This window comes from Pinus tabuliformis, chromosome X (assembly GCF_031772625.1).
Source record: "Pinus tabuliformis cultivar Carrire ecotype Pingquan chromosome X, CPIR1, whole genome shotgun sequence".
Lineage (NCBI taxonomy): Eukaryota > Viridiplantae > Streptophyta > Pinopsida > Pinales > Pinaceae > Pinus > Pinus tabuliformis.
In genome coordinates this window covers 379,594,708-379,666,796 of record NC_142308.1, presented here as the reverse complement: position 1 = coordinate 379,666,796, position 72,089 = coordinate 379,594,708, and the positions used below count along the sequence as shown (strand labels likewise).

The 72,089-nt window shown below is 38.3% G+C and overlaps 2 protein-coding genes across 2 annotated transcripts; both read left to right on the top strand.

Annotated features, from left to right (window-relative positions):
• The first annotated feature begins 21,612 nt into the window (after positions 1–21,612).
• On the top strand, positions 21,613–22,585 carry LOC149140119 (E3 ubiquitin-protein ligase ATL23-like). The gene has a single exon (XM_089449620.1). It carries the CDS (start codon positions 21,807–21,809, stop codon positions 22,368–22,370), a length of 564 nt encoding a protein of 187 aa, XP_089305746.1. The 5' UTR covers positions 21,613–21,806; the 3' UTR covers positions 22,371–22,585.
• Positions 22,586–50,434: 27,849 nt separating this feature from the next.
• On the top strand, positions 50,435–52,551 carry LOC149140118 (putative L-gulonolactone oxidase 6). The gene is made up of 2 exons (XM_089449134.1): positions 50,435–51,052; positions 51,417–52,551. The coding sequence occupies exons 1-2, from the start codon at positions 50,473–50,475 to the stop codon at positions 52,295–52,297; spliced, it is 1,461 nt and encodes a 486-aa protein (XP_089305260.1). The 5' UTR covers positions 50,435–50,472; the 3' UTR covers positions 52,298–52,551.
• Positions 52,552–72,089: the final 19,538 nt, after the last annotated feature.

Below are 72,089 nucleotides of genomic sequence, written 5' to 3'. Positions count from 1 at the left end.
ATTAAATATATTTAATTACTTTTCAATTTAATTACTTTTCAATAATAATAAATTATTTTATTTGATATTTTTAAATTATTTTAATTTTATAAAAAATTTAGAATATAAATTTTTATGATTCATAAGATAAAATATTTCTGGAAAATTACACTTTAATTTTTGTTTTTCATTAAGATTGGAAAGAAAACACTGATCCAGTCAACAATTAAATAATATAAAAATGCAAAACAGTTAAGAAAAATGAACTTTTATAAAAAATTAATTAATAAAAATAATCATAAAAGCATAAACTTACTTGTTTGGAGATTTTTTATTACCGTGGATCTGAGCAAGATAACTTGTGTGAATCTGGCGGACCTGGAATCTAAAAGTAGACGTTGAAAATTTGAATTGATGGTTATGTTCGTAGTTTGATTCCTTTGGATATTTGGTCTCGGAATTATTCTTCGATTTCCAACCCAATAAAATTAAGAAATAAAGGTTTAAATTCCATTCTAAATTTTTATCATAATATTGATGGGTTAATCATAAGTAAATTAACATTATCCAAATTTCAAATTGATCAATTGTACCTATCATCACAATAAATATGATGTATTATTATTATATTATTTGTTAATTTTGATTGTAATACTATATATTAATATTATTAATTATATATAAATATTATATGGAGATTATAAATTAAAATTAGAAAAAGTCAATAAATTATAAAATTCAAGTAGAATTAGTTTAGATTTATCTTAATTTTAGATCTACTAAACATTGAAAGGGATTAAATCTCTTTTCACTCTAAAAGAGGTTTGCATCTAAATGGATTTCATCCTTTTACACTCTTGGTAGATTAGAGTTAAGATAGATCTAGGTTCGTTTAATTTCCCCCTTTGAATAGGCTATATTCCACATGAATACCATAGGTCAATACCATGGGTTAATAGCATGAGTCATTTTTATTTTATTTTATAGGGTTATTTTTATTTTGTTAATTTTTTTTTATGGAGTTAAAATGTTTACATTACATTATATTAATTTTTTACTTATTTTTATTTTTATTTTTATTTTTATGTAGTTTGACTTAGTCATAATCTTAAGCATTATGTGACAACATCTCTAGCATATTATGCTCTAAGGTAAATAATCCATGGATTATTTTCTAAGAGTAATTAAAATATATCTAATGATTGGTTGATGGAACATCTTAACTCCAGAATCTACCAAGTGCCACATCAAATCTCTTTTCACTCTAAAAACCTCAAGATATCAGTCAAATTTTAAAGTAATTAAAGAGGCTAAGGTAAAATAATCCTTTATTGTTGCAAAGTAATTAAAATATATTTGTTGGATGGTTGAGCGAAACACAATTAAATATATTTTAATTACTTCTTAATAATAATGGATTATTTTGATTAACATCCTTTTAAAATATATAATGGATAACAGTGATCTCCATACAAAAACCCTAACCCAAACATATATTTTAATTACTTCTTAATAATAATGGATTATTTTGATTAACATCATTTTAAAAGATATAATGGATAACATCGATCTCCATACAAAAACCCTAACCCAAACCTCTTGATTTGATTCTCGTCTCGCCATGGCATCCCAAGAGGGGGCTCCTCGCCCTCCTCCTCCCACTGATGAAGTCGCAACCTTCCAAGCATTGGTGGCTTCTCTCTCAAATTTCCTTACAAGCGAAGATTTGCAGGCTAAATTCATTAAAAAGTATGACTCAATTCCCTCGGTGGCCCTCCCTTTAGGAACGATTAGAACATCGTTAGCCTTCTCAGAGCGTGCCCTTGTTGGTAAATTTATGGGGATGTGGCCATCTCCTTGTTCAATGGAAACCTAGATCAAGCAAACCTGGAGATCAAAGATGATGGGGAATATCATATTTTATGCATGTGGTAATGAGCTATTTTCTTTTCTCTTCGAATTTAAGGAAGACATGTAATATTCTAGAATGGTCCATACTTTTTTGAATCTAGGGGTATGTATATGAACCAGTGGACACTATATTTTAACCTCGATGAAGATATTCCAAAAGTGATCCCTGTTAAACTTCCTCAACTCCATCTTTCATGTTAGAGTGATGATTGTTTAAGAGCTATAAGAAATGGAGTTGGGTGATATCTAGACAGAGTTGAGCCAAAGGGTTCGCAGTTTTCTTGTGCTAAGATATGTGTGGAAGTAGATCCTGAAAAGTGGTTGCCTTTAGAAGTCAATCTCACCCTTGGAGGATGGGCTCACTATCAAAATTTAGATTATGAACAAATTCCATTTAAGTTTTGTTACTTCCACGAGTACGCCCATTTTGTAAGAGACTGAAAAAAAGCTCCTTTTGGAAAGGGGCCATACCCGCTAGTTGATCAAGGAGAGAAATGACAAGTGCAAAAAAGAGGCAATTAAGGAAAACCTATTGGGAACAAGCAACAACCAATACAAAATAAAAACGGGGCCTCTACATCATCTAATCCATTTATACCCTACAAGATATCCGAGAAAATGATCAGGGAATCCCTAAGCCTGATCAGAACAAGGGACCACAAATTGAAGTACTAATTCCCAAAGAGCACAAAGAAGGGGAATTAAATGAGGATGAGGAAGACCCTAACAATGAATAACATGTAGATCGTCCTCAATTAGAGTCGGCTCCAAAAGTCTCTCATCCAACTCCTTCAATAAATGAGATCTCTACTCCTAGATCTGGGAATGTAGAAGGAGGTCATCATGCTATAGGAATAATAACTAGAAATATGGTGCATGCCCTAAACTTGGTAGACGATAACAGCAGTCATGAGACAAACAGTAATAAGAAGAAGCAAGGAGGACCTTAACAAAAGATGATCTGGGAAAGAGAAGAAAAGCACAATAAGAAAATAGGAAATCAGTGGGTAATATAAGATATTCTCAAAATGAAAGGCCCTAAAGGTGCGGAAATTCCAAAAAAAACAGGAGGTTCCTCTCAAAACCCTCCTCACAAATGATAGTCTTATCATGGAATGTAAGGGATCTGGGTCACCCCATTAAGACCTAGGCGATCCAAGATCTAGTGAAGCAAGAAAAGCCTTGGATACTCCTATTACAGGAAACAAAGCTTGAAGAAAAGGATGTTAATAAGGCAACTTGATCCTTCTGGAAAGGTTTTGTTGGATTAACCCAAGACTTAAGAGGAGCATCAAGAGGACTTGGTATGTATTTATCTAATGTGCATTTTAATTTAATAGATAGTATGAAGTCACAGTATTGGCTAGCAGTCATCTTGGAAAGGAAGGATACATTAGAGAAATTTTGAGGTCTAAAATGGGCCTCCTAAGGAATATTATAAAATAATAAGAGAAATAATAAAATAAGGTTAGATTACCTCATCAAGTTTTGGAGGGTAAACACAAAAAACTACCTTTTCAACTCGTATTTTCAACTATCTCCCAACAATTTTACGCAAATTTTGAGCAGGAGCACTCGTTGGATGAATAATTTAATACTGCATTCAAGGAGTACCCATGTTACATACTTTCGATGGACCTTGCTACATGAAAAATGTGAAATACACGAAAAAACATGATTGTAATCGCGTTTTTTCATGTATTTCTGTTTTTTGTGTAGTAGGGTCCATTGAAAGTATGCAACATGGGTGCTCCCTAGATGAGGAATTAAATTTTTCATCCAACAAGTGCTCCCCCTCGAAATTTGAGTAAAACCATAGGGAGATAAGTTGAAAAAGTAGTTTTATTTTTATTTTTATCTTTTTTCCTTTTTACTCCAAAAATGGTGAATCATCCCCCATGGTTCACATCATCATATTGAATCCTATTGGTTCTTATAAATTTTATTTTTGTTGTACATTTTTGTTTTGAGACCCATTTTTTACCTCAAAATTTCTCTAATGCAAAGGAATGCATTTTTGTAATTAACATTTATGGGCCTATGTTGTACGGTGAAAAATCAGAATTTTGGGATTCATTACGTTGTATTAAGGCTAAAGCATGGCACACCAATTGCATTATGGGGGGGGGGGGGGGGCGAATTTTAATACAATTCTCAGATTAGAGGAAAAGAGAGTAGGATCTCATGTTCAAGATCCTTATCATGAAAGGATGGAAGATCTCATCAGTGAATGGGATATGGCGGACACTCCTCCAAAAGTTGGAAAATAAGTTACTTGGTCAAGTTGAAGAAGTGGGGACAATCACATTGTTACTCTTCTTGCAGGTTCCTCATTCATAGCAACTGGTTATTGAAAGGGCTAGAATTTTCCTCCTTTATCAAGGCCTAAGGCGAGCCATATCATCACTTGATTTCTTTTCCTCTTGATCAACTGGAAAATTTGGGCCTCATCCCTTTTAGATTTAATCTAGCATGGTTAAATGAATAAGATGTAATAGATCTGATCCAGTAAGCTTGGGTGACCCCGGTGACTGAGTCATTGGCTTACATAGGGGATTTCTAATTAAAATATGATAAGGAAGCCCTTAGGCATTAGCTTAAACATAAGCATCAACCTCTAGGACAGAGATGCAAGGAATTGGTTCAACAGCTAGAAGAACACCAAAGTATGAATGAAGAAAATAAAGTAGAACCATGGCACTTTGACAGAGAAAGGGAATTAACGAAACATATATTTATAGTTAGCGGACAAAAGGGAGAATTATGGTGTCTAAATTCGATAAGTTTATGGCTTCACTCTAGTGATCAAAATACATCCTATTTCCATAAGCAGGAAAAAGCCAGAGAACTAAGGAATAAGGTTAAAGAGATAGCTCTTGAAGGCATGACGAAAATTACCTCTTTTGAAGAGATAAAATAGAAAGATTCTTTCCACTTTCAAGCTCTCTATCAGGAAGATCGAGAGGTTGACTTGGCTTTGGCTTAGGAGTTTCTTCACTACATACCCTTTGTAATTTAAGCTTTTTTGAATGAGTCCCTGTCGTGGCGGAAAAAGTCGTTTGTGCGGACACAGCTGACCTCCCTAGGAGTCTAGACTCTCTAGCGACAAACAAGACAAAGTGGAGTGATCTTTCTCTAAATATACCTTTTACAACATGAAACTACGAGTGTTTAGGCTTACCTTATTCCAAAACGTTGTTGTTGTAGTCTGTCCTTGCCGATCCGGATGAGCTCCTCCTTCATGTCAATTCCTGCAACCACAAACAATCAAACAATTACCAAGCACTTGCATTTCATATAATAAAACATATATTCAACATGCAGACCAAGGAACACATGAAATAATTCATTAACACAAGCTATTGAGAAAAATAAACCAGTTTGTATTAATAACGAAACAAAGAAACTCTTACAACCTGGCCTTGGTGTTGTGCAAGTTCCTCCCAGGGTCCATCAAGGGTTTTCCTCTACTTTGACAAAGCTCACCCACTTCCAAGTAGAATCAAGCAAAGACAATCTCTCCTCACAAGGCTCTAAATGGGAGTCCTAATTCCTGCAGCGTTTACCCAAAGAAAATGTATAGCTCTAACCTCTCCTCCCTCTGGCTCAATGTCTTTATTTATAGTGCTGTAAAGAGGTTATTCAGGTCCACCATCAATGGGATAATCCCCCTCTTTGGGTGGGATAGCTCCCTTATTGATGGGATAAGTTCCCCCTTAATAGAGATACATGAACCAACTGGAGGCGCATCCATTTCATCAAACCGACCTCTAGAAGGTTCTAGAAGTAACCACAAGTAACTTTTTTAAGATGAAACTCGCGCATTTTGCCTTTTACAGAAGGACGCACCTGTCCCTTAACATACAGAGCGTCCATGGACGCAGCTTTTGTGAACATGATGAGCGTCCCCGCAGGTAAGGCTAGAGAGAACCTGCGACCCCAGAGATAAACATATTTTTTACAAGACTTTCTCTCTTCTTTGAGTTTGAGATGGATAGCAGAGGCATAAGACTTGCCTAAGAGGGTAGCATGACTGTTGATTTGAGCCATACTAACTGTAAGTAGTCAAGGTGACATTTTTTAGTGTAACAGATTGCCCCCTAAAGTGCGAAGCCTGGAATAGATTAGGGTTTTGTAATTCTAGGAAGGGTGAAGCGCTTTATCATTTCAAGGATTGTCTTGTGGATGACCTGGTTGGAACCTGCAATTTTCAACACAAAATACATGTATAAGATTATATCATCACTGAGGTAGGCATTCCCATACTCAGATTCAAAACTTTAACTAATGGACTAACTATTCTGATACAGGAATGATCTTGCAATACATCATTGTTTATAGACTTTCGTAGACACAGTATGGACGCAGCCATTTGTTTATGATTAGTCTACATAGATAATGAATACAAAACTCCTCGCAGCTTGGATGGTAGAAACTAGATCCAGGGTCTTCACTTCTACTTCCCGAATTGGTACGATTCTAACCATGTGATTAAATGATTTGATGTCGAACATGTTAGAAACCGCTTGATTACCAGTCGATGATGTAAATTGTTAACAAGCGTGAGAGAGACCACCAGTAATGTCAATGGTTCTCAAAGTACCAAGCACAACCCGTGAAATGTGAATAGATGTTTTGATGTCGAACACTTCACGGAATCCTTTGATCGAAAGTCAATGATGTAAACTGACGTCAAAGGCGAGAAACCTGCCATTGATGCATGCAGACTTCAAGGTACTGTCGATTCCTAAGTCATCTTTCTAGATAATATGTCGATGTCGATAGAAAGCGACCCGTTGCAGGCAAGCCTGCAACACGAAATCATTGTTCAAGTTGAAGAAATGTTGCTGTAAGGACTGACTCAGGGATGGTCAAATGGATGACAAGTATTTTGCAGATGAAAGTTTTGCTTGCAGACCTCTTGAACACATAACGACACGACAGATGGCTTGGTGACAAATAACTCAAAGTTAATCCCCGGAACCCGGTTAAAGACTTTCAAAGTGGTTTGGTCAACTGTGAGGTAAAAGATTTTCCAACCCAGGTGAATGAAAAGTGTCGTGTCCAAGAGCGGTAATAAAGTTTCTTTTTAGATAAAAGGTAACAAATAGACTCATTCTTCTCTCTTTTCCCCCACCATTTCTGGCAAGTACCTCTTTATTTTTAACAAGCTTGAGGAGGATAACATATGCTTGATTATAAGCTCATCCTTCGGACGAGTCCAACCTAGTTTAAATTCGAACCCTAGGAAGGAGTGGTTCGTTCCTGTTTGTAATTGAACAGGTCCTTTACTGTAAAAGTTTAACGAGCCCAGTATAGGAGAAACTCGGTGTTTTTCAATTTTTAGAGAGTCTGAAAAACTTAAGGAAACTCCACGTTGAACTTTTTCGTAAATTTGTGTCCCTCAAGCCCGAAAAAGTATAAAATAATACCTGGGGGAACCGCTTGATCTTGCGACCAAGGAGTACTTTCATAATAGTGTCGTTGACCTGAAAAGTAAAAAGCGATCAAGGACACGTCGTTTTATTTTCTTATCGAGTTTGAAACGACAAAAACCCGGCAATCTTTTCCTGATTTTACGGTCAGAAAAGAGCTAAAAGGGGACCGTCTTTTAATTCCGTTTTAACGAGTGTAAAAGAAACGCTCGGCGATATTTTCATGTTTTAGGAGTCAGAAAAGGGCTTAAAAGATGACTCTGATATTTTTATTTGTGAAAAATGACAATTTCCCTCGAAATCCCTTTGTCCTGCACAAAAGCAACACATTACTCATACCTGTTTAAAATAGGCAAAAATACGTCGAAAAACATCTTTTCATGGTAAAAAATGAACTAATTCATCCAAAAAACCTATAAAAAGACCTTTTACCATGTCATTTTTACCGTTTGACTTTGGAGGTTGAAAAAGGAGCTTTTAAGAAACTTCCCGTGGTCGCTGCGGAAAATCTGACCGTCGGAATCGAACGCTGTCTCATCCAGGTATTTTACACATCCTACTCTTCATTTCTATCCGTTTAGAATTAATTTTTAGGTCTTAGTTTCATTTTTTGGGGGGGTTTTGGTTTTGGAATGCGCCTCTCGGCGGACGCAGGTGCCCTTCGGGTGACCTGCGTCCCCCGACTTTTTCTCATACGGAAAAACGGTCGGAAGACGCAGCCCGCCTTCAGGCCAGCTGCGTCCGGGCGCCCTGTGCTACAAAGCCGGGGTGCGTCTTCCGAGAAGTGCGCATTTCAAAACCCCAACTCCCTCAAAAAACTACCAAAAATCCCCAAATCAATTTCTAATTGCTATTTTTAATATGCAGGGCATTAATCATGTTAGACTGGAGAGAAAGAGAGCATGTAGAGGAAGATGAAGCTGCAATAAATCATCAACCTTCCCTGGATGCCCTAAGAGCATGCGGATTATACAAATATTGGACCATACCGGGCATGAGGGGCCAGGTAAGATTCTTGGAATGGCTGGTTGAGCGATGGAACGTTCAAGAACAATGCTTTTACATAGGAGGGCACCAGCTCGAGATAGAGCCCTCGGATGTATACTTTCTCATTGGCTTGCCAAACAGAGGCGAGCAACTCAATCTTGCGGGGACTAGGCCGGGTGGCCAACCCCTTGATAGTCTCCGCGAGGATTGGTGCACACGTGGGGCTCACCATTCAAAAGGCATAGAGATAAAACACATCACTCTGCCTGAACTCAAAGTCATAGCGTTCACGGTCACCAGAATTTGCGGCGCGGCCGCTTTACACATTGCTTCCGGATCCCAAATGCGGATGGCAATTGACTGTTACCAAGGCACCATTTTCAACTGGTGTGAAGCTGTGTCGGCTCATATGAAGAGCCAACTGACCAAGGCAAAGAACGGACGACTCATATGGTGTGAAGCTGTGTCGGCTCATATGCTCGGCATGTGGTTATTTGAATAAAAATAATTAATTGGGCTGAGGACCAACACTGGAGATCATCCTAGTTCGTCATAGAGGGTTCTAGAAACTGAATTTGTAGGGTTTCCCACTGGCGATGGAATTTTTTGAGTGTCTGTGGGGAGAGGTAGTCTGCTGTGAAGGTTCGTCCGATGGTGGAGTGGTGTGGATGGGAATGGGGAAGGTTACAATTGAGGGAAACATATGAAGTGGTAATGATATTGGATAGATAGTGGTGGTGAGTGGTTGATCAATGATTGGTTCAGTGCCAATTAGTGGACCCGACTCTAATAATAAAGACAACATGGAAGTGGTGACAAATTATGCGCTGGAGACTACCGTGATGGATTGGACAACAAAGTCAACCTCTATGTCCATCTCCATTCCTAATAGTGTTCCACAGGGTATAGTGTCTGAAATGGTGGCAGATGTGGATGTTGTATGCAATGATGGGTTGCGTGAACTAGGTGACACAACTGAGGTGGAGGGTGGAATTTATTCAACAATGGGCAATGTAGTATGGGATTGGGGTTCTTCAAGTGTGAGATCTACAATGTGACTAACAAGGGTCGATTGTTACTTTTTGGCTCCAATGGGAGGTTTTGTAGCTTTTTAACTACGAGGTTTTGGAATGGTAGGCTTGGACTTTGAATGGGGTCCTACTAGCGACAGTGTAGCAACTAGAGGAGTAGTAATCAGTGGATCCTGTTGTCTTGAAACTTGAAATTCGGCAAAGGTGGGAAACAAACCTGTTGAGACTCTAATGTTGGCGATGGTTTCCTTTAGGGAGCTCGTTTGTTTCTTAAGTTGTTTGATGGCCTGTTGCAGCTCCTCCTTGGCCAAGCACTTTCTTGAATCCACAACTGTTTCTCCTGGTAGTGGTTGGGTTACCATTCTTTCGAATAAATATATGTGCTTGCCTTCTTGAATCTCCAATGAAATTCCTGGCCATGAACAAAACTCCATATAGAATGCTTCGACAGTCAACATAAACTTTTGGGATCTCATATGGAAGGTGTGTTGGTGAATCACAGTGTGGCCTTATCCAAGTATTGCCATGACTAATACCAAACCAAATTTTTGTCGAGTACTCATCAAGCAGTGATTTCAAAACCCTTTTTGCAGCCTTGACGACTTCCATCATTTTCTTGTACCAGCCAATAAAGGAACCCTCGTTTATTTCCTTACTGCTTGGGTCCCCCGAGGTTCGCCAGAGCGTGTACACCCTCGACCCTTTGGTGGGCACCATTTCCACACCACCAGAGAAACAACAAGGTACCCATAAATGAACTGAGTCACCCACTTGTAAACATCTTCACAACCTTCAAACAGTTCATGGAGAAGGAAGGAACACCAATTCATTTGGGTGCCTTATACATAGTGCTCCGCAACTGAAATTGTATCATATGTGCACTCATTCCGGGAAAGATGACATATTAGCTTTCCCACAATAATGTAGCATGCGAACTTGATATTCGAGGTTTTGATCAAATCTATGTGTGCTCCCTTTCCTCCTCTTTGTGTATCATACTTGTGGTAATAATCATCATTTCCTATCTTCTTTCCTCGCTTGGATTTTTTTTGGAATGTAGTTTATATCACGTTTCCAACCATTGATAAACCTGCAAGCCTCTGAATGTCCACTGCATGAATTGGATATTCTTTATCAAGCCAAAGCGATCCTCCATGCATTCTGCTGACTAGTAGCTTTGTGCACTACATTGAGGCCATTGTCATCCCAAACACAGGCAGACTTCTTAAATTAAGCAATGTGGACCATTGGATTCCTTTGAAATCAGTTTTGACTTTGATCGATACACTTCCATCCTCCTTCCTTACTAATTCATTGTAGACTTCATGTTTAAGGGCTGGAAACTGGAAAGAGTCTGAGAGATTGTTGTCAAAAAACACAACTTTATCATATTTCCTATAAACCAACTCTGTATTTACAATTCTCTCATCCCATTCGAGCTCTAGAATAGATATAATAGACTTCATCATCTTGGAGCTGCGCTGGTAGACAAAAAATACAGAGAGATGGGATTTGATCTTGGAACGATAGAACTTAGAAACAAACTGCAAACTAAATGACTCTACCACCTTGGATTTAGACTCTAAATAATTCAAAATTTCCATGTAGATTAAGTAGAAAATCTCGATACGATGTTTCTGACGAGACCTCCTAACTAATTACTACGACAACTTTCCCTATGCATACTCAATCGTGTTAATTCTATCATCGACTGAGCTGGACCTAACTCAAATGACACAAAACTAAAAAAGGAAAGGTGGAGTTGATGGGTAAGTATGTTATCATGATGGAAGACGCTTAGGAATTGATTATAGATATAATGGGAAATATTTAACGAAAATTCAGGTTGGCACTAGAAATTATTGCCTAATTATTATGGAAATGACACCTTACACGTGTGACTCCCCCCAACCACAATCATTTGCGGTGGGGTGGTAGAACATCCACAACTGGAAGAGACTTGATAGAACATTTATTTTGAACTATTTGAAATGTAAAGAGTTGAATGACCAAAGAAACTGATGCAACTAGCGACTAACCAACTAAATGACTCCTATAGTCTCCTTTCAGAGAGCCAATCAATTCTGAGTAACATTGTTTGATCTGTGGAAGGGTTTCAGGCGTGCACCATTCACCCATCCTGGTAGAAATACACAGTCCAATTGGACTAGCTTAACAACTTCTGACTCTTTTACATCTGCAACAACAAACGAACCTAACCAATGCATCTGTAGCTTCCTTGGAAACTTCAAGAATTTTCTATCATATAGAAGAACATGTCCTCCTATTGTGAATGATTTTATCTTAATGTGCATGTCATGCCAGGCCTTCTACCTTTTCTTTTCAATCGTTTGATGGAAATATGCCATAAACCTAGTCTCATCTAGCTCCAAAAGTTCATCTAGACTTTTATGAATTGATTCCTCACCTGTCATATGAGTGGCTTAAGTTATGAAAAGGATGCGAATAGAAAATTCGGTCGGTACCACAACCTCCCATCCATACACAAGCTGGAAAGGTGTATTCTTGTGTAAACGCTTAACATTTGTGCAGTATGCCCATAGAGTCGATGACGTCTCTCATCCCAATCATATCGGTTGGTTGAGCATATCTTGGTCAAACCGTTTTCCAATATCTTATTGAAAGCTTCCACTGTACCATTTTCTTGAGGGTGATACAAGCTACTCCTATGGTGTTGTATCATGAAGTTCTGAAGTAAGGAGGCAATTGTTTCATTTATGAAGTGGGTCCCATGATCACCAATGTGACTCCCAGGGCACCCACATATGGATATGATATTCTCAAATATGAATCTGACGATGATATCTATAGTACAGTCCTAAACTGATGTTGTCTCTACCCATCTGGTAAGCTATTATGTTGTGGTGATGATATATCTGGCATGAGAGTGACATGCCAGCAGATTAATAGGTCCTGTAAAATCGACTGCCCATTTCTCAAATAGTTGTAGTGCACGTACTAGTTTCAATGGCAATTCATCATGGTGTGATGGTCTCCCAACCCTTTGGCAAACATTATAGCCTCTAGCATATTCCTTCGCATATTTGAAAATCGTCGGCCACCATAGTCCTACCTGCAATACTTTCCTTGCAGTAGCCTTTCCTCCAACATGTCCACTCACAACTCCTGAATGACACTCCCATAATACATCGTGTCTCTCGTGATTGAGGACAAATCTATGCAACACCTGATCAAGGCCCAATTTATATAGTTTTCCCGCAATTAATTGATAATCTGCAGCTCGAAAAACCATATGTCTCCATTGTGTTGTTGTGTTTTCATCCATACATTTACCTGTAACTAAAAGGGATGCAATTTCCTCCAAGAAATCTGGTACTGCCTCAATCTGGAATAGATCTACGTCTGGTAGTTGATCATCAAGGGATCCTCCACTTTCGCCTGATTTTAGTCGTGAGAGGTGATCAGGTCAGGTCCCACATTTAATCGACCAGGATTAACAATTACTTCAAATGTGAATTCATGGAATAACAAAAGCCACCTACAAATTATTCCTTCAAGTACAAGCTTGTTCACTAAATACTTCAAAGAAGAATGGTCCGTGAAAAACTTGAATGGTCGTCCCAACAAGTAGTGTCGAAATTTGTGAAGCGAATATACCTTCGCAATTACCTCATGCTCAGTTGTGGTATAGTTATTTTCTGTTGTAGACAACTTTTCTTCTAGCAAAATAAATTGGTTGGTCAAGGCTCCCTTCCCGTGGTTGAGCTAGAATAACACTGAGAGTAGTGAGTGATGCATCAATGTGGACATGGAACTACTTGTTCCAGTCCGAGTAGACCAGGATCGATGCACTTGCCAGTTTTTCTTTTAGTATATTGAGGGCAACATTACATTCTTCTGACCACATGAATCGTTCAACCTTCCTTAACAACTTCTCCATAGGTGTAGTTATCGAGGCATAGTTGTTGATAAACCTCTTGTAGTACCTTGTATGGCCCAAGGTAGATCTGAGTTGTTTTACACTTGTGGGGGGGGTCTATATTCACGATTTCCACAACCTTAGTGGGGTCTACAAACACTCCTTACTTGCACACTATGTGGCCCAAGAGCGTTCCAAAGGGGACTACAAATATGCACTTCTTCAAATTTAACAAGAACTACAGTTGTCTACATCGGTCAAACATGATTCTAAGCAGATTGGAGTGTTTCTTCAGCAAGCTATAGACTGTCCAATCGTTCATATAAACCTCTAGGAACCTGTGTATGTAATTTATAAAGTGAACAATCACAATCCTTGAGAACATCGCAGGTGCATTCTTGAGTCTGAATGGCATAACATGATATGCATAGGATCCCCATTTCATGGTAAATGTAGTTTTCTTCTTATCCTCCTCTGCAATCTGGACTAATGGTGATAACCAAAAAATCCATCTATAAAATAATAGGCTTCATTCCCCACCACATTATCTAAAACTTCATCACTGAACGAAGTAGGAAAATGATCATGAACACAAGCGTTGTTCAGACTACGGTAGTCCACACAGAGCCTTATCTTTGTAGAATCCTTCTTATTTTATATCACAATCGGACTTACCCACTCTGCCTCATCCATCAGGAATATAAGCCCCGTTGTTAGCGTATTATCTATCTTTTTTTTCACTTTCTCCTTAACCCTTGGGTTTAGTCTGTATGGTCGATGCTTTATTGTCTTTGCATCTGGTTTCATCATGATTTTCATCTCCCCTAGTTCTCCCTTAATCCCATTAGTTCCACAATAGATGATGGGAACAATTCTTCATATTCTCTCAAGAGGTCGAAAATCTCCTTTGTAGTCTGCTCATCCCAATAGTCTCCAATTGAGGCTGACTTCAGTTTGTCATCAGTCCAGACATTATGTTCCTACAACTTCAATGGGAGTAAGTGTGGATCATTGATTATAGGTCCATCCTTGATGTCCCTTTCCACTTCATTTTCATTGAATGACAGATGTCATAATTCCTCCAGATCGTCCTCATCCAGTTCCTGTCCACTTTCGCATGGGCTACAACTTCATGATATCCTGACTCATAGATATGCTCTAGAGTATTATGATATATTCACCCCTCCATTAGTTGACCTGTTGTAAGAAAAATCCGCTTGACAACCTGCAACGCCTCAGTTAGCCTTTTGTCACTGTCTGAGAAAGAAAAGTTGTTGACAAACTGATCAACCAAACTATCCCAATCTCCAGTTTTTCTCCTTATTTCTTCTTATACATACCAAGCTTTTGGAAAGGTTCCCTGGGTGCGTATAAAACCATGCACCCACAACTCCTTTGGAACTCCATCCCGGTTCCATCTGTCCTTACAATTTTACAAAAGTTGTTGAGGGTCAAAGTCCCCTTTGTACATTACGAAATCTTGAGGGTACTCTCCTGCTTGCCTGAATCTTATTTCCATTGCTATTTTTATATTTTTCCCATTCTCAGAGGTAGTTGCGGTGAACTCCCCACCACCTTATCGATGTTGCTTGTAATGCGAAATTTAGTAGAGGTACTTTGTGCTCTTCAAAAACAGTTGCATCAATCATGTTGATAAACGAATTGACTGAACCTATACCATTACAAATAAGGAAGTCTCATACCTGAGTGCCAATCCAATTGATCCAACAAATTGTGGTGCAACATCTAGTGGTGATTTCATATCCACCCTGTTGCCAATCATCCCAAGCAACTTCTGAGCCAACCTTCAAACTCTGAATGCTCCACCAGCTGATATACCCTTCAACTGTTGGGTTGATGTAGTCCTCTGTTCTTCTTGTTGTTAGTCTATACAATTGATCCAATAATCCTGGCATTCCCTGTCATATGTTGGTTTTGTGAATCTTGGTCCCTGGTAGGGGTCTAGAGGTTGAATCACCCTAACCCATTCTACCTCAAATGTCATAAGTTCCTTATTCAAATCAATTATGGCGTAGTTTTCAAAAGCCCAGACCCTCTTGAGCAATGTTGGGTAGGAGTCCTTGTTCCCCATGATGTCTATCACTTCAAAGTCTGCATGGGTCTTCACCCTCGTTACATCAACTTCCACATCTTCCAATCACCCAATAGAGAGGATATAATATTGAATTTCCATACACAACTATATTAGTGAAAACATCAACTGAGGTTTTCCTAGGGCTTCCCATGTTTTTATTTGCAGAATGTTGACATCTATGCATAGATCCAACATAGTGTCCTTAATTTGGAACCCCAAAATCTGAGCATCAATCTAGAACTCTCTTCCCGTTCTCTTCGTGTTCCTCCGCACACTCCTAAATTTTCTTTCAGGTAGGTTGGCGGAGATGACTCCTCCCTCAACCACCCCGTTTGGGATGGTCATTTTCAAACTTTTCCCCAGTTGCCCCAACATCTGGTCTTCGTTCACAATTTACAAAAATAATCTAAACCATTCTTCAACGGGTCGAACGTCGGGCTATGGTAGGTCTGGGCTCTTAGATTTAATAGATCATGATTGCTCCCTTTTTTTCCCTCTGCCTCCTGTTAGATTGTTGAAAACTTTCATGGCTTCCTTTTAATACTGCTTCTATTGCTCATGGTCATATAAGTGCTTTGGGGAGGCCAGTCTTGTACTCTTGGGTTGTTCCGTGGCTCTCAGGTAAGCTCTATTCTTTTTGCCTCCATGTGTGACTATATTGATATTCGAGAGGGGGGGCGCCTCTGGAAACCTTGGATCTGCATTAATTAAATTTTGTCCCCTCTGTTGGTTTCGCTCTTCCCATCTTGCAATCAGTTTTAGACATTCCTATGTTGTATGCGAGTTGACCTTGCACTGAGAGCACCATGGTCTTCTTGATAGTGGGAAATCTCGCGCAACATGCCATTCATGATCACAGTTATAACAACAAACTGGGCCTATGCCTCCTCTCCTTCCTCCCCTTGTTCCTTCTCCTTCTCACCCTCGAGGAGTCTCGTTGACTTAGAAAGTCGATCGTTCTAACCAATTAGCTAGAGAATCCAGTGTCCTACACTGTTCAGTATGGTGAGTTGTTGAAGCACATGATTCACAGTACTTTTTATTTGGAATGTTGGAGTATTTTTGCAGTATCGGGCACAGATGAGGGGGGGTGCCCATATCCCCTACATACCTCACAGTACTCCGGTTGGTTGCACCCTATGTATAAAAATTGTGACCCTATTTGCGCAACTCCTACTACAGGTTTAGACCCAAGTGGTCCTACTGGTGTAGACATGGTATTTGTGCCCCACAACCTTGGGAATTCTGTAGCAACATGACCTTCCACTAAGCATGTTGTACACCATATATTTGGTCGCGCCGAGTGGGATGGTTGCAGATCCTTCAAATTCTCTGTCAGATTCACAATTTGATGTTGTAGAGATAAAATGGATGAATCATGAGGTGTTTCTCCCCCCTAATACTCATGTGGGTATCCTGCCATAGCTTCAATATGAGTTGCTTTCTCTAGAGCATCTTGTAGTGTATCAATTTTCTATTCCATCAATGGCGTACGAGTGAGAGGAAATAGTGCTTTCATAAACCAATCCCTTTGATGACTTCGATCTATCAGGTAGCTTAGTTTACCAATCACGTCCTTAAATCTTTGCATCATCTCCCAAGCGGTCTCTAACTCCCATTGTTTTATTTCCCATAGTTATGATAATGCTTGTTGGTTGGTCTGGGGAAGTTTAAATTCTGGTACAAATTCTCTTTTAACATCATCCATAATTGGATTTTATTGTAACTATGACCACTTTATGAACCATCTCAAGGCCCTTTCCTTGAGACTGGTCTGGAATTCAATTAAATTCACATCATCCAACGTCTAGAGGGCCCTTCAGATGGCTTCACACAGATACTAATGTTGTTCTACATCGTCATTCCCTTTACCAGAGAACTCAAGATACCTATTGAATGATCCCGCCATTTTGAATGACCCTATGCTAGGAGTACAAATCCCCACAACCCAGGTTGTAATGATCCTTGCAAACTCATACCACTACTACTAGTTCCACTGCTACTAGCACTAGCTTTGTAATTAGCATGCACACTGTGAACTCTTATAGTTTTGATTAAATTAGATAGGAATTTGTCAGGATTATGATAGAGTACTAGGGGAAGGTTGGGGGAGACACTACCTGAGCTTCAGGGAGGCAGATCGTTGATTCATTTGGATGCATCATCTTCAGAAAATATTCTCCTTATAGAAAAGTGCATGTCATCATGTAGGCTTCCCTCCAAGCCTAGGTGGCCCATTCCATCCAACATTTCCATTTCTACTAGATCCTTGTCACCTTCCAAATCCATGGTTGTTATGGCCATATTTTCCCTTCCCACTGGACTTTCTTCCACACTTTATTCCTCTTCCGGATCTCTTAACACCGCTCCTACTTGGTGCAAATTCTTCTGCCACCTTTTAATTGCCTACATAGACCTTTCCTACCATTTCTCAGCAATCCACGCTCTCCTTTGTGCTCTTAGATCCTTGGCCTTTTAGAAGTCATTTGTGTCCATCCTCGTGACATTCTCATAGTTCCCCGCTCGGTATCATCCCTCCCTTTAGGTCCTTCCCCCAGTACTAGGTGTTTACATTGCCATGCTTGGGGTTTGGAACTCCAACAAGCCCTCTTCCACCATTAGAACCTTAATCCACAAGGTAACCTCCTTCAGTGGCTTCCCTCGCAACCTTGATTGGAACACAACTTCAGCTTTTGAAAAACACTAATTACTTTCTATTGCAAACTCAATAATGTACCCCTCCAGCGTGGTCTGTACCCAGAAATCTGTCGGTCTTGTCAGATTTATATCAAGGCAGTGTAGCTCAGTAAGGTTCGCTTTTGTCAACTAGAATTTTCTCACTTGCAATCTTCGCAACCAGTTGTGAATTTCTTCTACAAACTTGCATCAGAAGATCTCGTATTGATCACTAGCCGATTCCAAGTACAAGATTTCCTCTTTCAGCTTCTCGATACTTTGTCAGCAGAGTTGAGCTTGCTAAGAGACAAATTGGTCCACTTGGTCATTCCACCAGTTTTGTAGTTCTTTCTTAAAGATCCTTGATACCATATTCCAAATCCCCTTTTGAAATTTTAGGGTCCCAGCAACATAACCATTTGTTGGCGTAGAAATAACAACAAGGTTGAGACCCCGAGTTTAGGCACAAGGGAAAACAAAGCTCCATTGTAGTATAGCACAACGTTGACATTTTCACCTTACCCAGAATGGGTAAGGAGTCTCACTCGAGGTGTGTCGTGACCTTAGTTAGATGGGATTGGAATCTAGTATCAGGAAGAATCATATGAGAGAAACAAGAAGAAAAGAACACTGAATCATTGTACAAGGAAGTCTGATCACAACAGGTCATAAATGTTGCAAAAGAGATATTACTTAAATATACACATACATAAAAAATTTAAAGAACCAAATTAACATGCAACTAACACATGATGGTCCCAATAGTAGTCTTCATCATTAATCTGAGTAGCGAATGCATTACATCAGGCTCAAGGCCTCTTTTCCAACATACAAAAACTCTAGATAGAATAGTACATAAGCATATGAAACAACAGATACATAGCGGCTCTCCTAGCTCTACAACAACAACGGTCATTCCGTGTTCTCCTTTCTCCCTTTTTACTTGTTCTTCCTTCTCTCTCCGCGCCAACCTGGACTGCCAGTTCCTTCTCAGACTCTCCGCCTTCTCCCTTGCTTAGATGTTTCCATTCCTCAGTTGTCCTTGTTCTTTTCCCACTCAGTTGTGTCTACTCCTTCTGCCATCCCTCTGAAACTGCCAGTCTTCCGCGAGTTCCTTTGTTTTTCCCAGTTGTTATTCCCACAACACTTCAACGACAACTTCCACAACTTGTCGCCAACCTTTTGACTCATCGCCAAAACTTCTTAATTCCTCCAAAAATAAAGGCCCCAAAAAAGGGAGTGGTCCAAATTATTTTTTGTGTGGTAAGTAATATTTCCTAATTAGAATAATGAATTTTCATAATTTGCTTACAGTATAGAATAATGCAAAAAATGAACATAATTATTTCTTTGGAGAGATCTCCCCCCATTAAATAGGGTAGAGTCTAAAGTTACTTGATATTCCAAGAGAATAATTGATTTCAACAATTTCTCTCATTGCTCTTGAGTTGATTTCTATCCCTTGTTAACGAGGGAGAGGGACATTAGTCTTTCTTCAGGTTTTCAGCTAAGGAATGGAGAATGCATAGTGGGATGGTCATGCTTCTCATCCATAGTTGCATCTTCCTCTTCATCCACTTATTCCTCCTCTTCCTCCTTTTCTTCCTCTATCTCCTATTCTTCTTATGGTTCCTTTTATAGGGAACTTGTCATTCTTACCACAAATGTTTTCCATTTTGTGTTTTTTCATATTTTCTCTTCTTATTCCACTTGGCTCTTAGTAAACGATTCAACTTTAGGATATAAACGAGTCTTTTATGGATCTGTCTCGACCCTTTCCTCTTTTGTATCGTTTGGATATTCAAAAGCTTCAAATCTATTGTTGGATGGAATGGATAAGATGGACTAGGATGTTTTTATGATTTGTGGCCCGTTCAGCCTCTACTTCTTATGTATTCTAGATACCTATTTGAAAGGTTCCTGGTCATTTTTATTCTTATAGGTTAGAGATTGGTTTAAAGGGTGTTCGGTTTCTTGGATTCTTAGGAAACTATTTGTAGAGTGGCCATACTCATGGCAGGAATTATGTTTCAAAGGGATCTACTCATAGTAAAGGGCTTGAAGATGACTCCAACCCTACAAAATGATTTGTATTGTCTTTAGAAGGACCTTCTCTAAATCGTTTTCCATGCAAATTCTTGTCCAGGAAAAAATTATCCTTTTGTCTTAGCTTAGTTAATATAGTAGCTTATCTTATCTCCAATATCTTTAAGAGAGGATTCCTCCAAAAAGATGATTAGGAGGCATGACAGCTTAACCCATATAAGGGAATTTGAGATTTCCATGTTCTGATCAAAGTCAAGGGTCCAATAGGAAAGGAACATTCTATTGGATCTCGTAAAATAGGGAGCCAATATGAAGATTAGATCTCTCTCCTCCTTGCTACTAAATTTAAATAGAAAGAAACCTTTGCCACAAGAAAAACCAAATATTTTACCTCGAACATTCTGATGTCTTGTAATCCATGTTAGCATTACTCAAGGATTGGGCCAAAGACCTATTAACATTCCAATTAAAGCTTGCTCATGAAAAAGAATGACTTTCCTTTTTAGTTATGGAAACAAAATGTCCAACTCGAGGATGGCTTCTACCTTTTTAACAAACTTGATCTTCATTAGATGCTTCTCATTAGTTGGGTTTGAAGATCTAATCAAGGAAATGAAACCTTCTCCTTAGGATTGGAAGGTGTGTTCATCCTAAGTGTGGCAATGGAGATGAGCTCAATTTCTTCAATGCTTACCCTAAAAAAACCAAGCTAGCAAACCAACATAAATCAGATAACAACCAGAACATTAATGGCCACTCCAAACTTAATGTTGGTTGTTGCAAAATCGTAACCAACTAAACCTTAACCACCCCAAGATGTCCCAAGATGTATACAATATAATTGTGACATCTAAAAAAAATCTAATAACCAGTAATCATGTCCTATTAGTGACAACTAACAAGTTAAAGTTTTATTACTCTTTTATAGCTTATGGTGCCCACATAAGTTAGTGTGGCTATTGGAATTATTTCATAAATACATTGAAAGGTGAAAAATACATAATAATGAATTGATGTAAACCCTCGTATAATACACGCAACATAATAGAAATACTTGATAAAGTCAAATAAGTAAATGGTGGCTCCCATTACTCGACTTTAATGTTAACGCACGATAGATGTGGTCGTTCAAAAATAGAGTTTTTCACGCTGGAACAAGTATTGTGATTTACATAAGGTTTATGAATAATCACATTGCAAGTACTATAAATCAACTTGCCATTTTTAGATGACTATTTATCGAGTTTTGAGAAGGACGAAATTTGTATCTTTATCCAAAGATTCAATCTCTAAAGTGTGAAGTATGAATATGGATTCAATCTTTTTCTCCAAGATTTCTCTTCAATGATGAAAAATAACTTAATATATAAGTTTAGTGAAGTGATTAAAATAATAATTTATTTATTAATTTTGAATTGAAAAATAAACCTCATGACATTTAGCTACAGCACATCAAGAGCGTCTACGTGTCAAATCAGCGATCATAAATTTAGGACATTTTAATTGGATGGTCGGGTTATACCTTGTTACTTTACATATAGGCGATTTTCCAATTTTTATTTTGGGTCGGCTTCTCGTTTTAGCGGCGGGGTGGGGAATTGTGATTTCTCTGCCTCGCACTGAAGCAGAATTAAAGGATTTAACAGCCCGCCCAGCTGCCTTACCTTCTATTCATTTCAGAGCCTCTTCTTTTCTCTTATATCATTTTGTGAGACGAAATACACACAAATTTTGGTAGGAGAACCATGATATTGACAATAGTTTTAGCGGTGGTGGTGTCGCTGCTGTTTCTCTGCGCGACCATCGGGATTGTGATGGTGGCCTACCTGTGGCTCGTCTCTTACAATTTTTTACACGAGATGCAACGGCGACAGCCATTAGAGGACAACGCCAAGCTTCCCAAGCAGCAGGGCCTTTCGGAGACTGAACTCCAGCGGCTACCCACCGTCGAATTCCACGAAGGAGAAGAAGGAGAAGAGAGCCCATCGGGATGCGACAAAGCCGAGTGCGTGGTATGCCTGGAGCCTTTCCAGAGCGGGCAACGGTGCCGTGTGATCCCGGCATGCAGCCATGCCTTCCATGTGCAGTGCGCGGACGCGTGGCTCTCCAGGCGCTCCAACTGTCCCATTTGCAGGAGGAGCGTCGCTTGCGAGGGCAACGAGAAGAATGGTGTGTACGGTGGCGCTGCAGCGGCGTTACAAGAAGATGAAGAATCGGGGCGTAGTCGCCCTCCGAGGGATGAAGAATCGGGGCGTAGTTGCCCTCCGCCTACGTCTGAGAACGTCGTTGTCGATATGTCGGTTGCCTAGATGCACTGAAAGACGGTCACCTGTCCGTACACATTGCGCCGACTTATGGTGTTTTAAATTATTATTTATTTAAAAGAAATATATTACGCAATCGTTATAATGTACAGGTGTCAGGTATATAAAAAATTAGGTGGCCCCGCTTTTCTTTATGTTGTACTGTTTTGTTTTGACAAGTTGATATCACTGTGATGTATGACATCTCACACATGTATTTGAATGGGCTTACTTTTTAATTTTCCTGTGAATATACTCCATTAATTATGTGTCACAGACCGTTTGCTAATGGTGGGGTGAATGATTTTTCTGTTTTTTTCATATTAATTAGGATTTTGCTGCCGGCCGTTTTAGAAAAGGTATTCCATGGAGGAAAGGAAAGTGAGGCGCGGGAGTCTCTGAAATCAGCCCAAGGATGGAAGGCGAATAATATTTTTAACAATAAAATATAATCTTAGCATATAATTTTTTAAGATTTTGATGAGAAAATAGAATCTTAAGGTATAGATTTATTTACTTATTTTATTATTTGTCTTTTTTAAAAGAGTAATTAAAATATATTTAGTGGATGGTTGATGGGCGGCAATTAAATATATTTAATTAGTTTTTCAATTTTACTTTATAATTTTTTGGTCATTTTAATTTTTTTTATTATAATGTAAATATTATGTGATTCATAATGCTTAGATAAAATATTTTTGGAAAATCACTTATACTGACCACACATTTCGAACCACTAAGTATATGAACATTTATAAAAAAATTAATTAATAAAAATAAACATAAAAATATAAACTTATTTGATTGTAGATTTTTTATAACCGTGGATCTGAGCAAGATAACTTGGTGTGAATCTGGCCGGCCTGGAATCTAAAAGCAGACGTTGAAAAATTGAATTGATGGTTATGTTCGTAGAGTCGTAGAGTTGATTCCTTTGGATGTTTGTTCTCGGAATTACCCTTCGATTTTCAAACCCAATAAATAAATGTTTAAATTCCATTTAAAATTTTTATCATAATATTCGTTAAATAATATCCCTCCCTTAGCCACGTTCTAGCCCTTCTTCAGCTACGGATAGCTAACACATGACACTTAGCAGGATCAGCCACCGTCCTCTCTCCTTCTCGCACACCTTGCCTTCATGCTCTTCATAGGGACAGGACACATGTCGGCTTGCATGCCTATACCAACGTGGGTTGATATCTTATAAATCACTGTTTTTCTTTCTTGGGAGAATTTTTCTCGGCTTCGTGCCGTATCGTCCCCTCTCCTGTAGTGGGGGGCTCTCGTCCTTGTTTTCTTCTGCAAATCGACGATGAACTGGTTTCGCTACTCGTGTTCTCTGGCGCTCTCGGACGTGGTCGTGGTCGCTCGTCGTTCAGGTCTGTAACTTCCCTTTTCACCATGTTTTTTCTCGTACTTTATTCTAGAATTTTTGTTATTCTGTGTGCATCATTTTTCTGCTGAACTTTCCATTTTCTGGCTTTTTCTCTCTTGGAGTGTCATGATAAGATGCTAAAAGCACTCTTGCACAAATTTAGGAACCTCATAGTTTTCTATAAGCCGTGTAAAGATGTCAGATTTAGGATAGGTGAATGGTGGTGCATCCTTCATATCTATTGTTGTTGTTTTGCATGCAATGAATCTACAGCTCTGTAGTTTGTTTTCTCAGAGGTCATGGTTTCGAGCTCTCACAGAGTTCTGAAAGTGAATTTCCGTTTCCTCCCTGCCGGAAACGATGGTCGGATTCCTGGAGTTTTATCAAGGCTATGATTTTCCCGGTGTATGAATTTTCAAACGGTTGTGGGAATCGATAATTTGGTCCTCACATGCCTGGAACTGCTCTTGAATTTAATTCCATATCCCTGACATATCCTATAGATGCTGATCTGGAGGCCTGATGACGAACCTTTTTCCTTACTTCTGACCTCTTCAGCTGATCATCACCTGCCCATGTACTTGCATTTATTCCTATAGGAGTTTTTTCTGTTGTTCTTCACCTACTCTTGATCATTCTATATCTATCCTCTGGTGTCAGTACAGCTCTCATCCTCCCTTTACAATAAAGGGCCTCTGTACTTCTTTTTCTTGTTCTTCTATCCTCATACGTGCCAAATCCAAGAAAAGATTTTTGGCTGCGCATGGAGGGTGGTTCTGACTCGGCTGCCACTGAGGCCCTCATCAAAGCCGCTATGGAGGCTGAATTGGCATGGGAGCATGCCACCTCACATGACGGATGGCAAGATACTTTGGCTGAGGTGGCTGTTAAACCGGCTCACTGCAAAAGTGATTGGAGACAGGTCCCCTCTAATAGAGAAGACAAGACGGAGCAAAAGGATAATCCTCCTCATATCCGGTATAATAAGTTGCACATCCCAGCCAAGACTACTGATCCGCCATCAGCGATCAAAATTGACAACATCCACCTTACAGAAAGGATTGAAAGCCTCCAAAACCTTGCCCTCATTGGCAGATGGCACTTCCCCACCATGAGTGATGCAGACATGAGACAATGGATAGCCATTCACTGGAAGCCTATTATAGGTTATATTCCTGTTATTTCTAACCTTATGAAAGAATGGTACTGCTTTCACTTCCTTGCTGCAGGTGACGCCGAAGCCATTTTGAAGAAACCTTGGGTGGTTAAAAGAAGTTTCCTTGCACTCTACAGATGGTATATTGGGTTCGACCCACTGAAAAATACTCCTTCCAACAATCTCATATGGGCTAAGCTCCCAAATCTTCCCTTAGAACTCTGGTCTAAGGAATCTCTTGAGGAGATTGGAAACGCCTTGGGCAGATTCATCTATGTTGATCCCTGGTGTTTGGGTGAAAAGGATAAAAGGATTGCTTGGATCCTCATAGAAAAATTCTACAGAGGGGGCTTCCCAGAATATATTGAAATTGCCTGGAGGGACCAGATAATAAAGCAGAGGTTGGATTTCTGGGGCATTCCTTTTAGATGCGCTGCATGTCACAAGACAGGCCATCTGATCAAAAGCTGTCCTGGGCATAAGCGCTTTAAACACAGGCTCCTCCGTCAAAAGGTTCATAGATTCCCTCCATCGGCCAGCTTATCCTCCACTGACCTATTGGACGACCATCCTCCTGATCCACCTATCCCAAGGGCTTCCTCACAGGACCCTCCCATTTTTTCTATGCCTGGTAGCTTTCCAGATAGCCCCCCGGCTTTCCACTGCCGCCCTATCCCTGAACCTCGTAACGATGTTGCGGTCCCTTCCCCTGCTCCCCTGATAGCAACCGATTTTTCTTTTGGATCAATTCCCATCCCTATCTCATCCTCCCCCCCTTCACCTGATAAAAATCTACCTTCCCAGTCTAAAGGAAAAGCCCCCTGTCCATCCGTCACCCCTGTTAACTCCCCCATCTCTTCGCCTATCAATCAGTCTGATAGCGATCTGGACTTCCTCCTTAGCAGAAAATCACTTGAACTTGAACCCCTAACTATTCATAAACCCAGGCTTCAGGCTCTGCCCCTCATTAGCCCGGAATCAGGGAAAAATATTACTGTCCGGAAAAAGTCCCGTGGGGGCAGCAGACACTTCAGAGGGAGAACCACTGTCACCGAAAGTGGGGTCAGGAATCTTTCTTTAACCGAAGTTCCTATTTATGGTCTTCCGGAACCTCAGCCTCTTAGAGCACGGGCGGCTGGCGAGTCATCTAAATGACTCACATCATATCCTTGAATATCAGGGGCCTTGGCGTTGACCCCAAATTTCTAACGCTGAAGAGCTTTTTCCATCTCTCTAGACCTGGGATCATTCTCATCCAAGAAACAATGCACAGCTGCGAGGCATCTATCTCATATTTCAGGAAGTTGTTACCATCTTGGTATATGGTAGCTACTGAGGCAAATGGGCTTTCGGGAGGTTTAGCGACTCTCTGGGATCCTGCTCGGATCAGAGCTAAAGCATTCAAATGCTTTGCGGGGATTATCATTTCTGCTTCCATCAGGGGAAAAGACTCTCCTATCAATGTCCTTAATATCTACGCGCCCTATAAAAACAGAGCTCCATTCTGGGGAAGACTTTTTACCTCAGAAATACTCGACATAGATCAATTAATTATTGCTGGTGATTTAAATTTTACTCTGAGCTCTGACGAATGCTGGGGGCAATGCAGGAAAACAGACTCACTTGCAGATTGCATAAAGAACCATCTCCTAAACAAGAACTTGGTGGACGTTGTCCCTGGAGAAATGAAGCCTACCTGGACGAATGGCAGGTCTGATATGGCCTACATTGCAAAACGGATTGATCGCTTTCTGGTGCATGTCAGCCTTATAGACAAATTTGGCATGCCTCGGTCTACTGTGGAGAATGTTTTAGTGTCAGACCATAGACCGATAATGCTTTCCTGGACTGAGAAGGGGTTTCAAAAAGGATATCCATTTAAGTTCAATCGGTCTTTCCTACAGGATCCAGCCTTCAATGAGCTCATCGTTAAAGCTTGGAAAGAGATGTCTTCTCAATCTGCTACTTCGCCTTTCCTTACCTTCCGCGACAAAATGGCTATTATAAGGAGGACCGTAAAGAATTGGGAGACGCGGAAAAAGGCTGAAGATAAAAAGCTGCTGATTTCTATTCAACAGGAATTGGACCTCATTCTGAAAAATGCAGATGCTACCTCCCTCTCTTTTTCTATGAAATGCAGAATTCGTGACCTTGAAAGGAAAAAATTTGAGCTCCTCAAACAAGAAGAAACATTCTGGCGGCTTAAAAGCAGAGCTACTTGGCTTCATGAAGGCGACAAAAATACCAAGTTCTTCCACAAGTATGCAAGTGCTCGACGTGACAAAAACCACATCTGGAATATAAAAAATGAAAACGGAGACTCCTTTGTATCTCAGCAAGACATTACCAGGGAGGCTGTTAACTATTTCAGGAAGCAGTACAACAGAAGGCATGATGCTGCTTTCCGCGACATTCTGTGGGGTATAGATCCGACTCCCCAAATGTTCAACGATGCTGACAATGAGATGCTGTATAAGCCTGTGACAGAAGAGGAACTTCTTGGGGTCCTGAAATCTTTCAAGAAAGACAAAAGTCCTGGGCCGGATGGCTGGACAATTGAATTTCTCACTCACTTCTATGAGCTCATCAAGCATGACCTCTTAAGCATGGTGGAGGCCTCGAGGATGTCTGGACATATTCACCATATCACCTCCTCAACGCTGATCGCCCTCATCCCTAAAAAGATTGAACCGGAATCGTTTAACGATTTCAGACCAATTTCTTTGTGTAATATATCTTTCAAGATTATTACAAAGATTATTGCTGAGAGACTAAAAGGGAATCTGGCCACCTTTTTAACAAAGGATCAATACGCTTTCTTGCATGGTCGAAACATCCTGGATGTTGTTGCCAACACACAGGAATGCCTCTCCTCCATGTATGCTCAAAACTTACCGGCGGCTATCATGAAGATTGACTTGAGGAAAGCCTTCGATTGTTTAGACTGGGGATTTATGGAGTGCCTCCTTGCAAAGATCGGCCTCAATACAAAAAACATTCGATGGGTGATGGCATGTATCGAGAATGTTAATTATGCGGTTATTGTAAATGGGTTTCCCTCTCACTTCTTCCAAGCCGAAAGGGGTCTGCGTCAGGGCTGCCCTCTCTCGCCCCTAATGTTCATTCTGGCTATGAATTCGTTAAGTATCCATATTAACAATGCGGTGGATGAAGGCAATTGTAAGCCCATTAAAATCTGCAGGCACATCTTCACATCCCACAACCTGTTCGTGGACGATGTCCTTTTATTCGCAATGCTTTATCGATCATCATGGAGCTGTTTAAAAGTCATTTTGGACAGATTTCAATGTGCTACTGGCCTCGCTATTAACAAAGAAAAGTCTGTGCTATATCATAACGATGTTGATTTGGAGACTGTCAAATGGATTTCCCAGCTATTCGGTATAGAACACTCTTCGCTCAAGCACGGCCTGAAGTATCTAGGCTACCGCCTAAAAGCAAAAGGCTATACCAAACATGACTCGCTGTGGCTGACAGACAGATTTTTCAAGAAAATTTCATCATGGCAATTCAGAAGTCTCTCCATGGCGGGCAGGGTCACCCTCACTCAAACCTTCTTATTGCAGCTGGCAGTTTATTGGGTGCACCTTTTCTTTATTCCTATAAGTATTATCAACAAGATGACCTCGATCTCAACAAACTTCATTTGGGGCGGTTCTTCGGAACAGAAGAAGTTTCATCTTTCCAGAATGGATAGAATCTCTTTGCCAAAAATCATGGGCGGATGGGGCTTAAAGAATTTAAGGGATTTCGGCAACACTCTCCTTTGCAAATCACTCTGGCGCAAGATCTTCGGGGATGGTCCATGGTGCAAGACGATCAGACAAAAATACATGAATGGCAAATGCCTTGAATTTTGGTACAGGAACGAAGCTATTGGCATTAAATCAGGATCGGCTATCTGGCTAAGTTTCAGGAAAGTTGAAAAGTTCTTCCTGTCAAGATTAAGATGGAGGATTTATTCTGGTAACAGGATCTTTATTGGCCTCGATCCCATTGCTTGTAGTTGCAATCTTTCCTTCCCGGATGTTCTTTTATCCACCTTGCATAGAATGGGTATCTTCACGTGGGATAGACTCATCTTAGACTGGAATGGCCTCTCCCCCACGTGGAAGGATGCAAATGTCATCGGTCTGCCGATTGATCTCCACCCTTCATGGAATCTGTTCTCAGCCGCATTACAGGACAGTGGGATTATTCGTGGAGGCACTCTTGACCATCTATCTTGGTTCTCCTCAAACAGCTCGGCGGTTCCTAGAGTAAAAGACATTTACTCTGCCTTCATTTGCTCAAAGACTTCAAATTCTCCACCTATCTTCCCGGTCGTTCTTTGGAAAACAGGCTGCCCTCCTAGAATGATCCTTTTTGCCTGGCTGGTTTTTAACAACCGTAATCTCTCTTGGGACAATCTTAGGAAAAGGAGCTGGCATGGCCCCAGCAGATGCTCGATGTGCGAGTCTGAAGAAGAGACAAACTTACACATGTTCTTTCAGTGCAATACTTCTCAGCAAATCTGGGATGAACTCGCCATTTTTTTTTATTTCCCTCACAATGTTTTTGACTCTGTTCATGCAACTTTCCATTGGTGGTGCTCACAATGTGCGGCAAGGCGTCCCCTTCTTGTTATCACGTTATGGTATGCCTGGAAATGGTGGAATCATAAAATCTTTAGAGATTCCAAGACCCCTTTCTCTGCCATTCTGCAAAGTATCTGCTCTAGCTTTGATGCTATCATAGGTTTATAGGCATAATGCAACTGTCTTATCATGTTTTTCTGCTCCCTCTATTTGACTTACTGCCAAAGTATGTTCATCTACAGCCATCTAGCATCATATGCAACCATTATTTGTATCCATCATACTCTGAGTTTTGCTATATGTCATCCTATCATCATGATCCAGCTCTATCTGACTTGATATCCACTCAAGTCCCTCCCATATGTTTTCAATTGTAGCTCTTTATATTGACTTAATATAGTCTATATTGCTTTTTCTTCTGGAAAAAAAACAATAACTTTTTATTAAATTATAAGTAAATTAACATTTTCAAAATTTCAAATTGCTGAATGGTATATATCATCACAATAAATACGATGTAGAATTATTATTATAATAATAGTTAAATTTAATTGTAATATCATATATTAATATTTATTTTTATTTTTATTTTTAGTTTTTTATTTTTATTTTTATTTTATTTTTCTTTTCTGAATTTGTCTATTCTTATTACTGATACAAATTTTTTTTACACCGAGGCCATGGCCTCGAGAAAGCTAGCCCAAAGATGCAGCATGTTTACAAAGCATAGCTGATCAAAACTCAAAAAATACCCTGCTGACTATTGCCCTGAAGGACCGCAAGGAACCTGACCATGACTATTACCAAAAAAACAAAAAGCCCCATTGTTGTGCTTGGAACTAAAATTTAAACAGAGGCATACAAAATTCGTAACAGGATGATTAGACCATGGCAACTGAGAACAAAAATTGAGTACAAACTTCAGAAGCAACTGAGACTGCAACCGAGACCAAAAACCATAGGCTAGCAGAGTGCTCCTCTTGCAGGGGAAACCGACGATTAGAGCTGGTGCACTTATCATGACGGTCAAGTAGGTGATAAGTGAATATCCTCGAGCATACTGAATTCCAAAAAACCATAGAGCGCAAACCTGTTTAAACGTCATGAGAAGTGGAGGGCTGCTTTTCGATGATGCGGCATCCATATTTGTAGTCATCTTCGTCCTCAGATGGGCGGCCCTCTTTGCTTGTAGAGCCACCACCGATAGGGACACTCGAGCCCGCCTGATCATTCATAATCTGGGATGCCATGCCTTTGCCCGAGCCTGAGGCCTTGCTCTGCTCGTAGTTCATCTGAATGGTGCCATATCTGTCTTCTGCCAACATTTCCTTAGTCACCCCAAGGGAAACGACTTCCTGACTAGCATTAATCTCGCTAAGCTGTATGGTAAAAGAGGCCATGAAGGAGAAATTTCCATGAGTGCAGGGGCATTGTAGCCGAGCGGAATTTGTAGTAGAATTGAAGGAGCTCGCTGCCAAATTGTGCTATCCTCTACCCCTTCCCCGACCACTCCTTGTAGCCGGATACCGGTCCATGCGGAAATACAAACAAAAAGTCGAGGAATCCGTCGTGGAGGAGGAGGCCTGGCAGCCTGTTTGCCCTCGGGAGCTGCCTCTCCTGCAGCTCATCCTCTGGCGAAGTTTTGGCATAACCGGAAGAATAGGAAGATCCGGGCAACCTGCTAAACTAAGGAGGCAGAAAAGGATTAGAACTAGCTTGGCTTCAACACCCAGATGGGCGGATGGGAGAGCAGAGGACAAGTAGCTAGCGAATTTGCAGGTGTGGCAGTGAAAAACTTGAAGCCCCAGCCAGAAATTCACCCATTGAACCAGAGCCCAATCGATCCCCAGGATGGTTCAAGAACGAATCTCTATAGCTGCAAAGGAGGGACTTGAGCGCAAAGGAGGAACGCAAATGAGACGAGCTAAGGGCGCCATGATTAAGAAATAAACAGGCCAGAGAGGAGGGACAGGCTGCATTAAAGCAACATTAAATTTGAGCTCAGGGGAAATAAAGACCGGTTCTGTGAGAGGCTGAGAGGCGGTGGAGATGAGCCACGCGCCCCCCCATTCTGCTACCCACGTACCTGTACCACATTCAAACACCCAGATCCGGGAATATCATATATTAATATTATTATAATATATTTTTTTATTTTATATAATTATTTTAATATATAAGGTGTAATTTAATTTATAGATGAAATTCATTAATTTTAATTAAAATTTAATGGAGATTTTTAAAAACTTGAGTTTAAGTTGTTTAATTTTTAGAATTCGAGTGCCTTAGAGGTTTTCCAGGGTGTTGAATCTATTTATGCATTCAAAAATGCATTTTAAACAACAAAAAATACATTCTTTCTTGAAATTGTTTTAGCGATTTCGGTGGAAAAGTCTATTTCGTCTATAAGTTAGAACTTAAGGTGGATGAGGATATGTTGATTTTTTTTTAATTGACAACCTATATCGATACTCAAGGGAATATGCTGAGCATATGCTTAGAATTATTGTTTATCAAGGGTTGTAGTGTGTTATAGAGTTTTGTAGGTTGAGTAGACTTTTAATAAATTTAAAAAATTATATTTGTGTCAAGTAGCCACCAATTTAATAGAGATTTGAGATTATGTCAATTCTAATAAACTCCTCCATGATAAGTTCCTCATTATTATTCATAACATTCATTATTATATAATCAAATTTTATTTAGCAAAATGGTTCATTACTTTTAATAAATTGAAAAAATTAGATTGGTTCCAAGTGGCTCCTCACCCACCAAATTCCTAGGGATTTGAGATTATTTCAATTCTAATAAGTTCCTCCATGATAAGTTTCTCATTATTATTTATAACATTCATTTATATATAAGCAAATTTTATTTAGCAAAATGGTCTATTTTACAACATGATGTGTAATTCCTTTTTTTTCTCAAGTTAAAGTTGATCCATAATCTTTTTATACATGGTTAATCAGGTAAATGTATGCATTGGTAAGAATAGTTTTTTTGTTATATTTATGAAGTCTTCAGCGCTATCAACCAAATTAATATTTTTAATGTGGTTGTACTAGAAAATTAAAATTAGAAAGCCAATGAACCATAAAATTCAAGTAAGTAGAATCCTAGATCCATCTTAACTCTAGATCTACCAAGCACTAGGGATCAAATCTCTTTTCACTCTAAAAGAAGTTTGCATCTCAAGAGATTTTATCCTTCTCTATAGTAGATTCAGAGTTAAGATGGATCTAGGTTTTTTTAATTTCCCCCTTTGAATAGGCTATATTCCACATGAATACCATAGGTCAATACCATGGATTCTCAATACGGTGGATTAATACCATGGGTCATTTTTATTTTTATTATTATTTTATTTTACAGGGTTATTTTTATTTTGTTAAATTTTTTTACGAGTTAAAATGTTTACATTACATTATATTAATCTTTTTATTTTATTTTTATGTAGTTTGACTTGGTCATAATGTTAAACATTATGTTACAACATCTCTACCATATTAGGCTCTTGGGGCAAAAACTAAGGTAGAATAATCCATTATTATATAAGAGTAATTAAAATATATCTAATGAATGGTTGATGGAACATCTTATCTCCCTATCTACCAAGCCCTAAGAGTGATCAAATCTCTTTTCACTCACCTTGTCAAAATGTTTTAATTAATAATTATAATTACTAATTTTTTATTTTTATTTTTTTTACATAAACATAACATAACTTAACCTTACAACGTCTCTTCAATACTGGGCACAATTAAAATTTATCATAAAAATGAAAATAACCTAAAAAACTAATCAATCAAATTTTAAAGTAATTAAAAAGCCTAAGGTAAAATAATCCTTTATTGTTGCAAAGTAATTAAAATATATTTGATGGATGGTTGAGGGAAATGCAATTAAATATATTTTAATTACTTCTCAATAACAATGGATTATTTTGATTAACATCCTTTTAAAAGATATAATGAATAACGATAATCACTTTGCAGAAACCCTAACCCACACCTCTTGATATGATTCTCGTCTCGCGATGGTGTCCCAAGAGGGGGCTCCTCCCCCTCCTCCTCCCACTGATGAAGCCGCAACCTTCCAAGCATTGGTGGTTGCTCTCTCAAATCACCCTAGAAGCAAATTTTCACAGGCTAAATTCATTAAAAAGTATGAATCAATTCCCTAAGTGGCCCTCCCTTTGGGAGCGATTAGAACATCATTAGCCTTCTCAAAGCATGCCCTTATTGGTAAATTTACGGGGATGTGGCCATCTCCTCATTCAATGAAAACCTAGATCGAGCAAACTTGGAGATCAAAGATGAAGGGGAATATCAGATTTTATGCATGCGTTCGACTTCTTTGCTTTTCTCTTCGAATTTAAGGAAGATAGGGATGTAATATTATAGAATGGTCCATACTTTTCTAGATCTAGGGGTATGTATTTGAACCAGTGGATATTGGATTTTAACCCGGATGAAAATATCCCAAAAGTGATCCATGTTTGGGTTAAACTTCCCCGACTCCCTCTTTCATGTTAGAGCGATGACTTTTTAAGAGCTATAGGAAATCGAGTTAGGCGTTATCTGGACAGAGCTGAGCCAAAGGGCTCTCAGTTTTCTTGTGATAAGATATGTGTGGAAGTAGATCCTCAAAAGTGGCTGCCTTCATAAATTAATATCACCCTTGGAGGATGGACTCACTATCAAACTTTAGACTATGAACAAATTCCATTCAAGTGTTGTTACTGCCACGAGTATGCCCATTTTGTAAGAGACTACCGAAAATCTCCTTCTGGAAAGGGGCTAGACCCGCCAACAAATCAAGGAGAGCAATGGCAGGTGCAAAAAAGAGGAGGCAATAAAGGAAAACCTAATGGGAACAAGCAACAACCTATGCAAAATAAAAATGGGGCCTATACATCATCTAATCCATTTATACCCTATAAGATATCCCAGAAAATGATCAAGGAATCCCTAAGCCTAATCAAAACAAGGGACCACAAATTGAAGAGCTAATTCTTGAAGAGCACAAAGAAGGGGAATTAAATGAGGATGAGGAAGACCCTGAAAAACGAAGGACATGTAGATCCTCCTCAATTGAAGTCGGCTCCTAAAGTCTCTCATCTAACTCCTTTGATAAATGAGATCTCTACTCCTAGATCTGGGAATGCTAAAGGAGGTCCTCACGCTACGAGAATAATAACCAGAAATATGGCGCATACACTAAACTTGGCAGACGATGGCAACAGTCACAAGACAAAAAGTAGTAAGAAGAAGTAAGGAAGACCTCAACAAAAGTTGATCTGGGAGAGAAGAAGAGCACAATAGTAAAATGGGAAATCAATTGGTAATATCATATATTCTCAAAATGAAAGGCCCTAAAGGTGCGAAAATTCTAGAAAAAGCAGGAGGTTCTTCTCAAAACCCTCCTCACAAATGATAGTCTTATCATGGAATGTAAGAGGTCTAGGTCACCCCATTAAGACCTAGGCGATCCAAGATCTAGTGTAGCAAGAAAATCCTTGGATACTCCTATTACATGAGGCAAAGCTTGAAGAAAAGGATGTTAATAAGGCAACTCAATCCTTCTAGAAAGTTTGTGTTGGATTAACCCAAGACTCATAAGGAGCATCAAAAGGACTTGATATGTATTTATCTAATGTGTATTTTAATTTAATAGATAATATGAATTCACAATATTAGCTAACAGTCATCTTGAAAAGGAAGGATACATTTGAGAAATTTTGAGGTCTAAAATGGGTCTCCTAAGGAATATTATAAAATAATAAGGGAAATAATAAAATAAGGTTAGGTTACCTCATCAATTTTTGGAGGGAAAACAAAAAAAAACTATGTTTTCAACTCGTATTTTCAACTATCTCCTTGCAATTTTACTCGAATTCTGAGTGGGAGCACTCGTTAGATGCATAATTTAATAATGCATCCAAGGAGTACCCATGTTGCATACTTTCGATGGACCCTGCTAGATGAAAAAACATGATTGTAATCACATTTTCATGTATTTCTCATTTTTTGTGTAGGAGGGTCCATTGAAGGTATGCAACATAGGGGCTCCCTAGATGAGGAATTAAATTTGCATCTAATGAGTGCTTTTGCTTGAAAATTGAGTAAAACCGTAGGGATATAAGTTGAAAATATGAGTTGAAAAAATAGTTATTTTTTTTACTCCAAAGATGTTGAATCATCCCACAGTAGTTGGTTAAGGAAAGGGCTAGAATGTTCCTCCTCTATTAAGACCCAAGGTGAGTTGGATCATTGCACAATTTCTTTATCTCTTGATCAAATGGAAAATTTGGGCCCCATACCTTTTAGATATAATCCAATATGGTTAAATGAAGGAGTACTAGATCTCATCCGACAAGCTTGGGCAGCCTCAATGACTAGGTCAATGACTTATGTATGGGAGCTCAAATTAAAATATGTTAAGTAGGCCCCAATGCATCGGCTTAAACATAAGTATCAAACTCCGAGATAGAGACGCAAGGAATTGGTTCAACAACTAGAACATCAAAGTATAATTGAACAAAATAAAGTAGAACTATCGCACTTTGGTAGAGGGAGTTAACAAAACAAATTGTTGCGGTCATCAAAGAAGAGGAAGAATTATGGCATACAAAATCATGAATTTTATGGCTTCAAGATGGTGATCAAAATAAATCCTAATTCCATAAGCAAGAAAAAGATAAAGAACTAAGGAATAACGTTAAAGAGATAACTCTTGAAGGCAGGACAAAAATTACATCTTTTGAAGAGCTGAAACAAGAAGATTTTCACCACTTTCAACCTCTCTATCAAGAAGATTGAGAGGTTGACTTGGCTTTGGCTCAAGGTTTTCTTCATTGCATACCATTTGTAGTTTCGGCTTCGGTGAATAAGTCCCTTGTTAGGAAAATAAATGAAGTGGAGGTATTGGAAGCAATTTGGAATTTGGATCCAGACAAGGCTCCCAACCCATATGGATTTATTATTAGTTTCATTAGGACATTTTGGATTCTGATAAAAAATGATTTGCAGATGTTGAATAACACGAGAGTAAAGAAAATTTGGGTGGCTCCACAAATTCCCCTTTCATGGCTCTTATCCTTTAAGAATTAAATCCAACAAACTTTTCCATATTTCTCCCATGTCTCTTTATAATTATGCATATAAAATCCTTACAAAATCATAACATTTAGATTGAAGAATTTGCTTCCAAAGTTTATCTTTGAGAATCAAGAGGGATTTATGCAACAAAGACGAATCATGGATAATATTATTCTAGTTTAGGAGGTGATCCATTTAAGTAAGGAAGTGGGTGAGTTGATAATGGTGGTCAAATTAGACACAGAAAATGCCTTTGATTAAGTAAGGCACTCTTTCCTATATCTAATGCTTGAGAAGTTGGGATTTAGTAACGATTTTATCAAATGGATCAAAGCTTGCATTAGTTATCCATGGATAACATCGTTGGTAAATGGTCAGCCTACTCCTTTCTTTATAGCTTCCAGAAGGTTAAGGGAAGGCTTTCCTTTGTCCCCTCTTCTCTACATTGTTATGGCTGAAAGTTTAAGTCAAAATTTGGAGCAACCTAGACAGGATGGTAAACTAGTATGGTTAAGCATAACACATGATAATGTAAAGGGAGCGAATCATTCTAAGTTTTTTAATGACACACTATTACTAAAGGGAGAATCGACGATAATTGCAACAAGGTTCAAAAAGATTTTGGACTCCTACTTTTCTTTGTCAGGAGGAATGGGTAACAAAATGAAGTGTCATGCATATGGAGGGAACTGTGTTGAATCAAGAATACCTGAGATTTCAAGAATATTTGAATTCCCAACAATTCCAAATTGGAATGCCTTCAAATATTAAGGAATTTCAATCTCTTTAGGTGCATCTAATCCAGAAGAGTGGGAGGAAGTAATGCAAAAATTAAGATATCGAATCAATTCATGGAGAGAATAATGGCTAAATGTAGTAGGGAAAGTGGTATTAATAAAGTCAATTTTTTCTGCTCTACCAATATATATGGGATTGAGATTGTTAGCACCAAATTGTATTATACATAAAATTAGTGGTCTTTTGAGGAAGTTTTTATGGCGAGGTGGGAAGCACAATGAAAATTGATTTCATTTTGTGAATTGGAGTAGTGTTTGACTACAAAAGACATTTAGCGTATTAGCGATCAAGGAACCTAAGTTAATGAATCTGGCATTGGGTGAAAAAATCATAGGGCAGATCCTCTCAAAATCTAGTGAATAGTGGAAATGGGCCTTTATCATGAAATATTTCCACACGAACAAACTTCTCAGGCTAGAGCATGAGACGTGGCAAGAGTTGGGTTTGAAGATATGGAAGTTTTGCAAAGAAGTATCTCCCCTTATCATAGATAATCTAGGATGGAAAACAGGGAATGGAGCACGTATCCACCTGTGGAAGGATATTATTCCAACTACATAACTAGTAAAAGACAATGATGATCTCAAGGATTTGGAAAAATAGATGGAGGATGAGGGTCTTCGGAAGCTTGTTGGTTTATCACAGTGGGATAACCACAAACATTGGATTGGATGGTATTGCACTGATATCCCTCCTAACCTTCAACAATCTTGGGATTTATTGATCAAATCTTTAAAGGGATATGCAACAGTAATAACTTCATGACTAGATTGACGAATCTAGAAGAGCAGTAAATCTTGTAACTATTCAGTTAGATAAGGATACAACATGCTAATTCAAAAGATGCCTCATTCTCTTTCTAATTAGATATGAGGGAAAATATGGAATACTGATGGGATGAAAAAAATAAATCTCTTCTATTGGGAGTTAGTGCACGAGAAAGTGTTAAGTGCAAAAAAATTTAAAAAATCGAACATCAAAGGTCCCTCTCATTGTGTGCTTCGCCAAAATGCAAAAGAAGATTTTCCCCATATCTTTCACAGGCGTTCCTTTGCTTTGGGAGTCTAGAATTTGGCTCTGGTGCAATTTCTAGTTCTTTCAAGCATTTTTGGGAATTGGGAAGAAATGTTTAATACTTGGAAGAACAAAATTCCATGGTAGAGGAAGACAACTTCGGTTGTCATGAGGAGTTAGATGGACCTTCTGAAGTATCTATGCTGAACAATTTGGATTGCACGAAATCATGCAATTTTCAAGGAGGAACATCCAAATTCTATCTCCTCTACCTCCAAAGCATAACTAATTTTTTTTTAAGACAATCCCAGCTAGGGGATATGACTTGAAGGAGCTTGAAGATCTCTCTTTGTCTAAAAGGGGCTGGTCAAAATTGGATTAGCCACACCATCATGCTGGAAAATTCAGTTCTAAATACTTGGCTCAAAAAACACTTTCCATTAGATTGGATCCTAATGAATTTTATAAATTGAGGAAAATTTTGGGAAATTACTTATTATTCTTTGACGGAGCATCGAAAGGAAATGTCGGGGAGGTAGGAGCAGGAGGAGTTATCTTCCCCCTCGATGAATAAAGGGAGATTCAATTTTCCTGGGGTTTAGTGGTCTCTACAAATAACCATGTCAAATTTTTGGCTTTGTGACAAGGCATGGACCTAGATCGCTCCAGGGGGATTCGTCAGTTGATGGTTTTAGGTGACTCACTGATTTTTTTTCAGTAGGTGAACAAAGTAAAAGAGAATATAGAGCATATCTCAACCCCTATTCAACATCAAATTAAGTTATTAATGGAAAATTTTGATTTGATTGAGCTCTTCCATGTCAAGAGAAATTTCAAGACAATGGCAGAGTCTCTGGCCAACCAAGGAGCTCTATTAGAACAAGGTGTTTTAAAGATTGATGAAGGGGACTTATTTAGAAAATAAATCCCATGAGGAATATAATTGGAATGTCATTGTTTCAAACAGTCCTTGGAATTAAATTTGAGAGAGGGTGATAGGTCTTATCGCTTCTTCCAGTCAGGTACTATTTTGAAAGATTATTAATCATTATAAATCCTTTAGCAATGTGGTGACCAGTACCTGACATGAAGGGACGAGTTTTCCCAACCACTTGGGTTGTGTTTGTCACACTTTGTAGGCTAAAGGACAGATGGATAGGTGAATCACTGAATTAGTGGTAAATAAATTAGTTAGAATTTGTGAGGCATTTATTTCAACATTCAAGATGTAGATTGCATGTGTGAGAACCTTGACCATATTGAATTTTGCTTCAGATAGAAATATTTCCATTATGGCTTTAGATTTTCATGATTATATGGTGTCTGAGAATTGATGTGACATTAATGGTGAAGACAAAGGTCTCAAATCAAGGAGAATTAGCTTGATGTCTTATATAGAATGTTGGTTCGACTCTGAAAGCATAGAATTTGTGGTTAGAGCCATAATTTTCTAAGATCGTTAGTAGGTTCGGTGCAAGCTCAATTACATGGAGTGAGATTATAGAGTTGGAGAGGACGAGGTCAGCATTTATTTAACAAAAATGGTGGGTGTTATGGAATTTTTGATCGCTTTTGTATCAAAGAACACTAAGATGATTCTGTCTGAAGTGCGGGTCCAATAAAAGCTTCTAAATCAGAAAATTGGCATACTTGAGGTTAAGCTGGATAGACTACAACTTGCGACTAAAATGCTGATTTTTGTGTGGATAATTTGACTCAAGCATAGGATGACAATGATGAGGGGACTCGTAATGGAGCAGATGAAGGATTCTTGCCGCAGAGATTTGGGAATTCAACACTAACATTGGGAAATTGGTATAGGCATTTTTGCTAGTCAAATCCTCCCCGCTGTCTCAATTGGAGCCAGAAGCAAATGAAATCCAAGTCAATTATTTCATGGAGGAAATTTAATGATTTAGTAAATCTAGGTTTTTTTTTTATATGTTGTGTAAATATATAGTGTTTGTAGGTGTTTATTGGAGATTGTGTGGTGAAAATTAGTTCAGGCCTATAATTTGTAGCCATGGTTTAAATTGTGTCAATATTTATGGGAGCTTTTGGAAATTAACAGAAGAATTTGTGACTCGAGGTGTACAAGTCTTTCCCTTCAAACCAGAATGTTTTAATGAAATACATAATTGTTTCTTTAAAATAATAATAATAATGGATTATTTTACTTCAATGTTTTTTAATCACTTTAATTTTATGGTTTAGTTTTTAATTATATGATATATTTGGTTTTTAAAGTTATATTCCTTTTATAATCCATTTAAATTTTAATTTAGAATTTCCCTATAATATTTTAAATTTATCTTTTAATAATTTATATTAAGTTTTTATTTTTAATATCAATATATTTTTTATGATTTCAATTTTATTAGTTTTTAATTATAGAGACATATTTATGCAAAATGATAGAAGGTTTATAAACTTATAAATAATGTATTGTCCAAAACAAATAATAAAAGATATATATATATATATATATATATATATATATATATATATATATGATTATTTTTAGATAAAAAATATTATTATTTTTTTATATTTCAAAAGGAATTGGAAACTAAGTGAGTTAGTATTCACATGGTATGGGGTCAATTATGACACTATTACTATAACCTCTAGGTAAACCCACACATGCCCTCACACAATTAGTTATGTGGATTTAAACTTGGAGCATGGCCCACATGGTTAATGAGGGGTGATTTGAACCTGAAACCTCAAAATTTACAAAGAATTCGACAATCGAGCTACCCCTGGGGGCTTTAAAAAAGGAGGACATGGGGGTGGGATTTAATCCACTTATATGGTTGCTTTGGGTTCAACCCCATGTATGACCACTACCTCAAGGTGCCCTCATGGCTCTAGATTAAACCCTCATGGGAATTGAAGTTATTGAACTTTTCCCAATAATGAAAAAATCATCGCTTTCCACCATTGGACCAACCCCTTTAGAAAAGTAAAATTATTATTATTATTAAGAGAGATAGTCTTTCGGATTAATCACATCGCAAGGATTGGGTCAACGTTTCAAACCAACTAATGTGGTTCATCTTCAGGACAAGGTGAGAAATCGATCGATCTGAGAAAATAAATAGCAGGGATGCATCACTGCATAGTGTTAGCCGTTCAAAGCTAACCATTAGTGAAATAATATTATTTAGTTAGAAACTAACCGTTATGTAAAAATAAATTACTTATTATCGAATGAGTCACAAATTTATTAATTAAATAATAAAATAATAATATAAGCAGGGGCTGACCTAGTCAATTAACTAGTCAATATAATAAGTGATTATAATAATATTAGGTAAAAGTTTGTTTTTGGTTGGTATAAATATAATATATTTACCAAATTAAATAACTCAAATCCTATAAATTCATATAATAATGTCATATGACTATTATAAATTTATCTAATGATCATATATAAAACAGACCATTCTCTATTCTGATATCATACAATAGTGCAACTGATACTTCAAATAGAGATGACAGATTTCATACATAATTCATGATAGATAAACTTATCACTAATGCTAGAACAAAGATTAAGCAAACATGATAATAGTACCAGATGTGTATTCAGTTCTGCTCATCTAACCAGTGACAATAGGCCACATTCAATCTTCTACCAATGAGTATCTCAAAGAATACAATAGTGCATCAATAGTGATCAACAAAAAGATATGTAATTGAAAATACCATGTTCCATGATTTCATCAAGGCAGCTACAAACTTACGATAGTGCATTCTTTGTAAATGTGATTAACAAAATTCGGGACTGTTCTCTAAATGCATGAGAAGGGTTTAAATATTATTCCAATTAAGTAAAAATAAATCATACAAAATATCTATGAGGAGGTTTCAAACAACCTTCCTCATTCCTAGTATCCAACATTCCAAAAATAAAACTGCTCAAAAATGACTTAGGTTTTTCTCGATGAATCACCGCTGCCAGCTTTTCCTCTCAACTCACAAATTTTAGACATTGGCCTAACTTATGGGGGCATCCCAAATTGTGTTCTCAATTTCCCTGCAAATATTGCATCATGTAAAGGTGGCAGCATTCTTTGTACTGATAAGGAGCAGTTCAAGGTCATGATCTGGCTGTGCGGTTTGACCAAAAGTTGCCACACTGCTTCCCAGTCGGTTTTTGATAGCCTCTCAATTGTTTCTTTCCCAGTCGGTTATTAATAGCCTCTCAATTGTTTCTTTCCCAGTTGGTTTTTGATACACAACTTTCCCAAGTGATAACCTCTTAACATTCCCAGTAGGTTTTGTTTCTTAGGCCTTAATTCGGGATACAATTTCCAGTAGTGGGCTTCATCATGCCCCTCTTTGGAACAATGTTTGCATGTGATTTTCTCCCCTTATTTCTTCACACTTGTGATTTTCTTTCCCTTCCATTTTCCACCCTTCTCTTTCTCCTTCCCCTTGAATGGCTTCCTCTTACTACACCTCTTCCTAAATGTTCTTTCCTCTAGATTCAAGGTACGTGGCTTGCATGCATACCTCATCTAAATTGTTTGTATTGAACATAAGGATAGTATGTTTCAAATAGGAATGTAAACCCCCAATATATTTCAGCAGTGTATCTTGGGAATTCAAATTTACTCCTAAAAACAAATCCCTTTTCCTAAACTCCTATGTATAATCTTGGGCTCTTTGGCCTTTAAGCTGCCTAAAATTCTGCCAACTCATAATGGCTTTTTTCATATAGGCTAAAGGATAAAACTGTCTTTTAATTGTAGAAACAAATTTAACCCAAGTAATGGATATCTTACGATGGATTCACATTTCCTATTGAGTCTTTGCTTCTAACCAAGCTAATGCATCTCCTTCTAGCCTCAGTGAAGTCAACTGGATATTTATGTCATCTTCTTGAAGGTTCTGAATTCTACAGTATGCCTCCAACTATCGAATCCAATTGTCCAACTTTTCTGCATTCACCTCTCCATTGTACATGGGAAGTTCAAATTTTATATCCAATTTAAGTAAGGGAGTCTTTCCCTTTGGAGTTTGTGAATGAGTATGGGAAATTTCAATGGTGGTAGAGGAAGATGATGTTATGTGAGATGATGAAGAGGATGAGGAAGATGATGAGGAGGGTGGAGACGAAGGTGGATTTCCACCATTCCCTTTGGAATCCTTCTTCTCATCTCTTTTGTCCTCTGAGCTTCCTTCTCCATGTGGAGGTTTAGAACTCTCTACAACCATTATAGTGTTCCTTTATTCATAGAGGAATTTAACCATCTCAATTAAAGTGAAGAAATGTTTCTTGAATTCTTCCTCTTCTGAAGAAGGATCTTCAGGCTCTCTTTCTCCAACATAATGGCTGTGGATTCAGGCTCAGAAATTGGTACTGCTTGTACATCTTCAATCTTAGTTGAAGGAAAAACTTGAGGAGTTTCAAGTGTAGCTAGATTTGGAACTTTGGGTGGTGGAGATTGTGGCCTTGTGGCTCTCCTTCTTCTGGGCATTACCTCAAGAGTTTCTACCAATAGGTTCCCTTCTCCTTTCTACAAGTTTAACCTTGTAAGCATCACAATTTTGCAACCATTAAAACGCTAATTCCAAAAACTCAAGCAATCAAGAAATTCAACCTTTGCTCTGATACCAACTTGATCTGTTTTTTATTGTTAGTTTATGTTGTGCTAATACTATTTACAAATTTTTAAACATATGCTTGCTTATTGGTTCTTGTACTGGGGTTTCCTTAGCTGCTTTTGCATACAATTAGGTAAATTTCCTTAATTTTAAAATGAAATTCATGAGAAAAGTAGCTTCAAACACAAATACTGAATAACAGACATTCAAATTACAGAAAACCATCAAAAAGACACTTTAACACAGTGTTTTGATGAATGAGTTCACCACTCCTAGGCTACATCTCCTTGGTCCAGCTTCCATGGCTTGGGCCTCTGTATTAGCTCAATGTGGAAAAATGTTGTTTTACAAAGCTCTATGGCTCCCGATACCTGCACCAATGTGTTCAGAATGTCCAAATTAGCCAAGAACACCTCTTCTTAAGCTCAATTTGGTCAAAAATTGCCTTCTCTATGACTTAGTCAGTCTTTTCCTAGAAAAGTTCTGCTAAATCTGGAATGACTCTAGTTAGCGTGCTAAACTTAGAGGCAAACCCAAATTTTGGGGCACCATCAAAACCTCCACCAGACTAAACTCAGAGTTAATTAAGGTTAAATTATGCTTAATTGCTTTAAACCTGGATTATCCTTAATCCCATGATTAATGTTAACCAAAACCCCGATGGTTTCGGTGTAGTGGTCACATGCTAACCGTTTGGAGTAATGGTATGTTAGAACCATCGGAGTGATTAACCATTTAAGGTTACATTCATTGTGTTCACATATTGAGACAACTAATCATTGCGAAGTATGGTGAATTGTCCGCCGCACTGGTCGTTTGATGTAACAACAGTCACATTCACAGGTGAAGACCGTTGTCGTGATGGTTGTTGAATTGTCTGCTGAAGTAGACTGTAACTGTTTGCGGTTAACCAAAAATGTGTTCACATGGGAGAGGGCTGGCAAGCGGGCTGGCCGTACCTTAACCGCCCAACTCACAACTGTTACATTTTAAATAAATGCAGAGATCATACATGGTAAGAACGACGGTGGTAGCAAAGGCATTAAGATATGTGGACGTATGCCAGAGGTTGCGTGTACGACCCCGACATCCACCATAATATTTTTCTCCATTGTGTCAATTGCCAAGGCTTTTAGGAGGTGCCACATGGCAACCTACAGGCTTGCCATGTGGCATTCTTCCATTGGTCCATAAATAAACCAATTAGATTGCGCCAACACACCACCTGTATAGCCCAATGAAATGAAGACACTTTTCCACCTGTGATTCATCGTTGACCACCGTTGACAATGCCTAGTCACTTTCCATGTCGACAGTACAGATTGCTCACTGTGCAATGACTCAGCATTTTTTTTGCAAATTCACCTATTTAGCAAAGCGATCAGAACACAATAACTTTCTCATACGAACTCGGTTCTAAAAAAAACGAGTTGTGTTAGGATCTTTTTTCTGAGACAGGCACGATTGTTCGGGTTTTGAACCATTTTGAGAACTCTGATTTTTGAGCTAAATACTGAGCACCTGATCACCAGACGACGAAATGTGACTTGACACAGGACACCCCACGTGAACATGTTGATATCCCTCGCAACGAGGATGACCCCGTTGGTGAGGCATGGGGAGCTTGGCGTATGCAACTCTTGGAAACAAAAGACACTTCCCCTGATGGTAGAATGGACACAAGCCTTGAGACTCGCCCTGAGAGGGATTCCAAACAGAACATAAATTTGACTAAAGACCCACGTAACCCAACCCCGACACACATAAAAGCCAGAGGAAGCTTCCAGCATAGACCTAGATGTGGGAGGAACCCAAACAAGCGACAATTGAGACTTCTGCCTGAAACTAGAAGTAAAGAAATTGAACAAAAATAAGACCACAAATGCCTTTTCCCATATAATAGAGGGGGGGTTCAGGAACCTCCAACGTCTAGAATGTCGATGACAGGAAACTGAAACGGAGGTAGGGAGCCAAAACAACATGCCATCCACAGAGGTTCCCTGATCCCAAGTGCAAGCTTGAAGATTGAATACACAATGAGCCAAAGTAGATCAGGCTTCCACGTCACCTCTCATCCAAGGCCATGGCCCTGATGAGTCTCCATGGATCTTGGCTCTCGCTTTGCAATCCTCTGCCTGACCTAAATTCATCTCCCATAATTTCAAACTGGAGAAGGATGAATGCATGCCCGATGATTTAACTGTTGGAGATGTTGGAGAGATATTCACACGTGTGAAGGGACTGCAAGGACTACATTTACTAACAACCATTAAAGACCACGTGGAGGAAGAGAGAAACTTGAGGACCACCCTTATGCCAAATGTTCATTCGAGTTGTCACCCCATCAAGGATGAAGAAAATCTACTTTAAAAACATAAATAATCAAAATAATTTACATATTGATATATTATAAAATAATAAAAATAAGTATTTTATTACATAATTATATATTACAAAATAAAATAAATATTTGATTATATATTTATGTATTATAGGGTAATAAAAATAAGTATTTCATTAATGTTAAGAATTTACTTCATGATGAAATTAATAAATAATTTAAATAAAAAAAATTAATTTAGTTTTATTATCTTTATTATATAATAATTTAGAGAATTATTTTTAGTATCTCCATTTGTTTATAATTCAAAGGAGTAAGCATGAAAAGCTTTCCAACTTAAAAAATATCACGTTGATGCGTTAAACTTCCGATATCACTGATGTCTTTTGGATAATGAGGTAGTTGGGGTGTCACCCTAGGAGACATGGCTTTCAACTTTAAAAATATTATTATATGGTTTCACATTTTCAACATCAATAGTATCTTAAGATTTTGATGCTAGGGTTGTTGGGTTTTTATGGTGTAATTAATTGTATGGTGGGGTTGCTGAAATATTGGTAAGTTGTTTTAAATTTTCAATATCAACAATCTTTCAATACTTGGATGGTGCGCCGGATGTGGGTGTTTAAACAGCTATCACCTGGGATGGGACAGAGATGGCGTGAGGAGGTACGACATCTTCCCACCCAGTACAATATAATGAATAAACTTATAAATGATAGCTCTTGGAATATGGTTCACGCAGAGTTCATCTACTCGCTGTCAAACGGTTCTGAAACTCCATCCCTGTCCGGCACCCTGGTTTATGCGCCTGCACGCTCTGGCTCGACTCAATTCATTGCAACAGTTATGATGGATGAATCTCGATGCCTGAAGGCGATTGATATTATAAGGTTCAGTTATGAGATGCAGGGGAAGCAAATTGCATCGATTCACCTGCAGAACTATCCAAAGTTTGGACGGAGCTCGGATGTCTGCATCACTTTTGTGGTTCTCATCCTCCCTGCTGCTTCTGGTGGTTTGAATGGGGAGGCGGCTCTGAATCCAGGCTCCAAATCTACGGTAGAGCTTCTTTCGTCTACCTGCTGTTTTTTAACCCAGGCTCCAGGCTTGCAAACTATCGTATTCTTGATTTCCGAGGGCCTGGTCTTTACTGTTTCGATTTCTGCTGGTTTGGTCATCATTGCTGCCCTACCTCACTGATGGCAAGGTCAGCTCAGGCGGTTGCCTTCCAGCTCGTCCATCGAGTCGCCTGCCCCTTCAAGCGATTTCTCTGTTGGGCATTATCCACGCACTCGAAGTGGAAGAGGGCGCCCCTCGTATGGCTCCGCGCTCTTCACCTTTTGTAGCGCTTTGAACCGTCCAAGGATCACCGCACAAATCTCGGTGGTTTTTCATGAGGAAGCCCAAGAGGGAGAGCCTAGTTCACACTAGGAAGGCCGGGGATCTGTTCCTATTCCGGCTTCGAGCATCTAGTTGGGGATTGGTAGCGCGTCTTTGCAGGTTCCTACTGCTCCAGCTAGCAGCGCTCCGACTGTGGTAATGGAGCCGGCCGACCCTGGTCCATCCAACCCAGCAGCTGCTCTGGACGAGGACGTGCCTGAGGCAGGTTGGTGCTGGATTGTTGAAGAACCTCCTGATGTTTAGCTTGCTTATTGTTTATCATGATAGCTCGACTGGCGACTCATACTACTGGGCATGTTTTGGTTCAAATGGGTATATGGAATTTCAGCTCTTTTTTAAATTTTGTAAACTCAGTAAACGGTCCAAGATTGAGCTCCCTGATATGGGGCAGCCTCATACTATGTTTATCTTGACATCTTGGCCTCTCCTCAGGGCAATGTTTTGACTTCGGTCTCGCTGTAATTTTACTCTCTTTTTGTTAATAGATTAATCTTATTCAAAAAAAAAATAAAAAATAAAAAATAAAATATATATATTTGGATGGTGGGGGTGGCTGAGTTTTATGATGTAATTAATTGGATGGTGGGGTGGCTGAGGTTTTATTATGTACTTATTTTTTTAGTTTGTAAAAGGTCATTGACTTCAATATGTACTTATTTTTTTAGTTTGTAAATGGTCATTGACTTCAAAAATAAATATTATTAGTGGTGTAGCTCGGGTTTTATGGTACAATTAATTGGAGGGTGGGGTTAATAGAGTTTCTAATATATTTAATTTTTGTGTTATTAGTAAATGATTTTACATAAAAATATTAATATTTTAATTTAATTTTTAATATTAATATTATTATTTTATTTCAGATTCGAATGTTAATATTTGTATACTTTTTAATATTAATATGATGATGATATTTATTTTTATGATGTTAAAATTTAGATATTAAAATTACTAGGTTTTATGATATTTTTTTATTTATTTATTAAATAATTAATAATTTTATTATGTACTTATCTTTTTAGTTTGTAAAAGGTCATTGACTTCAAAAATAAATATTATTAGTAAAAGGTCATTGACTTCAATATGTACTTATTTTTTTAGTTTGTAAAAGGTCATTGACTTCATAAATAAATATTTTTAGTGGGGTAGCTCGGGTTTTATGGTATAATTAATTGGAGGGTGGGGTTAATAGAGTTTCTAATATATTTAATTTTTGCGTTATTAGTAAATGATTTTACATAAAAATATTAATATTTTATTTTAATTTTTAATATTAATATTATTATTTTATTTCAGATTCGAATGTTAATATTTATATACTTTTTAATATTAATATGATGTTGACATTTATTTTTATGATGTTACAATTTAGATATTAAAATGACTAGGTTTTATGTTTTAATATTAATATTATTATTTTATTTCAGATTCGAATGTTAATATTTATATACTTTTTAATATTAATATGATGTTGATATTTATTTTTATGATGTTAAAATTTAGATATTAAAATGATTAGGTTTTATGATATCTTTTTTATTTATTTATTAAATAATTAATAATTTTATTATATACTTATTTTTTAGTTTGTAAAAAGTCATTAACTTAAAAAATATTTAATATTACAACAAATTAGTATCCATATTATTTAAATTGAAATCACAATTCTATTTCTCTTACAAAATTTATAAAACCCAATTTCGTTAACAACCTATAATAAACATAAAGTTTTTTACATTATTTAGAATTTGAAAAACCTATCTCTACAAATACCGGGTGGTCCAAACCTATGCCTACACATACAGGGTGGTCCAATGTGACATAGATCCATTTCACTCCCAAATCAGAAATAAATATAAAATTTTCTATGATTTTGAAACACTTAAGTGACCCGATAGTTGTACACACAGACTATGGAAAGCATATTTTTACGGAGTTGTCTATAATGAGACTGCGGAAGAAATTGAGGTTAAATCTTGATTTGTTGCAGTTAAAATGGTTTTTTAACTGCATATTTGGATTCAGCATCCTCGAAAACCCTTGGGACACTTTCATTGTGCAGAAACTAGCTATCAAACTTGCGATTCCAATAAATTCCTGCCGGATTTCGACCGGAATAACCCGCGGAAAAAGCTTTCAAAAAGTCGCCTTATAGACTATTTCTATTTTTACATGTAAATTACTGACATGGGAAAGAATATTATTACATGTAAGTCACCAAAAATCAATCAATCTGTCAGTCTATATATGAGGGAGATACTCACACAGATATGTAGTGTGTATACGCGACAGACTGCGGTATAAACCGATAATGTTACATGCTGTTGTGAGGTTCAGTATCATGGGAATATTTCGACAGGAATTCATTATTCTGAGCATGGGCTTTTTAATGTTCTCAGTAGATATTAATTTGGCCTGCGTGCCTCCTCCATCGGTGGAATGCGATTCCGACTCCAATTCAGGATGTCAGATTTTCAATTAGCAGGGAATCTGGGACGACTTGAGCGTTTGCAAGGCTGGCAATGCAGTGTTTCCCAAGAAAGAAACAGAGCTCATTCATGCTGTTGCAGATGCAGTTAAGAGGGGAAAAAGATAAAAGTTGTGAGCAGTTTTTCTCACAGCTTGTCAAAGCTGGTGTGTGTGGATGGTGAAGAAGGGGTGATCATAAGCACCAGGGACTATGATTCCACAATCCAGGTTGATAAGATGGCCATGACGGTTTCTGTGGACGCAGGCGTGATGATGAGAAATGTGATCGATGCAGCTGCAGAAGAAGGTTTAGCTTTGCCAGCCATGACATACTGGGATGGAGTAAGTGCAGGTGGGGCCATCAGCACTGGAGCTCATGGGAGTGGAGTTATGGGGAGAGGAAGTGCAATTCATGAGTATGTTGTGGGATTGAGGATTGTTGTCCCTGCTTCTGCTGCACAAGGTTATGCAAAGGTTATAACCATTACAGAAGAAGAAGAGCAGGAAAAATTCAGAGGTGCTGTATTGTCTCTTGGGTTGCTGGGAGCAATTTCGCAAGTGACGTTTAAGTTGCAGCCCATGTTCAAGCGTTCTGTGTCGATTAGTTTGGTGGATGACGATGGGTTTGAGAACGTGATAGAAGATTTTGTGAGAAAGCACGAGTTTGGAGACGCATGGTGGTACCCTGCACATCGCAAGGTGCTTTTCATGGAGGTGGATCGCGTGTGTCCGAGCGTTGGTGGAGACGGTGTGAACAAAATGTCACAGCTTGGGCAACCCACAACAGTCGCAGAGGCCGACCAGATTGGAGATTTTTGTGAGTATTTAGATTTGGTTGAGTTTTTTTGTCATTGCAATTCATTTTTGGAAATCCAGGTGTTTCAAAAATTTTATCTCTTTATTTGCATTGAGGTTGGTGAGGAGCTCACAGTCTAACCAACGACTAAAAGTATTTGTTATTTCTGGGTTGTCACAGTATAAATTCTTTGGGAACAGTATAAATTTATTAAGAAATTCTGAGTGAAACACCAATAATATGCATTAACAGTCTGTAAATGTATTGTATGAAATCTGCAATCAGATATGGATGAGATAAGGATGGCAGTGAGCTTCCCTTTCTTACTTTTTATTATTTCATGTATGGTGTGGAATTTAACAGTCTGTATGCGTATATGTCGCAGTGGAAATGATTGACTCAACCCGCGACTCCGAGCAGCTATGCAGTCTGAGTGAAAGTGCCATGAACGCCAGAGCACCCTCAGGTGGGGGATTCTTGAACCATATTCTGAAAGGCTTCACAGGGTATCCCGTAATAGGATTTAATAACCATATGCAGGCAACCGGAGGATGCCAGGATTACTCTCATAAACAAGAGCCCAATCCCAATTTATGCACACCCAGCAACATTTTGGATGCAAATCAATCAATTTGTTCGTGGGATCGTCGTGTGGCTGGCTTGAAAGGCAATGACGACGAGATCTACGTTCCTTTGCGCAGGGTCAGAGAGGCGATTCTTGATATCAAGAGAATCCGAGATTTGAATCCAGAGGCCTTGTGCGAGCTCGAGGTTGTGGAGGGAATCACCATGCGCTCTGTCAAAAAGTCGAAGGCATATTTGGGCCATTCTGAGGATGTAATCACGTTTGAATTCGAGTATTTGAGAGGTCGGGACGCAGAGACGCCAAAATGGAATTTGGATGTTTTTGAAGAGATTCAGCAAATGTTGGTGGAGAAGTATGGGGGCACACTCCACTGGGGAAAGTCAGGGGGGTACCTGTTTCAGGGAACCAGCAAGAGGGCTGTGAATTTGGGGAAATTTCTGAAAGTGAAGCGGGAACTGGATGCAGATGGCTTGTTTTCTAATAATTGGACAGATGGATTGCTTGGTATTGATGGAAAAGGAGTTGAAATTTTCAAAGACGGTTGTGCATTGGAGAAACTGTGTAAATGCAGAGAGGATAAACACTGTGCGCCCCATAAAGGCTACTTCTGCAGGCCTGGAAGAATATGGAAGCGAGCTCGTGTCTGCAGGACCACTGACTGCATCACGGCCTTGAATTGATGATCCATTAATAAAAATTATGATTGGTTCTTTCTAATAGTGAAAGCATCACGGCATTGAGTTGATGATCCATTAATAAATCATGATCAATGAAGTGCTGCACATAATATTCATTTGATTTTAATCCATGAAGTTGATTTGTATTATTACCTCTGCTCATTAAAACTGTACTCTTGGATAAGCTTTCAACATCCTTCCCATTATATTCTTTCAAAATTTCAATGTCAAGAGTATCCCAATATTTGGATTGTGGGCTTTTTGGGTTTTTATGGTATAATTAATTGGAATATTCATTTGATTTAATCCATTAAGTTGATTTGTATTATTACCTCTCATGAATATTCATTTGATTTAATCCATGAAGTTGATTTGTATTATTACACCTCTGCTCATTAATACTGTACTCTTGGATAAGCTTTCAACGTCCTTCCCATTATATTGTTTCAAAATTTCAATGTAATAGTATCCCAATATTTGGATTGTGGGGTTTTTGGGTTTTTATGGTATAATTAATCGGAATATTCATTTGATTTAAACCATGAAGTTTATTTGTATTATTACACTTTTGCTCATTAACACTGTACTCTTGGATAAGCTTGATAAGCTTTCAACATCCTTCCCATTATATTGTTTCAAAATTTCAATGTCAATAGTATCCCAATATTTGGATTTGGGGTTTGGGGTTTTGTGGTTTTTATGGTATAATTAATCCGATGGCGGGTTAGATGAAATATTATTAAGTTGTTTTAAATTTTCAATAGGAATAGTATTTCAATATTTGGATGGTGGATGTGGCTCTGATTTATGATGTAATTAATTGGATGGTGGGGTGACCGAGGTTTCATTGTATGAGTAGGTTATTGACTTTAAAAATATTATTATTATTATTATATTAATAACATGGGTCAAAGAGGGTTGTACAAACCCTTATCATTGTTGTCTTCTTTTCTCTTTGTTTTGGTTGGACGACACCACTAAAGCTCTAGTTCGCTACAGTCGAGTTGCTGCCTGGCTTGGTAGTTTACATCTGTTATTCTTGTGAAGGGAGACATTTATTATTCTTGTAAAGGGAGTTGATGGAACTAGGGTGTGTGAGTCATTGTTTCGTTCTTCCTTTTATGTTGTTGTATTCGATGGGAGTGCCTCCTCTTCTGTTGTTGCATTCGATGGGAGTTGAGGGGGCTCAGGTGCAACGACTTTTTTGTCGACTTATCCCTACTTTTGGGCCTCTTTATTTTTCCGCTTCAGTGGAGCGTTACTAGTGCGAGATGTGGTGGTTTATAAGTTGTCTTGGCTAGGATTATATGGCTTGTGGTTGTTGTTGTTGAAGCGTTTATCTACCTAATGTTTATGCCTTTGTCCCCATGGGTTTGTGTGATGGAGTGTCTGTCTATGACAGTTTGTTACCTATGTGTTTCCTTGGTGAGGACGTTTTATGGTTCATGTCATCGCTTGGTCGACTTCCTTTGTTGTTTCCTCTATGAGTTACGACCCTAGCATGTCTCTCGACTTTTCTTTGAATGTGTTGCATATGGCCTATGCCCTAGTTTCTTCTGCTGGGGTTTCAGGATTTCTTAGTTTCCTTTTCACGGTTTTTGGTGGCGATGCTTGGCTTTTTAGTTTTTCCTTGGACCTTGTCCTAGGGTTTGATTTCTCTAGGGTCTTTTTTGGAGATTTATTGGGGCTATGTAGGCTTTGCCCAATTTTTTATAGATGTTTTGTGGATTTCTGGTTTTTGGAGAAATGTTCATTTGGGAGCTTTAACATCATCTTTCTTGGTTTTCCTTTTTACTCAGGCATTTGCAAAATGTAATTGTCTTATTTTTTCCTAAAAAAAATGATATTAATAACATGACAATATTTAGATGGCAAGGTGTTTGGGTTTTATAGTACAATTAAATAAATGGAGTTTCTAAGGTTTCCTAATATATTTTATTTTTATTATATTTTTGTTGGTAAAATGTATTTATTTTAAAAACAATTTGTCTTTAAGTGGGACTTTTTGGAAAGTTTTTCAATTTATTTTCTGATTTAATTTATCTAGAATTGGGCAAGGATTCATTGAAATGTTTGATAGGTGAACTCTTCATAATCAAAGTGCCCTAGGGTTTTTGTTTAAACAAATATCAAGATTTGGCCACAAATATTTTCACCGGATTCAACCTGCTAGAAACTCTAAAAGTCACATTTAAAAATATTTTTTTTTAAATATCATTATTTTATTTTAAATTTTTAATATCAATATTATTATTTTATATTATATTTTTAATATTTTTTAATATTAATATTTATATAGTTTTAATATATGTATATAGGTAAAACTTGCTCTCGGAAGCTTAATATGTAACACCCTGTTACGTGAATAAGTTTTATTATTTACTGAACAATCATTTCAATTTTACGTATGTAGTTAGTAACCTGAATTATGTTTAAAAGACTTTATAATAGAAAGTGCAATGATGAAGTCATGGGGAGTGACCCAAGAATGATAATAATAATAAGGAAAATAATTTTTATTTTGGGCTTGACAGTTAAAAATCAGTTATGTCTTGATATTCCTTCTCCTTTACCTAGATAGGGGAGGAAAAATCCCACTCTGAGTGGAAAAAAAAAAGAGAAAGGAAAACCCAAGAAAGGAAAACCCTAGAGAGGAAGGGGTTGGATTGGAGAAAGATAGGAAGAAAAGTAGAACTAGTATGGTTAGAGACATGGGCAAAATCGCCTAGTTTGGGTTCTAGAAATGAACAGAAAGTCAGTGGAACTCTATTCAAAACTTATTATGAAAGGTACAATACTGGGTTGGATTGGGAATCCGGAGACTCAGGTACAAGATACCTTTAGAGGAAAGAAGGATTGTGGCCAAGGAAAGGCTAGGGGGAATAGGACGTAATATCTTGTTTCGCAGTTGGGAGGCAAATCTAATATACAGAACTTTAAAAGATAAGTAAATATTACAGTTTTACATTTTGCTTTTATGTAAATTTTATGAGCTTATTTACTGGCAAAGAATAAAACTTATTTTTGGTTAAATGACTGTGTCAAAGAGATACATGTATAAACATGTAAATATAATTGGTGGAAAGAAGAAGTTTATCCCTACATATTACATTAGGCAAATGCAGTTAATATAGACATAAATAATGGAATACAATGTCATTAAAAAAAAAAATAGTTCTTCCTCCACTGTGTTCCAAGAAAAAGATAGATAGTTAGTATGCAAATGAAATCTCAGAGGAAAATGGGAATTCTATAATATCAATCTAAAAATAACATAGACATGTTATGTAAAGAACAACCATCTAGACATGTTATGTTATGGGTCTAGATTAGACTTCACAACACCGAACATGTTCTCTTATAAGGAGGAAGACTGCATATTATTTATTATTTAAGAAAATATCAATCCTCAGTGGAACATAAAACAGAGAAGCAATGTATCTGATTCAAGCCCAAAATCTCTCTAGAGAAAGGCCTTAGGAGTATATGATTCAAGAACTGTCAAAATTTTGGTAAATATTTAAGCCATTTTAACACAGTAATTACGACATTCAGACTTTGAATTTATATACAAGAAAATCGAAGAACCCAAGAATTAAATATCTCTTCCTGAAACAAAATTACCCAGAGTATCTTTCTTAAACAAAATAACCGAGAGAATGTGAGAAGTAATATCTTTAAACATTCAGTTCTCAAAACTATAAATGCCCATACTAGTCTATGTTTCACCATGGAAACAGAGCCAGATCTATCTTGTAATATAACTGATTGTTCTCACCTATATATAAAATAAGAGACTTTAGAATAAAAATTATCATAGTTACTGCTATTACAACGAAGGAAGCAACAAACCTTGCTCCTTATGTTCATAATTAAACCAGAAAGGAGTTGACAGTAAAGAGCGACTAATGTTCATATCTGAAATAACTAAATTTGATGGTAAGCACAACGAAGAAGCTGAAGAAGCCGTGAAACAATTCCCTGAGTTACCAGGTAACTCTGAACAGATTGACGGGGGAAGAACCCTGGAAGGCATGAAACATAGTCACAATTAGTTGCACTAAAATGATGTAAGGAAACCTGATAACCTTCACTAAACAACGTAAAGTTTGAAATGGGAACTGATATTGTTACTCGTTTTGTAGAGATAGCAAAAAAGTGACCCGATTTTGAAAAATGGCGATTGAGAACACACATATGTTTTTTAGAGCATAGTTTTTGGCACTTTAAATAACCGATATGATTACCCGTTTCGTAGGGGTAGTAAAAACATGACACAATTTTGAAAAGTGGTGATGCAGAATACAATTCTTTTTTTTCGAAGCATATTTTTGACACTTTAAATTTTCTTATGTATCAAATATAAATATTTGTTTTTAAATGTTAGTGGTTTTCATGCTGATTTTGAAACGTGTTGATGCAGCATACATTTTTTTCAGAGGACTTATTTTTCACACTTTAAAATTTATTATGTCCAATTTTTTTTGAAATTATGATTACTTAACGAATTTTCAAGTTGTTTTATTTTTATTTTTTAAATGTTGATTACTTAAAAAAACAAATATAAAAATATATATATAAAAAGACAAAAAAAAATCTCTCATAAACCATAAAAGAATTTGGGAAAAAAAAAACAAAATTTAAAATATATATATAAAATTAAGTAAGTAAAAATAGAAAAATTTAAAAAAACATTAACAAAAACTAGAACAATAAATAAATTAAAAATTAAAAACAAACTAGATTAAAAAAAATAAATAAATAAAATAAAAAACTAGTAAAATTAATATTAAAAACATTTGAATTTAAATATCTTCAGATAACCGGGGGGTTATGGAGGGGGCTCTGCGCTCTGCAGTCTAGGGTTTGAACATCTGTAGTGACGGCAGGCTCTGTAAATCTGCAGCATTCTGCAATCACTGACGGATTCAGGTCCATCTCTTCACCGGACTGAGGGTACACGACCTCATGGAGCCCCAGCCGGTGGAGGGCGATGAACCTCCCCCACAAAACGACAATGAACAGTTCTTGAATGAGGAAGGAAAGGGAGCTACAAATCAGAATGAGAAAAATGAAGTTCCGGAAAGCCAACAGGCGAAACAAGATGAAAAGTCACCAGAAGTACGCTCTGCTACATGCAAACCAGTGGCCTCTGTACGCCCAAGGGTAGAACTACCAGGCCATCGAATCGACGCAAGGATCCAGTTCATGAAAGATCATGCTCTAATAGGGAAATTCATCGGTCTATGGCCAACCGAAAAAGCTTTAAGAAGCTGGATAAACGCGAAATGGCACCCTAAGGGACATATCACCCTGCAGCTGGGGCCGAAAGGGTTCTTCACTGCTATCTTCAACTGCTTGGAGGATAGAAATAGGGTTCTTGATGGCGGGCCCTATTTCTTCAATGCAGCTGGTCTGTTTCTCAGAGGATGGGTGGAGCGCTTCAACCCAGATAAGGAGGACCTCAGCTGGGCTCCGGTGTGGATCCGCTTATACTCGCTTCTAGTGGAATACTGGGAGGAAGACTCCCTACAGGCGATAGGAAACACCCTGGGTGAGTTTGTCAAAATTGCGGAGGAAACGAAAACATGCAGATACACTTCTTATGCTAGAATCTGCGTATATATGAATCTTAATCAGGCTCTTCCAGATGCGGTAAGCATTTCTCACTTTGACATTGAATGGATACAGACGATTGACTATGAACATGTGCCCTTTCGATGTCGAAGATGTCATGCCCTTGGGCATTTATTCAGGGACTGCCCTCTAACACAGAAACCCCCTCCCGCCTCGGATCCGGAAGCCTCTGAAGCAGGTGGCTTCATCAAGGTCACAAATCGCCGGAAAGCCCACAAGAAACATGCTCCAAAACCAAAGGTAGCACAAACCAGTCAACCCGGGCCCTCAACAAGCAACAGTTTTGGTTTCTTAGCCAACCAGCCGGAAATGCAAACGAATCCACCGGAGCCAGAAACAATGAGCGACGACCACTCAAAGGAAGGAAAACCCACAATGTCACAAGCAGATACTCAAGGTAAGGAGGCTTCGACCTCAGACAAGCAAAAAGAAATATTATGGAATGCTCAAGCCATGCAGTTGGAGATCCCAAACCCAAATGCTAGCTTAGAAGAGGAACCAATGGAAGAACCAGATTACTCTCAATTTATGGAGGAAGAAACAGAAACAATAGACATTGGGGATCTGGACCTTCCCGGTCTAGAAAAAGCCTGCACAACAAACAACTTCGACAACATTCTGGCAGGACAACTTAAGAACCTGGAAGAAGTGTTATCTCGGGCGCAGAGGCAGAAATCTTTGGGTATACAGACAGGAGGCCCATGGGATGGTCGATTCATAGCCAAAGATATCAAAAAGCGAGGAAGGAAAACCATTCTTCAGAGAACAATCAAGGTAGGTCAAATTTTAGTGGAATTAGGCGGGTATGCCAAGTTAACCAAGTACTATCGTCCTAAAAACACTCTTTCCAAATGAAGTTAATCTCTTGGAACATAAGAGGGCTAAATGGCCCCAGAAAACACGAATCCTTAAAAACATGATAAAGCAAGAAAACCCTCAGGTTTTATTCTTGCGAGAGACAAAATGTGATTCCAATGCACTTGATAGACTAGCTGCTAAATTTTGGCCCGGGAGTCATAACATAGCAGTAGATGCGGATGGTGCCTCGGGAGGCCTAGCCATTATATGGGACTCAAGAGCCATCATGCTCAACAACTTCCATGCACACAGGAATTTCCTCCAAGCAATTTTTCATATCATAGGCACAAACCAACATGGGCTCTTAACTAATGTTTATTTTCCACAGGAAACATCTTGAAAAGCGATGATCCTAAACTCCATCTCGGCTCTCAACCAGAAAAAAACCCATTATGGATCGCAGGAGGTGACTTCAATATGATCACAAGACTGGAAGAAAGGAGAGGGGGTAGATGCAGAAGTTCTCAGGAAGGATCGCTCTTGAAGGACTTCATCCAGAATAACTGGCTTATCGACCTCCCTTCCAATAATGGAGTATTTACTTGGAACAACAGACGAGCAGGGAACCAGCAAATCGCTTCTCGGTTGGATAGGTTTCTACTCTCAGACAATGCCATTCATCTTGGGGGTGATTTTGCGGCCTCCATCCTGCCCTTCACGGGTTCTGATCACTGGCCCATTTCCCTCCAGTGGTCTCGACCAGGAAACAATATCCGCAGGCCTTTCCACTTTGAAGCCTTCTGGATGACCCACCCGGACTTCCACAAATTAATCAACACAGAATGGAAAAGCTTCCATCCTCCTCCAGGCTCCAAAATGTTCCAATTCCAACAAAAGCTCAAGCACCTAAAAGGTAAGATCAAGCACTGGAATCACACTTCATTTGGCAATATTTTTCAGGGGAAAGCAAACATTGAGTTGGAAATGAAGCAGCTACAGCAGAAGATCATCACAACGGGCAGATCAGAGGACCTGGCAGAACAGGAAAAAACCCTTGAAATGCAACTAGCAGAAAAGGAAAAGCAGGAAGAAACGTTGTGGAGGCAAAAATCAAGAATCAGGTGGCTCAAAGATGGAGAGAAAAACACTAAATTCTTTCATAGCACTACAGTCCAATGCAGGATGCATAATAATATAACTCATATTCAAAACGAGCAGGGCATCTGAGTGGAAAAGCATGAAGAAATAGAGACTAAACTTTTAAATTATTTCAAGCAGGTGCACAGAGAACCAAACAAGGATAGATCTCAGGCCATAGACAAAATTACCTGCAACATTCCCAAACTTATTACAGAAGATCATAATCAAATGCTCCTCAATCCTGTTGATCTCCAAGAAGTGGAACTTGCAGTATGACAACTAAAATCCAGCAAAGCCCCAGGCCTGGATGGATTCACCTCTAATTTCTTCCATAATTTTTGGGACCTAATCAAGATGGAGGTCTGGCAGGTGGTTGAAGAGTCTCTCTCTTCGATGGATGTTTCCAGGGGTAAATGCTACATTCATAGCCCTGGTCCCCAAGGTGGATCAGCCAAGCAAGCCTGACAAGTACAGGCTGATAGCACTCTGCAACATAATCTATAAGATTGTTTCTAAAATTATAGCTTCCAGACTCAAGCTCCTGCTTCCACTCATCATCTCACCTGAGCAATCCGGATATGTTGAGGGAAGGCAGATCACGGATGGGATCATCCTTACTCATGAAATAATTCATTCTCTGAAGATCTCCAAGAAGCCAGGTATGCTACTCAAACTAGATCTTTCAAAAGCTTTTGACAGCCTAAGTTGGAAGTATATTGAAAAGATTCTTACAGCATTTGGTTTTGATGCTTCCTGGGTTCGATGGATTATGAGCCTCATCTCATCCTCATTCTTCTCTGTTCTAATTAATGGCATACCCTCTGCGACCTTTCATCCTACTCGTGGTATCAGGCAGGGAGACCCCCTCTCCCCTTTCCTGTTTGTCATTATGGCGGAGGGTTTAGGGCGAAGTATCAGACATGCTCAACAATCTTTCCGTCTCAAAGGCCTCTCCTTTCACAACTCCCCTGTTTTCACCCATCAGCAATTTGTTGATGATAATATGCTTTTCGGGCATCCCTCAGTCCAAGAGGCTAGACAACTCAAAACTCTTTTGACGGACTTCTCGGAAGCCTCTGGTGCCTCCATCAATCACTCCAAATCTCAAATCTTCTTCTTTCATACCCCCTCAGTCACTCAGTCAACCATTTTACGCATCCTAGGCTTCTCCTCTGCTAAAATTCCCTCCTCGTATCTAGGCGCTCTGCTCATAGCCTCTGGCTTAAAGCACTCTTCCTGGAGAACCCTCCTAGATAATCTGGAAATGCGGCTCTCCTCTTGGACTCACAGATCTCTTAACATGGCTAGCCGTCTTGTCCTTATTAAAGCTGTCCTTCAAGCTATGCCTTTATACCTCTTCTCCATCCTTGCGGCTCCCAAATGGGTTCTTAAAGAAATCAAAACTATCCAAAGATCGTTTCTCTGGGGTAGCAGTGGACTTAGGCACAAGTGGGCTCTTGTTAAATGGGAAACCGCTTGTCTTCCAAAGAAAGGAGGCGGCATCGGATTAAGGGACCCCTCTCACAGCAATGTCGTTATGGGGGCTCGAATCTGGTGGAAATGGCTTTCGGAACCTCTCACTCCTTGGGCCTTGTTATGGACAACCAAATATGTGGGAAATTGTCCAAGGGAGGAACTCATCAGAATATCAGAGACCAGCACTGGCTCAATCATGTGGAACTCGGCCAAACAGCACAAGAACCTCATACAGCAGCACAACTTTTGGGAGGTGAAGAATGGTGATCACGCCAGATTTTGGGACGACTCTTGGCAACAGTTGCCCAAACTCAGGGACCTTTTCCCACCAAATGCACCTCTGGAACAGGATATGCACCCCCAAAACACGGTGAGGAATTTTTGGTGCAACACCTCACACCAAGATTACAGAGAGTGGCTCAAAGCGACTCAGATCATAGGACAGGGGACGAGGCAAGACCAACAAATTCTGGATACAGAATTAATAAAAAGGAAAATTCAACATTCTGAGGAAAAAGACATTCTTAGATGGGGATATGAAGAAAAGGGAACCTACTCCACTAGAGAGGCCTACAATATACTTATCAAGGAACAAATGAGGCTGGACCCGCTCTGGAGAAAAATTTGGGATCCCTCCATCTGGCCGAAAGTGTCTACCTTTCTTTGGCTCCTCTGTCACAAGAGGATTCTCACATGGGACAATCTGAGAAAAAGAAACTTCTGTGGACCCTCCATATGCCCCAACTGTAAAAAAGAAGAGGAAACCATTGAACACCTCATGTATCACTGTCCGTTGGCACACAAGCTCTGGCAAAAAATCAGTTTCCGTTGTCAAAAAGAAGGAGGAGCCAATGGAGATATAACTGCTACTGTACGCAACTGGGACCCCCACCCCTTTCAAAGTAAGATCCTGAATTTTCTCTGGAAGCTCATCCCAGGATTTGTTATATGGGCCATATGGAAGGAGAGAAATGGTAGAATTTTCAAAAATCACTCCAAATCGCTGGATGACATATGGAAAACCATCAATCAAAACATTGAAGAAACCATATCTCTTAAGACATGGTACCAAGAGGATTTCCCCACTATCCCACAGGAACAATCAATATGGAATAATTGGAACTTCCACAGAAAGCAAGAACAGATGATCAAAGGAACAAAGCCTCTGAGAGGTCCCTCAACGGCGAAATGGTTCCCTCACCCCATGAACATGTATAAGCTAAACTTCGATGGTGCATCAAAGGGTAACCTAGGGAATTTTGGCTTTGGAGGGATCTTCAGAGATCACAAGGGAGCTCATATCATAACCTTCTTAGGCTCACAAGGGTGGGACACCAATAACTCAGCGGAGTTAGAAGGTCTTTGGCAGGGGCTACTTTTAGCGCAAGATAGGAATCTCTTTCCTCTTTTAATAGAGGGAGACTCTCAAATTATCATCCAAATGGTCTCGAGAATTCTACAAGGCCCCCCCTCCTCCAAGGTCAGTAACAGTTGGAGAATGGCACAACGGCTACTGCATATTGAGCGTTGGTTTTCCTCCCACAGAGCGGTCTCCTTGAAACACATTCGGAGGGACGGGAACAAAGTTACGGACCTCTTAGCTAATATGGGAGTTGAATGTGGGCGGCATTTATATGTTGAATCACCCGCAAATTTAATTTCTGAATCTCAACTCCTAGACTTCAATAATCTTGTGCAAAAGGAAATGCCTGAGATCGAAGAAATACTCCCGAATGCGGGTGGCACCATCACCCTTAATGTTTCTCATGCAGGGAATTAAAGTCCGGTACTGCCAGCTACAGAGCAGCGTGGCTTCCTGAGAATTAACCTCATGCGAGCAGAGGGAAGGTATTAATGCTGGATCGGTTAGCGAATTCGCATTAATGCATTGCGTTGATCGACGCAACATTCTCTCAGTTATAATCATGCTGCTCCACAACGGTTTTATCATGCCTTATGCTCAGTCGCTCGGCAACGGAACCTGGTTAAAGGAGGCTGTTGGTGATGGACTGATTCGGGTTCACCGCCGCGAGCTCCAAGCCAACATTATCAAGGGTAAGTTCTCCCCTGTTTTGGATTTACGCATTGGTTGTATTGTGTTGTCGTCTGCAAGTTCTGTTGGGCATCCCTCTTGCCTCAACCGACTTTGTTCTGTTGTCTCTCCTATCTATAATCTATCTACGCCCTACCTCCTGTCTGTCATCATGGTTCATTTGGGCAAGAGGCATCGTTCAGGGGGGTGTCATGACAACCGCTTGCATCCCCCAGCCGGTCATGCTATGGAAAATGCGCCGGAACCCTTCAATCCCCCCCCGTCCACGAAGCTGGGCCATCTTTAAGAATTGGTCATAAGCCTATTCCGAATAGTGCCTTCCAAACCACGCACTTTAAATTTCAAAGTAATTTGCACAGGCCCCTTATTACTGCTCACATCACCATTATTCTCTCGGAAGAGGAAAATTAGGTCTCCCCTCTGGCCTCCATTGCTCCTGATCCTTCCCAAAGCAATGAGCATTCCACAGACAAAGACAGCTTGGAGAATTGGAAAATTGAGAAGTCTGAACAGGAGGAATTTCTCAAAAATCTTCCTCCCCTTAATATACAGGACCTGCTGCTAAGGAAGGGACTCAAGGTGAAGCAAGCCATTCCATGGCAATCCCTGGCAGCGACTTGGGTGGCAATGAAGGTCTGAGAACTGGTGGTGCAGGTCTGGCTGAGGAGAAGAACCATGGCAATGCAAAGGAGGGGTAGCGCCACCTGGGACTGCCTCCTTTTTTTGTTTCGGCTACTATTTCAGGCTCACGGTCAGGGTTCAGCGCTAATGTCCTACTGTTTTTGGCTTCCAGTTGGGGATTTGGTGACACATTATGTGCTGGTTTGCATTGATTTTGTGTTTATGTGCTGGTTCAATTCTCTTTCTCGGCAAAACATGTCACTCTTTATGTCTTTTATTTGGTTTCTTGATATTTATAACTGGTCTCCCCAGCTTCTGTTTGTAAAGGGGCAGTTCTATTTTGTTGAGCGCTTTCAAGCCTCGACACTATGTAAAAATATTTTGCCTTACAGTTAATAGAATTTAGTATTTGCAGAGAAAAAAATAATAATATGTTACTAAAGAACTAATATATTTGCTAAGTTAAATAACTAAAATCTGATAAACTATTATATATGATAGTAGTTTGGGAATAATTAATTATAGAATCTTATATTATAATAATATAATACTAATATTATGAATCTAAAAAAATTTAAATGAAATTAATAATCAATAATATAATTATTTATTTATATGTATAATAGGATAAATTTTTTTTTTTTTTTTTTTTTAGATAACAATATGTTAAACATTAACAAATATTCAAAAAGGACTAAATAAAACGAGGAAGATAACAAAAGCCAAGAAGGATAAGGAGGAGGAGAGGGAGGCAGACTTAAGAGGCGAGAGCTGGAAGCTTTTACTTAGCTTCCAGCCATCATCCCTATTCAGGTTATTGGTATGCCTCTCAATCTCAATCGCTTCCCTGAGTTTCTTGTGGTGGAAATGACCAATTTAGTAATGACTTTAGATTCTTCAATGCGGATATGGTGCTTGAATTTCTCAGCATATTCCTGCAAGGGTTGACGTGCAAGAGCGATTGTGTTTGAGGTCAGCCGCATATTATATTTCTACCAACAAAAAACAAACTTTTACCTAATATTATTATAATCACTTATTATATTGACTAGGTCAGCCCCTGCTTATATTATTATTTTATTGTTTAATTAATAAATTTGCAGCTCATTCGATAATAAGTAATTTATTTTTACATAATGGCTAGTTTCTAACTAAATAATATTATTTCACTAACGGCTAGCTATGAACGGCTAACACTGTGCAGTGATGCATCCCTGCTATTTATTTTCTCAGATCGATCGATTTCTCACCTTGTCCTGAAGATGAACCACATTAGTTGGTTCGAAAAGTCGACCCAATCCTTGCGATGTGATTAATACGAAAGACTATCTCTCTTAATTATGTATCACAAAAGTCTTCGATCTAACATTATTACTATTATTATTTGTAAATTAGAAGAGAATTTATTTAATCATAGAAAAAAAGTACATGTAGCTTGGAATTTCAAACTCTAAAAACTGCCATTTATCATAAAAGGACTACAAATATTGGCCTATCAACCAAAAATACTAGTAAATCTACTAATCAACAACAAACTATCAAACACTAACAGCTACAATAATTACAACAAAAACATACTTATTCTCTAAAGATTCAGGATGAAAACTTAGGGTTTTTTGGTTTGAGAAGGAGGAAATGCCTTTAACATTGGTATGACTTTCCTTGAGTTGACTAACTTTTCTTCATCTTCTTGGATCAAGGTATTCATGCTCTTACGTCCCTCCTTCCTATCCTCCTTGACCATCTTGGGGGATATTTGGAAGATTGCGTATGAACTGTTAAATGGGGATTTGAAGAACTCAAACCAAATTGAGTGTTATATGTTTGACTCTTGGATTTGAGAAATTCCCAATAAATAGTATTGATATGATGGTCTATTATGGATTGCAGATATTTATCGAGGCAGGCCTCTACCAGAGAAATCAACATGCGTAGATCATCCAGATCCATGTCTTCTAGGAGGTCTTGAGTCTCATCCTCTTCAATTACTAAGCTAGTTGACTCCTTTGGTATGAAATTTTTCTAATTACCTTTGGATTCTTTTTCTCGGGCTTTGTTAGGGGCTATAAATACTTTTAACAACTAGGTGGGGGACTGATTAATTATATTTTTAGTAGCAGACACATCCAGAAAGGAAAGAGACACAAACTTATTTCCATATCTGGGGTTCTAATCAAAATTGTGACTCCCTAAGGTCTTAAATTGCTTTCCTTTGGGAGATTTTTTCAAAACTCTGTTACTCTTTATGAGTTGATTGATCTGCTGGTAAAATATTTGCAATCAGAGGACAATCTCTAAAAAATATGTCCATATTCATGACAAAACATACATCTAAATGGAACATTTTCATAATACGATGTCTATTTTCAAATATTATCATGATAATAAATGTATATTAAAGGTATAAGAGGCTAGGAAATATTCATATACACACATATCCTTGCATAAGATGTGTATCTCCCTCTCTTAGTTTCCTAAAAAAACTTGACAAATCTACCAATGGCATTTCCAACGCCTTCCAAGATTTATTCCTCCCAATATTCCTTTGAAAGAGAAAAGAGTCTAACCCACATCGAGGAAGCAAGGAAGTCTTCCTTATCAAGATTATATTGTTGTTTCCAAAATTGCATGAAGATCCCAACATTATTAAAAAGTAAGGCCCTCCTTCAAAAACCTCCATTCTATCCTCCAAGCTAGAAAAAAATAATGTGAAGAACTATTTTGCTCTTAACTCTAAATTTATTTGTCCATTGAGGTTCCATTCATTTTGGATCCAATCAACCAATGAATTTTCATGGGGTCATAGTCTGATGAAATTACATATTAGAGCAGGGTCTTGCATATATTGGACATATTCTGTAATCTTGTTGGATTTGACCTCATACTTTGGATCTTTTCACTAATTTTTGCAAACAATGCACTTGAATTTTATTTTGCCAAAATTCTCCAAGTAGTGGTTTCTCAGAGTGACTAGAATTTCCTTTTCCTCTATCCATGCTTTGAGAAGAATGTGATTGATAAAGAGTTTAGGAGGGATTGTCGATCAATCCAACATTTCTACGTGTTGAATAATCTAGGGTAATTAGGTGTAGTCTGATTCTTCTTGACTTGATAACAATTTGTGGAGTCTTTTTACTTTTCTTGTTAGCTTAATCTTCTTCTTCTTATTAACGCATGTGTGTGTACTTCATCAAACTTCTACCAAAAACTTAAGAACAAGAACATAAGATGTTGTCTCTCTGCTAGGGCCAAAACCTCTCTTCTCTTGAGAGGAAAATCCTTTAGTAAGTTTCTCTTATTTAAGCTTCTTATTGATCAATGCTAAACCTTAGACCCTTGAATATAATGTTCTCCAAGCATAATTCAAGTCCTTCCTCCTTTCTGCACTTTGTTCCTTGACACTTTCTTCTTCCGACACTTCATCCTCCTTCTTTCAGCACTTCGTTCTTCTTTCAATTGTTGGTAAACCTTGTTGGACTTGCTCTAGAAGATGCACTTATCCTTGGTCTATGATGAGACACCTTCTTTGTGATTATACCTTCCCTCCTATTTACCAAATGAGCTTCTTCCTTGAGGTGTAATTACAGACTTGGTATGACTGTCCTGCAACCCTAATTTCTCGCACATGTGGTGGTTTACTTGATGTTGTAGGCTCTTTTTGTTGAAGGAAATGTAACTAGGCTAGGTCTTCATAAATGTAATTTTGATATTTGTATTTATTCAAGAAAAGAGAAATTATTTTTTTAATATTTGCTAATGAGTTTCTTTCTCATTGAAAATAGGTCAAACACATTTTAAAGTGCTTCTAGAAAGTCAAATTCAAAATGTAATTATGATAAGACCCTTTGAGGACATGTTACATCATGTATGTCATCATACAAGGTCAAGGGTCTAGGGTTTTATAGTTGTTCAAATAAGAAGCTTCAATAAGAGAAAACTTACCAAGGGTTTTCCTCTCAAGAGTGGAGAGGTTTTGTCCCTAGCAGAGAGCCAAATTTTGTGTCCTTGTTATTTTGTTTTGATAACAATTTGATGAAGTACACATATCCACTAATAAGAATAAGAAGAAGCATAACCTAATAAGAAAAGTAAAAATACTCCACAAATTGTTATCAAGTAACAAAGATTCATCACAACACTATTTTTCCCTAGATTCTTCAACATAGTATCAGAGGGAAGGTGACACATCAAGGAAAGGGTAACTCAAGAACACTCATCAAAAGAAACATCTACAAAGTTGAAGCATCAAGCATAGAAGTCTCAACCACTTCAAGGACAAGAAGGGTCTACAATCCATCATTCACCAAGGAGGTGTACAATGCTAGAAGAAGAGCCTTACATAAAGGCACCTACAAAGAAGAGTAGATTGGAGTAGGACCTACATCAAGCTACAAGTCATCAAGCAAATCTCGTCATCAAGAAAGTCCACTTGAAGAAGGCAACTTGAAGAGCATCAAGATCTAGGGTAGACAATCCACCAAGCCTTCAAGAAGGAAGTAATTCCATTACATCTCAAAATCTATCAAGTAATTACATGTCCCCTTTTGAATATACATCAATGTATTTTTGCAAGGAAATAAATAAACTGGTAGGTACCAATAACTTTCTTGCATGGAAGAAGAGGATTGATCTACTTCTCAAGGAAAATGAACTCCTAGAGCATGTCAAAGGGAATATCACTATCCTTGTTAAGGAGAAGACTCAAGCCTTAGCCAAGTACAATAAGGATGAGACAAGAGCTCAAAGGATTCTGATAGAATCAATCATAGACGCTCTCATTCCCTATGTCTCTAAGTTTAAGACATCAAAAGAAATTTATGATAAGCTAGTAGAGCTATTCTCGGTATCCACCACTTGAGGAGCAATATCTTTGAGGAATGAATTATACAAGATGAAGATAACAAAGGAATGAATAGCTCCCTACTTCATGAAACTCTCTGAAATGAGAGATTAACTTCAATAGCTTGGGGAAGTCATGTTTGACAAAGAGATGACAACTATTGTACACAATGCTCTACCTGAGCTGTGGGGAAACTTCACATCTAGCATTTATGCCAAGAAGGAAGCAACCACTCTCAGTGAAATGTGGTCTCTATGTAGAAAAAAGGAAACCAGACTTAAAGCAAAAGAATATGTGGGATCAAAGGAGCAAGCATTTGCTACCATGGCCAAAAGAAAGTGTAAATTTGGCAAGTTTGGTCCACGAAGAACAAACAACAAAGACATGTCCAAAATCCAATGTTTTGGTTGCCAAGAATATGAACACTACAAAAGGAATTGTCCTAAGCTTAAGAAGTACAACAATAAAAAAAGGAAGAGGGAAGAAGCTCACATAACTCAAGAGATGAAAGAAGAAGGAAAGAAGAAAAAGAAGGAAGATCCTTTGGATCTCTACTATGACTAGGTCAAACTCTTTACTTTTAGACTTCTTTCAAAGTTTTGAGTAGAATAAGAGCATGTATGAATAAATTAAAATTACATTGCTAGAAACACCTTCTAGAATCTAGCAGGGTGATATACATAGAGTTGTATACACTCATGTAGATGTAGCATTTATGAGAAAAACAAAAATGCACAAGTAGAAATATCTTCTAGAATATAGGAGCATGGTAGATTTAGCTCAAGATATTCATGTAGAAGAAGCATACCTAGTATAGGACCTCATACATGATGGAAGAAAAATTAATCATGATAAGAATCTTAGAATACCTACTTCATCAAAAGAAAGGAAACATTTGCAAGGCAAGGATCTTTAAGATCCTATAATGGAATCTTCAAAAGAAGGTTCATGAACCAAGGCAGATGTCTCATTGGGAATCCCATTCATGGGATTCAAGAAAAGGGATGATATGCAGGGAAGCTAGGATGAAGCAAGAAAGGCCACACCAAGGTCAATCAAATGAAGCAAGGATGATCAAAGGAGAATCAAGATGAGCTATGTATGCATCAAAGTTTAAGTCATGTTATCATTTGTATATTATTGAGTCATGGGTATAGTTCTATAACTTGATCAAGCATGAAAGAATCTCTTTCACCAAAGACATGCTCGAAGGCATGCACTACAATGCGATGAAGGTCAACAAAAGGATATAATCACATAAGGAGCATAAGATTGTTGACTAAGAAGCAAGAAGAAATGTTGGTAAGTCCAGGTCCCAGGAAGCAAGAAATGAAGGAATTCTCTCACGAGGAGAATTAGATGGTTGACCTATATATTTGAGGAGAAGCAAATGAAGAAAAGAGATCAAGCATGTGAAGAACACCATGATCACTAAGAATCATTATCCGACAAAGGCCTTGAAGATACCTCCTGAAAGAAGGCATGAAAACTCTGATAAAGAAAGGACCCTTGACACCTATGAAGGCCTTCAAGATACAAAAGGTGCAGATAACTAATTCTACTTTACATAGATGTCGTGATGAAGGAGCCATCCAAAAAAAGAAAAAGCAATTTTGAAGCAATATCAGGATGAAGTCATGATGGGCTACTAGGTCAAATCATGTAATCTAGCAAGTACTATGAAGCATCCATGAGAAGAGTATTCTGAAGCATGGACAAGATGACAAAGGAGTAGCCAAGATGACAAGAAAACATGATAGTCACTTTCCACGAAGCAATGTCATGACAAACCAAGAAGGAAAGTGATCAATTGATGGTGCTCTACCTAGAATAAGTTCAAACAAAGACTTCATGACATCAAGAAAGAAAGAAGATCTAGAAGCTAAAGGACTCACGAAGAAGAAGTTACTGATGAAGGAAAGAGTCTCGAGTTAAGAGGGAGCTCTGATAGGTCGCTGATCAAGAGGGATTTTTTGGATCACCCATGATTACAGAGGAGTGACAATTGTGTTTTCCATTTCATGGGTCATGCACTAGAACAAGACTAACAACCGTAAGTCTAGATGAAGGCCATGAATGGAAATGTAGACACAAGATAGACCCAACATTCTTTTCTTCACTTGGGAAGAAAGAATGGGAGGCTTAGGTAATCATCTCGATTCTGATACTCTTTGACGATGTGTAGGGCATCCAAGGAAAGAGTAGGCAAGAGGACCGATAATCTTTGAGGGTTGGGAACCCAAGATAAGAATAGTCCTAGAAGGTCATACTCAGTGAACACCTGGGTGGGCATGTACCTTGAGAGACAATGATGAAGGTGTCTATAAATTATTGGTCTTGCCAACATTGTAGCTCACGGTCTCGTAAAGAGATGGAGATTTTATTCAAGGCCTTGCACTATGACAATGTTGATGGATATGATGCTATAACAGATGGATTGCAAATCCAGTTTCTCTTATGTGAATTCTTCAAGATTGAAATTTGCCAAACACCTTGTAATATTGTATGAATACCTCCCTAGTTAAGAGGGAGTGTTGAAGGAAATGTAACCAGGCTAGGTCTTCATAAATGTAATTTTGATATTTGTATTTATTCAAGAAAAGAGAAATTATTTCTATAATATTTGGCAATGAGTTTCTTGCTTAATGAAAATAGGTCAAGCACATTTTAAATTGCTTCTAGAAAGTCAAAGTCAAAATGTAATTATGATAAGGCCCTTTGAGGGAATGATACATCATGTATGTCATCATACAAGGTCGTGGGAACACCTCCAATCATATTCAAATCCTCTCTGGGAACCAACGAAGTCTCCAAGCAGCAAAACTAATGAATAAAAATGAATTATAGAGAAAACTGTCAAGTCGGCCTTAAGGACAGTCAAGTCGGCCTAAAGAGGAGGGACAAATCTCTATTAATAAAGGTTGTCCACTCCTCATTCAACATGAAACAAAAGCTCTGAAATCCACAAGGCAAGAGGAGATAAGAAGGTTGAAGCAAGCCGAGATAAAAGGTCTACTAAGGCAGCGAAGAGAAGAGGATGAACAATGAAGATTGAAGGGTTGTTTCTAGGGTATGTATAACCGCACATGCGAAGGAATGAGGGACAGTTTGCAGCTACATTAGCAATAATATATTCCTTACTGTTTTGGGTGCAAACTAGGCCTACAAGGCGTCTCTCTCCAGCAAAGAAGGAAGGAAAAGACAATGAGGTTAAGAGGGCTATTTCTAGG

Coding starts and splice junctions, on each gene's coding strand:
- LOC149140118 (XM_089449134.1), top strand. CDS start 50,473: ATGGCCATGACGGTTTCTGTGGACGCAGGCGTGATGATGAGAAATGTG. Junction 51,053..51,416: donor CGACCAGATTGGAGATTTTT/GTGAGTATTTAG, acceptor TATATGTCGCAG/TGGAAATGATTGACTCAACC.
- LOC149140119 (XM_089449620.1), top strand. CDS start 21,807: ATGATATTGACAATAGTTTTAGCGGTGGTGGTGTCGCTGCTGTTTCTC.